The sequence below is a fragment of the Taurulus bubalis genome (genome assembly GCF_910589615.1).
Source record: "Taurulus bubalis genome assembly, chromosome: 15".
NCBI classification, from domain to species: domain Eukaryota; kingdom Metazoa; phylum Chordata; class Actinopteri; order Perciformes; family Cottidae; genus Taurulus; species Taurulus bubalis.
The window spans coordinates 9662220-9734308 of NC_136603.1; the positions used below are offsets into that span (position 1 = coordinate 9662220).

The 72089-nt window shown below is 40.9% G+C and overlaps 5 protein-coding genes across 5 annotated transcripts in view; 4 read left to right on the forward strand and 1 right to left on the reverse strand.

Annotated features, from left to right (window-relative positions):
* LOC306747448 (E3 ubiquitin-protein ligase SH3RF3-like) overlaps positions 1-2833 on the forward strand; it is a gene marked incomplete at its 3' end in the record, with an annotated part of 80013 nt that extends 77180 nt beyond the window's left edge. The window contains exons 9-10 of the mRNA XM_079230506.1: positions 1594-1946; positions 2665-2833. Coding sequence (XP_079086632.1) covers positions 1594-1946; positions 2665-2833 — 522 coding nt within the window. The remainder of the gene's footprint in view (positions 1-1593; positions 1947-2664) is intronic.
* Positions 2834-8572: 5739 nt separating this feature from the next.
* septin10 (septin 10) lies at positions 8573-16992 on the reverse strand. Its single transcript, XM_079230413.1, has 10 exons — positions 16864-16992; positions 15409-15523; positions 14794-14989; positions 14372-14558; positions 12684-12845; positions 12129-12225; positions 11545-11713; positions 11305-11437; positions 10671-10849; positions 8573-10183 (listed from the first exon to the last, which is right to left on the reverse strand). Exons 1-10 carry the CDS (start codon positions 16891-16893, stop codon positions 10168-10170), a joined length of 1284 nt encoding a protein of 427 aa, XP_079086539.1. The 5' UTR covers positions 16894-16992; the 3' UTR covers positions 8573-10167.
* Positions 16993-18069: 1077 nt separating this feature from the next.
* sowahca (sosondowah ankyrin repeat domain family Ca) lies at positions 18070-21692 on the forward strand (the record flags this gene model as incomplete). Its single annotated transcript, XM_079231285.1, has 4 exons — positions 18070-18415; positions 18916-19304; positions 19848-20234; positions 21228-21692. 4 exons carry the CDS (start codon positions 18070-18072, stop codon positions 21690-21692), a joined length of 1587 nt encoding a protein of 528 aa, XP_079087411.1.
* Positions 21693-25856: 4164 nt separating this feature from the next.
* Positions 25857-30618, forward strand: akap17a (A kinase (PRKA) anchor protein 17A; the record flags this gene model as incomplete). Its single annotated transcript, XM_079231118.1, has 6 exons — positions 25857-26195; positions 26539-26757; positions 27077-27289; positions 28200-28348; positions 28652-28892; positions 29585-30618. The coding sequence occupies 6 exons, from the start codon at positions 25857-25859 to the stop codon at positions 30491-30493; spliced, it is 2070 nt and encodes a 689-aa protein (XP_079087244.1). The 3' UTR covers positions 30494-30618.
* A 2159-nt stretch (positions 30619-32777) lies between these two features.
* Positions 32778-45849, forward strand: asmt (acetylserotonin O-methyltransferase; the record flags this gene model as incomplete). The annotated part of the gene is made up of 8 exons (XM_079230674.1): positions 32778-32879; positions 33856-34030; positions 34485-34614; positions 35690-35758; positions 38589-38707; positions 43969-44109; positions 44891-45013; positions 45632-45849. The coding sequence occupies 8 exons, from the start codon at positions 32778-32780 to the stop codon at positions 45847-45849; spliced, it is 1077 nt and encodes a 358-aa protein (XP_079086800.1).
* Positions 45850-72089: the final 26240 nt, after the last annotated feature.

The following is a 72089-nucleotide window of genomic DNA, read 5'->3' on the forward strand; positions in this document are numbered from 1 at the left end:
GTAATTATGCTCCGGCATGCTCGTTATTGATCCACATTGTCACGACTGAGACTGTAAAATCAGGCCGAGTGGCAGAAGAGAGATAACTGCTTTGTGCTCCTGCTATCACAAAGAGCCGGACTGAATGGGCAGTGTTGTGCAGCCTTTTCATTATCAAGCATGAATGAAGCATGAAGGGAAAAATGTGACTCTGCCTTGACTTTCTCTATAATCAATAGAGATTATTCTTAAAACCGCCGCAGTAGACGGTAGACGCACATGTAATCAGCTTGAAGGGTCGTTAACTGGCCACTTTGCTACCTGTCTGTTCAAAATACGCACGGAGGCTGAGCTGTGAACATTATGTTAATGATTTTTCTGCGTATCAGAGTAATAACTATAACTCCCATTACCATTGTGTTCTTCTCTCTGAGGAGGTCAGATGGTAGAAGCAGGGAAGAATCAAGCTGCCTTTTTTTATTTTGATATGATAGTTGACCTGGATCTACATGTTCTGCTCTTAGAACACAGCCCACATCACATTGCCATATGAGATGCAAACTATCTGCCTGTTCTCCTATAATTTACAAATCTGGCAACATTAGTAACCAATGCGGTAGTTTTGTTTTTGGTTTCCTGTGACCGGGAGACCCAGAGAACTCGCTCTGTAGTCTAAGCCCCACCATACAATTATGTGTCAGTATACATACACTGGTTTAAAGGAGTAGTTCAACATTTAAAAACATTTAAAAAGTACAAAAATCTGCCTTACACTTACATCTACAGCTCACGTATTGACAAGTTGTTTCTTGTTTGTTTTATGCATACACAAACAGAAATGTCAAGACAACAACTTGTGACTTTACATTAAAGTGCCATTTAATCTGAGATTGCCATTTAATCAGCAGATATACTGCACAGAAGTACTGGGTGGATGAATAAACTGTAGATGCAGCATGTAACTTCCTCTAAAGTCTTTATGCTAAGATAATTATCTCCTGGCTCCAGCTCAACATTTACCATACAGACATGAGAGTGGTATTGATCATCAAACCTCCTGAAAAAAAGCAAATATGTGTACGTCCCAAAATGTTGAACTATTTCTAGTTCAAAACTGATCCTTTGTAAAGCGGAATGACCTCACTTTCTCCAAAATAAACAGCACCAAAGCAGCAGCATAAAAAAGACATAAAATGTCTCATTCCGAATTCCAAAGACGGTCCATATGAATATTAAAGGGACACAGCTCACATTGCTTTACTGGCCTCCTTCTGATGAAATAAATGTGCTTTTATTATCTGTGGTATTCCTTGTGAACAGGAAAATATTTTTTTTGATTTGTTTCATAAATGTGTTTTTGGATTAATGTGTCAGGAGTGCATTTGTGCTCCGTGTGGTTTTTTTTTGTATTTAGAGAAAAGAAAAAGGCAAATATTCTGTAGAGGTATTGTCTACACAAACACCATGTTCATAACAATCTTGTCTCTTTTTCAAGAGAGGTTTTATGAAACCTACATTCTTGTACTCACCGGCATCTGTGTTTATTTGCTCCTCCCTCTCTCTCCATCTCTTATATCTCTCTCATCCTCTCTCATTCTCTTCATCCATCATCAGAAGGAGAGGAAAGCAGGTGGTTTATTAAAGCTCCTGTCGGGGGCGGCAGCCAAGAAGAAACCTCGCTCGCCGCCCTCCTCCCCGCCCACCCACGACCCCTCATTGACCGACCCCGCCCACCATCCTCACCACCATCACCACCACGCCCGCTCAGGTTCCTGTCCGATGGCGTCTCAGGGGCGAGCCGGCTCCTGTCCAATCGAGAGTGAGATGGTGGGGGCCATTGGGCTGGAGCCCCTGCACAGGAAGTCCGGTTCCCTGGACACCAACTTCCCCATGTCACCCCCAGCAATACGAGCCGTCAACGCTCTGATGGCCCTCCGGCCTGAACCCAAACCCCTGTCCCGAGAGAGGTGGGCGAACACACAGCCACACAGCAATAAATTATGATGATCTTGATAACCAATAGCTTAAAGAACCAAGCTCTGCTCTCTCACACACACACACACACACACACACACACACACACACACACACACACACACACACACACACACACACACACACACACACACACACACACAACACTTCATAACCCTCAGTGGAAACTTGTTAAATCAGGAACACACTTATAGAACTTTCATGTCACAGGACATAAAAGAAGAATGAAGGATGTAATGTTAGTATGTAACTTACTGGCAGCAGAATGCTGACGTATTGGGAGCACTGGTTATCGCACCAAACCAGTCACACTGCTCCTTCAGTGGATGTGTGTGTGTGTGTGGTGAACGAGGATATATTATTGCTGAGCATATTAAATGGTAAAAATTAAGGCAACTGAAATGAATTGAAACGAGTAGTTTCCTATCAAACTGGAAACGTATTCACGCACAATTTGTAATCAAATGTGTGTGTGTGTTTGAGAGGGAGAGATTCGCAGAATCCATTAAACATATTGACGGGTTCCAGAGAATCCCAGGGTCGATATTTCCTTTTGCCCATAATTCACACTGCTGTCCTTACTTGTGAACATACTGAGAGTCTCCACTTATACCTGCACTGGTTAAATGCTTCAGCATGTGATGTTGTCCACGCCGGTGTGTGTGTTATAGCTGTGTCTGTGTGTGGCAGGTACCGTGTGGTGGTGCCCTACCCTCCCCAGAGCGAGGCGGAGATCGAGCTTCGGGAAGGGGACGTCGTGTTTGTCCACAAGAAGAGGGACGACGGCTGGTACAAAGGCACCCTGCAGCGGACAGGACAGACCGGGCTGTTTCCCAGCAGCTTCGTCGAGAGCTTCTAAACCGGAAAAAGTGGACAAAGGAACAAAAAACTGAGTCTCACACAAGCTTCACACGAAGGATGGACCGACATTGGTTTCCACGACTCACATTTTCGGATTGAAGACAGATACTGGAATAGGAAACTTGCTTTGATGATCGTCAGAATGCCTCTTTCTGAAGTTTCAAGAATCTTTAAACAATTTAAAAGCGATTACATACTGGCACAAAATGTCAGAAGTCTTCGGAAACCCATATCGGTCCTACCAATTCAAACACACACATACACACACACTAAAACACACTCAAACACACGCACACACACACAGGGAAGCTAGCCCCGACTTCGACCAGCCACACAGGAAGCAGGGCAGCTTTTCCCGTCCCTCGCCCAGCTTTGTATCAGAGGGGCTCCAGCAGACTCGTTGACTACTGAAGGCACACAGACTGAAAGAGCACAGAAAGACAAACCCTGCCTCCCAGTTCTCCTCCTCGGCGTCATCCACCAGCAAACACTAGCACAAAAAGCATTCGCTCTGCTTTCCACTGAGACCTCAGAACTTCAATTTGGGTGCTGTCTTTGTTTGAAAAGAGCAGATTTACCGCCAGGTGATGAGGAAAGTGTGTGAGCCGACAGTCCAGGATCATTGTAAGCACATCTCCATGTCTATTTTGTGACAACGACCACATTTGTTTCTTACCAACTCAATATATGTTAATAATAATGCATGTGGCATTATTATGTTTTTGTTTATATATATTTGTCGAAAGAGATGTTGTCCCAAATTAGTCATGCTGTGATGATCTGTCACAAAACAAAAGGTGACATATGAACAACTTCAAATTTGACCTTTATAGAGCCCCACATTTGGGTTAAACTGAATAAACTGGTTTGCTGAATGTAGGAAGAAACAAACAAATTACGCCAAACTCTTTAAAAAACGGATTTGTATTGATAAAGTTGTCTTTTGATCTTTTATGTGGGATTATAGAGACAAAGAATGCACTTGGTAATATGTAATACAACTTGCCAATATAACTACACAAGATTTTACAGTAATTATTTATTTGACAAACGGTATTTCCAGTGCTACTATCTTTCTTTCTTTTTTTAAACATGCACAAACCATTTGGTTAGGACAGAAATCTCAATCCAGCTGTTTTAGTTTGAAATGTAAAGTTCCTCAACCAACCAACAAAAAATATGAAGTAACCAATCCAGAGATCAGAAGTACAATACACTCTTGCTGACAGTGTGTCCTCGACCGCAGCCTTTTCTTACCGTAAAGAGTTTTCGTTTGACTGCAGCAATATTGTGAAACCAAATGTGTGTGGATTCGATGCTCACAGAAGAATGTACGGTCGAGGGGAAACCACCTGAAGTCAGAAGGCAGGGACACAAGATTCTCATCACACAACTGCCAACCTTTGACAACAACTTTTCCTCTGATCTTGTCAACCTCTGACAAGTATTTTTGTACGGCCTCAGTGAGTGTACAGTCGGTCTGCTTTGTGAATTTCCGCGTCCTGAGTGTGGATCACGGCTTGTCTAGTTTACATCCAGCCCACAACCATCTACCTTGTTTCCCTGTTTCTGGAGATAGAAGCACAGCAAAACTCAGAGCTTGACTTGCTAACTGTGTGTGTGTGTGTGTGTGTGTGTGTGTGTGTGTGTGTGTGTGTGTGTGTGTGTGTGTGTGTGTGTGTGTGTGTGTGTGTGTGTGTGTGTGTGTGTGTGTGTGTGTGTACCAGACATGTATCAGTGACAGAACCGAGATGATGAATGGTTTACCTCATCTGCTGTTTTTAAGAACTGAGCCAGAATGAAGCACAAACAACTACTGGCCATGTGCACAGAGGCGAGGCTCACCCATTGGCTGAGCACAGACATGTCTAATTGGGTCATCACTAGGTGAGAGTCCGTCATTGGCCAAGCACACTCCGATGTTCTCGGTGAACACGGTTCATGTCACAAAATAGAAAATAAATACAAAATTCTTGACGGAAAATGCTACTTTCTACTTTTCTTGAATTTCATCAATGAAAAGCTTCGCAGAGTCAACAAGATGTTGCAGCGCCAAAGCAGTTTGGAAACTTGAGTTATTTCTTATTCCCAAATGATGTGACTGCAGAATAAACACTCAGACGTGAGACTTTACTACAAGCTCTCAGCAGTCAAAACAAACACAGAAAAAAACAGTTTTCTCTCACCAGATTCATGGTCTGATAATGTAGTTACGTGATAGCTATTTTCTTTTCTTTTTGTCCATGCAATTATTTTCTGTGTAATACTTCTTACTGAGAAAGAGGAGTAGCAATTGCAAAACATGTCATGTTTTATGTCTTCATGGTCACCTTGAAGTGTCCTGTCATTTTGATTTTGTGTGTTTTTGTCCCAATTTCTAGATTGTGGGAAAAATAACTCGGCCCTGATCTCTTAAACTGTGAAGGAATGTGAACCAAAACATGGAAATGAACCGAACAACGTTACAGCGTGGTCTGCCATCATCCTCTGGCTGCAACAGATGAAACCAAAAACACTCACTGCAATTTAGATTACGATTTTTATTAGTCACATACTCAAACACACACATGCAGTAAAAAACTAGGGCTATTCTGACAAATATCACTTTTTCAGTTAGAATGACCTACGGTAAATGAAGCAGCCTCTTTACAAATGTAATGTTTGATTGGTAAATTTTGTTTATTCAATACTATTTCACACAAGTGTACTAGACCATAATATCCACAAGGCTTTTAATTAAGTGTTTTAGTTTAGCTAAATTAAAAAAAATCCAGTTTATTTGCAATGAAGTGTCAGAACTATATGTCACATTTTGGTCGAGGATATTAGTAATTGGAAGCTTCAATCCAAAAATATGTGCATTGACCTTCAGAACCTGTCAGTCCTAGTGCCTACAAATGCCAACACACACAGTATTAACATTAGCCAGAGCGATCCGTCTTTTGTCTTTTCCTTGCTGTTTCTCTCTTCTTATCGGTACAATGAGCATGCTGCCTGTTCTTCTTGCAGCTCTGCTTCGTTTGTCTCCATGTCAAAAAAACTGCAGATCCCAGAACAGCTCTGCACAAACCGCTCGCAAGGTTTTCCCTCATCTGTTTGTACGCCCGCTGAAAAGAGGACTCTAATTTCTACTGAGTCAAACTTAAGCACAAGTCCTGAGTTTGTGTCGGAGATCAGAGGGTCTCGACTGTCTTATTTTGTTTTCACAAGGTCGATGCTGTGAGGAGGAGAAGAGTTTACAACCATCAAAACATCAGGAATAAAAAACACAGTGGTAACTTTACATAGAATATCTTGAGCCGCTGGTTCCACACATGTCGTTTGTGTTTTATTTACGTGATGTACACTTGTCTTTTTCGCCTCAAGCTTCCTAGTTGTAAATACCACTTGTGAACTTGTGGTGACGGCTTAAAAAAATATTTAAAAAAGCCATCAACAGCAGTGGTAATTCCCATTGGACATGAACTCAACACAAAACATTGCACATGCAATTCCTTTTATTGGACTTGGCAAATTATTGTCCACTTCCTTTTTTTTTTGCCGGAGCACTCACCCTGCCATCTTGAATTAGATGTCGGCCATATTTGTTCCTATGGATACTTGTGTGTTTGTTTGTGTGTGCGTGTGTGTGCGTGTGTGTGCGTGTGTGTGTGTGTGCGTGTGTGTGTGTGTGTGTGTGTGTGTGTGTGTGTGTGTATGAGGGGAGGGAGCCTCTGTATGTAGCTCTTTACATAAAAAAGGAACTTTATGAAAAAGTTTGGTGCAGCGTGGAACCTCCCGCCTCACTGAGTCGGGTTCAAAACAGCGGTACAGCGAGGAAAACAGAAAAAAAAAAGTATATATATTATTCTATATTGTGCAGAATATTTATAGGCCTTTTGTGCCATTGAAGTCATGCTCTGCGCTGGCCATGCAGCGCTCTCTACCATGTGATCATTTTACATCGTCTTGTACCGATGACCCGTGGTTGATTTGATTGTTTTTTCATGTCAAGTGCATTTTTCGCAATAAATGCCTTTGTTTTAAAACAGATTTTCAATGTCCTTTTTTGCATCTTCCTGCAGCTTTATAAGCGAGATAACACAGGCAGTGAGAGGTAGTAATATACATGTGTACTCTGATGCATAACCAACACATTACCTGTACGATCCATCAGGACTTTACAGTTGCCCTTTGGAGGATTCATCCTGAGAATCATATCCGCTCTAATTATAATGATCTGCGCTTTATGTGCTCATTATGAGCTTATGAAGCCTTATGAAGCAACACAGGTACAGCTGTCTGGCAGAGTGTATTACCGTCATTATCATTACATGCTGGTCAAGGATGCTTAGAAATGAAGCTGACACTCTTTCTGTCTTTTCATCATTCCCTCCATCTTCTCCCTTCTTTCTCCCCCTCTGTCTCTCATGTGTTCTCAAGCCAACACTGGCATGGACGAGGTGTGTAATTGGTAATTTCAGAGCGTCGCCAGCACTCCCCTTAAATGACAACCTCATCTCTCCAGCAGCCGGGCCTGTCTTCAATAATCACCTACATTTGCATTTAGAGTGACTGGCAAAAGGTGACAAGGGTGCGTGTACTGGAGTGTATGTGTGTGCGAGTGTAGGGACATGACAGCTATCTTGGGTGTAAGTGCACACAGGAAAACTTGACACTAACGCAGAAACTCTAACTGCTATATTTAAGGCGAGCGGGGAGGCAGGCAGCAAATTGAGATTTTTCAGATTTCTGCAGAACAGAGATAGTTTTCTCTTCTGGCAGGAACACTGGGAGATAACCACTTCTCACCCAGAGAGTAGCTGACAACACAAACACACACACACTTTCCCCCAGTTTGCCTTGGTGAAGTCTCCTCGGGGTGTCTGCTTCCCAACCTGCCAGGTGCTGAGGGCCCCTGCAGGGAATCGATCAGCATTCCTCTGCTTCACGCCACACCTGTCTGTCTACCTGTCTGTGTGCCGGCTGTGAGTCACATGAAGGGCAAAAGAGCCAGAGGGTAAGACACTGCAGGGAACAAAACCTTTACAAGGCGGCACAGGGCGTTCTCTTTGTGTGTGATCAAATGTAGCCGAGTGGTGGGCAGGACCAATGTTAAGCTACAGCCGTCTCCTAAATCTTCCTCTAAAGCGAAAAGGGAGCTTGTGATCATCCTCTATACTCCTACCTTCTGATGAAAGGGAAAGAAGTGTCGACGTCTCTACAGTCAACATTTCTTTTAAGATGAATCACAGGGGTGGAGAGGAATTAAGTTGGGATGTCTGTGGGTCTCACATCAGTCTCGAAATGCTTCACACTTTTTCTCCTTTGCGTTACTGAAAACAAAAAGGTCCAGTTGGCCAGAGAAGGTGACAGCAACACCAATGATGTGTGAAAGTAGTGTGTTCTTCAAATTGACAATGTATCTTGTGTAACATTCCTTTGCACTGAAATTTCTTTTGGATTTACTCATTTTTATTGAGGTGGACACATTTTACCTCTTGTAAGACCGCCAGATGAAATATCATTCTATTTTTTACAAAAAGAGGTCATAGATTTTTCGAACAAATCCTGAAGCTATGCACTGCAGTTTGATGGAACCTCCCACTGTCCCCAGCTGCTGAAACCACTTCCACCACTGATAACCAGAAGAAAAGTAATTTCCTAGTAGATGTGCTTGTCATAATTAATAAGTTTTTTTTTAATAATAAAAAGAAAGATAGAAAAAGAAGCAGAGTGTATCAAAAGAGGCAGAGTGTATCATGACAAAAATACAACGATTTATTCAGAAAGGAGGAGAAAAAAAGCTCCCAAATAACACTGTTAATTCCTTAAATACAAGTGTAGTACAAATATGACTTTGACAAGCGTTACTCTATTAAGCATCGGCGTGTTTCCCTAAATGTAAGAGTTATGTGGATAGTTTATTTCTAAGTAAGCGTCACACAGATAAGACACGAACACATATCAAGCACTAGTGTAAAATATAAAGTGGCTGTAAATGTTCATTTAAAAATCACACTTTACTGTTGTGGTTTACTCTGTACTGTTAATGGTTTTGTCTAAATGATTACGTCTAATCATGATTCCAGACAAGTGAATAGAGAAATGAACTTCAATGACTTGTGTCAGTAAAGAAAATAAGGGCGCACAACAAAATAAACACTATATATATATATATATATATATATATATATATATATATACTGTTACATGTACCTAATCCAAAACCAAGCATCAGCCCCAACCTCCTGGAAAACTGGACAAGAGAAGTCCCTTTGGAACAGCAACAGGAGAATTAGTGTTCCTCCTGCAGGTATTTGTAATGCTGGTGTGCTCATAGTTAAAGTGTTTAGCATCAAGGTGGTGTTCGAAAAGAAATCAGACATAACACAGAAAAGGATGAGGAATTATAATGCCCCGCGATCATGACAACTCTTAATGATGAATGCACTAAATTTGCCTCTAGAAAAGATCAGTTAAGCCCTTTTCAGACATGAGTTCTGTTACATTGCTGGATTTAGCGACACATCTGTTAAATATCAAAGGTCTCCATGGAGTAATTATTCTGGAACGACTTATTTAAACATAACAGGACTATTACACAAAGAGCGGCAGTGCTCACATTATATCCCTCCTGACTGCTGGGAAACAGTTGAGTTGAAAAATAATAAAGCAATTGTTTATCTCTGAGGTTTCATTAATGAGACTAAAATGTAAATCTCCTCATGAGGTGCATGTCTGAAAGGGGCTTTATAATAAATTACAAGCATATCACAGATGTTTTTTTCTCATTAGCAAAGTCTTAAGGCTGCATTACAACACGTTAAGTGTGTTCTTATTATACACTAGACATATGGCAGACAGATTAAATGCAAGTGAAGATGTCCCTTTCAATATAGTGTTGTACATATTTAAATTCCTTTGATCTGTGTACAGCATCTCGTGAGGAGGCTGTGAGAGGTTCAATACACCGGGGTGTCCCTCAGTCTGGGCAAATTGAGAAAGAAACAAAAAAAGAAGTATATGGAAAATACAGATTTTATATAAAAATGAAAGGATAAATATAAAATATTACACAGAGGTATAAAACCCACAAAGATTAAAAATACCATGGAGGAAAGTGTGTGTACACACACACACACACACACACACACACACACACACAAATACAAAGGGGTACAGACATTTAACTTTGGCACAAAGTCACACACATACTCGCACACACTGCTGGTTTGTGTGGGTTTTTTCTGGTTAGTGTTTGAGACTGGCCACAAAGGAATGGAAAGGATGTGGCCAAAATGTCACTGGTTATACTGGTCATACTGGAGAGTTCCTCAGATCCAAGCATCTTCACATGAAGCCAGAACTAGAAAAGACCACAAGTGGGAGTTGAGAATCAATTTTACAGAAGATTCCACAGAACAACATATCTCACACCATAAGACTGGCTCTATCACATAATGTGTCTGTGAGCAACCTACATGTCCACTTTCACTAGAAGTGGCAAGTTCTCTAGATTCCTAGAATGAATTTGCTCCTTTGTCTTTATGTTTACAATAGATTTACTCTCAACTTAAACAGCTTATTAGGAATAAAATGTATCAAAAAGACTAATCCTCAACAATATGCAGCACATATCAGTGCGCTCATGTAGACAAATCCAAAATGCACTCAGTAGTCATCAGATTTGTTGCCCCAAATTCAGTTTACCAGAAGGTGTGTCTTGTATTATACTGAACATATTGTCAGCAGCGAGTCACTAATCAGTGAAAATGTTTGAATTTAAACCATCACAGTCTTCAGATGTGTAAATCTATGGATCTTGAATGTTTCCATGGAACAGCAGCTCTTACTTCTTGCGGTCTTTGTCCTTCTTGCCGTTAGCGGTGAGGCTCTGGGCCTGCAGGAGCTGGGCGGCAGCTCTCCTCTTGCCGAAGGAACTTTGGTCGTCATCCAGGAGTCTCTTCTTTTCCTCCAGAGCCGACTTCTCATCTGCATGGAGGCGCTTCAGCTGCTCAAAACGACTTTGCAGCTATGGCACGGAGAAAACAACAGAGTTGAGTCACAGAGACGTCGCCATTATTGATAGTATCAAGTCGAACAAGTAAAAACATTAGACATCAAATCGCACTAAAACCCAATTAGATGTGAAATTGTAAAAAGATTTTTGCTGGAAGACTTTGATTTTATCCAGTAAAAGAAGAAACATCATGAAACAATGATATTTGGTCTCCTCATGATTCATAGGAGTGAAAAACAGAATGGGAAAAAGTGTTGCTGAAATCACATGTATTTATTCATAAGTACAGAGTACACCATGTAATTGCAACTTCCAAAGGAAATAATACAATCAGTAACCAACAGTCCGAATAGATCCACAAAGCTTGTTAAGTGTTATCGAAATGTATATATATCCGTTCGCCATTGTTTTCTCTTCCAAATAAGTCTAGCTAAACCGGGGTTTCTTTTGTGTTGATGTCTACATACGTCTCTCTCAGCCTCCTTCAGCTCAGACTCCTTCTCCTTGACCCTCTGCACAAACATCTGCCTCATCTCGTCCTCTCTCTTCTGCAGTTCCACCAGGAACTCCTGACGCTTAGCCTCATAAGTCTGCTGCAAGCTGAACACACACACACACACACACACACACACACACGAAAGGTCAGTTGTCAGTCATGTCAATTCATGCACCATTCCTTGTGTTCACGCAGGTGTTCATGAGCTCACCTGACGGGTTTGCACTCGGGGTCTGTGTCTTTGAATCCCATTTCCTCCAGTTTGCAGCGTCTGTACAGCTCATAGTGGCTAGTGTGTGTCTGCTCTCTCAGGTCCTCCATGTTTACACAGATCAACATCTCCCTCAGCTTCACGAAGTCACAGTGACTCTCGTTCTCCACTGACATAGACATCAATGGATATTAGGCATATAGAAGGGTGAGGCAACCAGCTGATACTAATTATTTGTATTTTAATCAGGCTAGAAAAGCCTTTGAAAAAGCATTAAGGCCATGATAAGACACTGAAACTCCCAATGACAGCCACAGTAATGATACTTCTTTACTTTGTGTTGGCTGGCAGCTAAGTCCACTGAGCCGGAATGTGCCGATTAAAAAATGAAGTGACAGTTTACTGAACTTTTTCAGCCACAGCATTTATTTATACATGGGACAAGTGTGACAATTATTCTGAGGGGGAGAAATGTACGTCTGAAAAGATTCATTAAATTATTGTGATCCTGCAAAAAACACCAACATCTCTGGCAATACAAGCACAGCTGTGTAGAAGAAAACACAAACAAACAAGGATCTTACCTTGAACTACACCCCAGGGATACTGACGAGCCTTCACCATCTTATTGCCAACAGAGACTTCCTCTGTGCTGCCGACTACAGCAAATGGCAAATGACCCTAAAAAACAGGTTATTTTATCATACCTTTACCCATAAACTCCGAGCAAACGTGTAAAATGGCTGGATCCACAATCCTGCTACTAAAACATATCAAGTTTAAATAAGTATAGTACTTTTACTTGATCTTTTTTAGTTTCAACTGTTTTCACCAACTCCCTCAGCAATACTCCCACATACACAAACAAGTTTAAGTTATATTTTTAAAACATTGCCGATTCTACAAAGCAAAGAAAGTTCAATTCTGAAAATAAAAAAACCTGTGGGAATATATATTGTGACAAATCCATATAAATAAAACATAACACAGTTTTTTTTTTTACTTGAAATACATAACAACTTGAAAATAGATGTATAAAATGTGCCGCACCGCAACATGTGCTCTGTGCTAGTTAGTTTTTAGCAATAGCCCGCCCTCAGAAAGCCCTCCAGTTCAAGGTAGGTTGTGTGTTTCCTTACATTCATGGTAGTGTTGACCTTGGCAACAGTCTCATCATCCAGGGGGAACTGGTAGATTTGGACGCCGTTGCTGACCAGCTCGCTCATGATTTTGATCTTGAACTTGTGCAGCTCGCTCTTACTGATGGTGTCAGCTTTGGCGATCACCGGGATGATGTTCACCTACAGCATGATGGGAAACATGTTCATGTATAAACAGATTAACAGATTCTTCATTATCAAATATGCATACTATTATCTGCAGACTTCAGAGAAAAATGGGGTCTTTAATGCGATCTGTAAAAAGATATACATATATTTTTCATTAATAAGGAGGGGGGAGTCTAACTTTGGAAACTAAAATGAGCAGCATGAGATAAAAACACGATAATTGTATCTCAGAGGGCATCAAGATATTCAGATTATACCATCTGCTTAATGATGTTTCCAGAGCAGGAAGGGGTAAGAAACAGAGACCAGTGGGTTTCTCCATTTAAACTAAGTTAAAGGACCATTTCAGTGTATTATAGGTTAGGCATTATCATAGTTTACAGCATAATTCATGATAACTTATAGTCACTAATTTCACCTATACTAAAGAAGATAGAAGTATAAGTCTAATCCAAAAAAAGTTTGTTGATACAAAATTAGTAACGTTGACTTCCCCGAGCTTTGGGCAGAGCTAACACAAGCTTAACTTACTGATCAACAAAGCATTAAAAGAAAATATGTACTGTAGATACATTAAAATGGCCTCCATTAGTCTGACTTTAAGTACAACCAAAATTATTTCCCCAGTATTTGCTTTTGTTACTTTATCTAAAATACTTTAAAAACTGGTTTTAAATGAGTGTTATATAAACCAGGTTAATGTTATTTCTGGCCAACAGCCCACTCTGCTGTCCAAGCCGTTCCACATTCCTGTCGTCTCAGTTGTACCAAAGAGAAACTTGGAATGAGTTGTTGTCTCTAGACAAGCTTCTGGGCCAGACAACACACCCATACACACACATAGAGAGAAAACAAAACAACGCTAGGAGAGCTGTTCCAACAGCTGTCTTAGTGACTGACTGTCTTTCTGTCAGTGCTGCAGATTCAACAAATGGCTCTTTCTGTGTGTATCTGTACAGTGACACAAAAGGACAACTCGAGTGTGTATGCGTGAGGTGATTACAACATTCCAGGGCTTTTTCTCCTCCATTCACACGCAAATCCAGGGTTACTGACACTCCAGAGCAGTGAAATCACACAAGAGCACAAAAAACACAAAGTCACTACACACAGAGAGCATGGGAAAGTTTCTGACCACTTCAAGAGGGAAGGGAGGGGTTTCGTCAGACGGATAGCGACCCTCTCCCAACAGTCAGATATTAGAGGAAAGTCTAGAAACAACAACTACAGCAGTCACTAATGCAGTACTTCTGACTATCACATTAGTTTGTATCTCACTCCTCAGTGTTCCTATTGACGACAAAAATAATTGACAGATCCACTCTAAAAATATTGCTGTCAATAGAGATCAGACCAACAAATGCAGGCACATTTTAGATCAATTCACCATCATCTCTCCAGAAACTTTCTGAAAAATATCCTGTCTATCCCCGTCTGGGATATTGACAAATCACCAGTCGAACCCTTCAACGCGCATGCGCGCACACGCACACACACATACGTATGCACACACACACACATAGTGATCCTTCTCCTACCTTGCTGTCTAGCTTCTTCATTGTGACCAGGTCCAGGGATTTGAGTGAATGACCCGAGGGGGAGATGAAGTAAAGGCAGGCATGGACTCGCGAGTCATGGTAGTTGTGAAGAGAGCGTTTGATTTTTAGCTCTTCCTGTAGATAACTCTCAAACTGCTTGTCGATGTAGTCCACCACTGGCTGATAGCTATAGGAAACATGTAGGGGAGATCAGAAATATGAGTTTCATGACTGGTTCATAATGGAAGAACATTTCTTACAGTCTTAAATCACATTCACTCTATTGTCACAATTCAAACACTTTTCTGTAACTCGTCTTTACTGTCAGTCACACACACACACACACACACACACACACACACACACACACACACACACACACACACACACACACACACACACACACACACACACACACACACCTCTCTTGTTTGTTCATTTGGTCTCCAAAGCCCACGCTGTTGACCACGGTAAGACGTAGTCGAACATTACTCTCCTGTAGGTCATAGGTTTGAGCCCGCAGCTTCACTTGAGGCTCAAAGTGGGATGACTCGAAGTTCTCAAAGTTGGTATTGAACAGAGTGTCCATCAGAGTAGACTTGCCGATACCGGTTTCACCTGGAGGCATACAAATATGGGAAACAATCTTAGTTATTTAAGATTATGGTTGAGATCCAATTTAGTAGTGTGAGCATCAGGGACAGGCACTCAAATGCAAAAAGAGCATGCCTTAAATGAAGTATTCCTAAAACTTAATTTGTTTGGGGAAGCATGACCCACTGTCTAACACAGAACCTAATATTCAGCGTAATAGTCAGTTAAAGGGAGTATCAAGCACTGCCATTGGTATCAAAGGGGGCTCAAGCTAAGGAGTAGGAGAAAATAATCTATAATAGACAGACTTACGCAACAGCAGTGAATTTAGTTAGTCAAGTAAAACCATGTGTATGAAGAATTTATTCCAGCAGTAGCATTCAGCGTGTATCTGTGGTTCGGTAAGGGTGTGAGTATTTTTGTGTGTGCGTGTGACAACATACCGATGCAGAGAATATTGAAGCAGAAGCCCTGGCAGATTGACTTGTTGACAAGCTGATCTGGGAGGCTGTCAAATCCCACATGGCCTGCCAGAGACAGGGGTCGTACTCCATTATCCTGTGGGAGAAATTGCACGGACAGACAGACAGATCATTCTCAAGATGCGGAAGCCGTTTTCTCCTGAAATAAAAAATATGATGGGAATGTAAAAGTGAACTTTAATGCATTTCGAAGCCACGCCTTTCCAACTTCGTACATTTAAATGTTGTTATATGAAAGCACAGTAATACAAGTTCTGGCAATATTGTGAACCAACCCTTTCCATATCATAGGTAATACCAATAGAGAAATGTCCTAATGTGGGTATAACCTGAAATCACGAAACAATGGACTTGCTACTAACAATAGGAATCTTTCACATATCAAACGGTCCAGGCACCTATCTTTTTACAAATGCATTGCTAAATACATTATTCACGTTTTGCACGCACCCCTTAATGTTTTGGATTTTAAACTGCTGTCCAACCTTTGGATATTACACGTGAAAATGGCTCTCGACAACCAATTTAAAAAGACCTAAAAACAAGCAATAAAAGTTATAAATCCGCACCTCGTACACACGAATTATTATTATTTTATTATATATATGTATATATATATTATATATTCGTAAATTGCTTTAAATGTGCAAGCTACAAAAAAACATCTCACTTTAAATAGTATTTGGATAATCGCTCTCCTGTCGTCCTCCTCTGACCTGCAGAGAGCTAACATTGTTTGGATGTGGTACGATTTTGAAATGACGCATGATAGATCTTCATCATTTGCTTTTTGTTAACCATGTTGTCTATGTGGGAAACAATAGTTTCGAGAACGAGTTTGGCGTTATCGTAAGGGAGATGTCTCGGTTGGAGTAACACCTAACTAACTAAGTTAACTAACTAACGCTAACTAACTAGCGTGACGTGATCGCCAAACATCATCCAAAAATGTCGCTTAAATTCCGGATTTGATGGCGCTTAGCCAGCGGAACATACGTGACTTACCAGTAAAACAGGCCCTATGTTAATACTGTTGTGCTAGTGGTTCTAGCGTAAGAATGTTTAACCAAACAGCACCACAACTATTTTCATTAACTTTTGTAGCTAGCTTCGTGTTAGCCAGAAACCTCATCCGCAGTGGATTTTGGTGTAACACTGAATCCCTTTTTGAAAAGGTTGAGTATAAGTATCAGTTAAAACGCCCCGTTGATGTTCCCGATGTATATCGCCGTGAATGGCAGATGTGCTTTGTGTTCTGTGTTTACGTGACTTTAAACTGACGTGATTTCAATAACTTTTAACAGAAAGTAGGGATCGAGCTCGCGGTAGCTAACTTAATGATAGCCATGGACACTCCCTACTCAACTGTCAAAAACACTGTCACTTATCAACCAGAAAAGAATAAAGAATACTAACCGGCTGCCGAGCAACATCAGAAGAAGCCATAGTTTGGGCCAGAAGTTAACAACACAAATAGTTTCAGAAATAATACAACAAAACTAACTAAAGACCACTTCTTTTTTTAGAAACTTCGTTCGGACCGCCTCACTGCGTCTACCGTCGACAACTGGGCAGGCGAGACCTTTCAAAAATAAGATAGGGAGTAGATGTATAGTTTGTAAATAATATTGAAAGCAAAAATTCGGTAAATTTGTCCGAAGTGTGACGTAAATTTAATTATGCAAGCTTAATCAAGATTAAAATACACGACAATTGTGATATAATGTAGCCAACCGATGTTAATGTCCTGCAGTAATACACTTTCCACCCCTTCATTGTATAATGGTACAGCGCAGATATATTTTCCCAGTCGCTTCCATGGCACATTGTGGACTGTCAAGAAAATCGTAAAGCCAACTACAACGAAACATTTACTTTGTTCTGATGTTGATGCCTGGTTTCAGATTTGAGTTTTTACCAGATAATTCACAAGACACTACATTAATGTTGACATATTTTTTGAAGAGTACATTGGTTAGCTTGATTAGATAATATTGAAGACCCCGCTGTCATTCACTCGGGTTTTAGAGTAAAAGTTATGTAGCCTATATCATGAGACTGAATGTGTACTTTGCATTTTAGTGTTAGGTAAATAATTTGTAATCTACGGTTACATTTTGTAGGGCCTTTTTTTGTCCATTTTTGTTTGTCTTTGTACCGTATGTTTTTTGACCATATAACGTTAGACCTAAAGTCAATATTGTTAACCTGCATGATTACCACGGCATGTCAGTCATCCAATACAGGTTTTATTTATTTCTCCACTTCACTCTCAAGCCACTGCTCTGTCGACATTGAAAACAAAACAGCATTCTCCAAAAAAATCACTGCTTTTCCTTCGCTAATAATTTGAAGTCTGCGTTTACGAGGATCACGTGAACGCAGCATGCAATTTGCAGTGGTGAGCTGTCTGCATGGTTGTTTCAGTTACCGACGTGCGACCCCTATCTGCCAAAGCTCGACACTCCCCGTGGAGGAGAGGAAAAGAAGAGGAAGATGCTGTCACCCCGTCGTCACCGACCTAAATGAATGACAGTGGCTTGAACATGGAGTCATTTTGTAGCGCCCTTGTGTAACTTCTTCAGCAACCTTTGCGCGCTGATTGGGCCGTTCGGTGGGACGATGGCGTCTCCGTGCACGGAGCAAACCGTGCAGGAGTTCCTGATGGAGAATGGAGGGAGGGTCCAACAGATGGAGCTGATCGATCATTTCCTATCGGTTTCGGGGGAAAATGACCAGTCGAAGGAAACGGTGCACCGTGAGGCGCTGAAACGCATCGTGGACACCGTGGGCTTCGTGAAGGTGGAAAACGGCGTGACATTTGTTTGTTTAAACACTGAAGGCAGCGCGGAGTCGGTGATGCGGACAGACACAGGCGGCCACGATCACGCGGAGTGCAATGGCAATATCCCGGAGACACTGGACAACAACTATGTCAACGGCAACCCTGACACCGGAGACCAAATCGGTGAGTCAGGCGCGCATTGTGTTGTTGTTTGTGAATATTTTAGCACATGCTTTATTTGTTTAAAAATATCCTACGTTTATTCCAAATCATATATGCTAGTCCATGTCACTAACGCACTGTCCACATATTTAAATATTTGCTGAGATTGCATTGTCCCGCATTGGCTTTCTGATTAGCCACATTATCAAGTGTCATTGTTTTTTAAGGCTACTACTACTACTACTACTACTACTACTACTACTACGACTACTATACTGACTTTTGACCTTTTGATTTCGACCTCTCCCTTTCCAAAAAAAATCACAATAACTCTACAATAACTAATAAATGATAATGACAACACAACGACATTAAAAGTCTAGCTGTGTGCATACCTGTGAGAATATTAACTGGAAGGTTGCATTGGAGTCCATTCAAGTTAGGATTGTGCATAGACAACTCCTTCATATAGTGTCAGAGCTGGATGACTATGACAAAACATATGCCCAATTGTTCCACAGGAGCGACCAGCTCCTTGGCTGCCAGCCTGGACAATGACAAACAGTCAAATGGCAATGGACCACCTGCAGCCCCCTCCCAGAATACTGAGACCCACACAGCTACTCCTACATCTGGTGGAGGTGGAGAGGTGAAGCTAAGGGAGAGGAGAAGACGGGAGTCCGCCCCTGTGATTGGGATTGGGGATCTGGACCAGGCTCACCCTGCAGGGTCCCACAGCCAGCAGGCGAGAGGGGCGCGCAGGGTGTCCAAGGGTTCCCAGCGGGCCTTGCTGACCAGCTGCCTATCCGAAGACAGTGCCTGGGAAGGGCTGGACTTTGTTGGAGATATCAACACACCCAAGGGAAGTCGCAGGAACTTCATTGAGCTGATGATGAGTAGTTCCCCTCAGGTACACTGTGTTTCTCTGTCATGAAAAAAAGACATTGTTACTATAACCTTTGAAACTCATGGATGTAATAGAAAAATGCTGCTGCACTGCTTTCCATTATGTTAAACCTTGGATCATGTTATACATTTGGCCTCAGCTAAAGCAATAATTTCACATCAGTTGTTTGTTTGTGCTCAAAACAGTTTCCCTGCCTTTGCTGCTGTATAACTTGCAGCATGGCCAAGAGCACAGCTTGATGAAAAACACCATTTGGGATGTAACCAGAAATGCAATATTCATGAAGTGTGACTCCACCGCAGTAGCTTTCTGTCTTATATAACTCAGAGACACTGTGATGTAATCTTGCTGGAACTCTTAGGCAGTTTGACCTATTACCTCCACGTATGTATCATCATAAGGCTTTAACCAACAAAAATGTATTATTTCCAAACGAATTTGTTTACTGTCAAATGTGCCTTTTTATACAATTAACATCAGTGGGGAATTATTTACAGTGTCTGTGAAGTATGCACCTCATTCATTCCAATGCTCTTCCCTTTACAGGTTCGGAGGTCTCTGATCAGCCGTGGTTCACGCCTTCGGGACTCAGTGAGGAGCGATGGGGATTCGGCATCGATCCTCTCCTCAGCTGATGAGGACTGTGCGTCCGTGACCCTGGACCCGCTGGAACATGAATGGATGCTGTGCGCCTCAGATGGACTGTGGGAAAGCCTGCAGTCCCTGCTCGCTGTGGAACCGAGCCTCGTGGCCAAGAGAGACTTTGTCACCGGCTTCACCTGCCTCCACTGGGCGGCTAAGCAGGGCAAAGCAGAGCTGCTCACCCAGCTGCTGGCCTTCTCCAAGGAGAACGCTATACCTGTGAATGTGAACGTGAGATCAAGTGCTGGATACACGCCGCTACACCTGGCAGCTATGCATGGACACACACAGGTGGGTTGCGTATGGTCGTGGTCGTGTCATGTGTGATCATTCTGGACTGAATGATCGGGGGAAAAACAACAAACTTTTTTAGTTTGTATAGAGTATTTTATTTATTATTTTTTGACAAAAAAATTTGAAAAGATTACGAATACGTGTTTTTATTTATCATTATACAAAACCTTTTCTTGCAGAATGGACTTTATCTCGCTAAGAATTTAATCCAAAACAGTCCATTGAAAGTATTTTTCTCACATTTCAATCAATCTAACAACCAGAACATTTCTCTAATTTTCTAATGATGATTTGGGTGCATTTTGCGTTTACTGTATGCTTTTTGTTCCAAAGAAGGAAGGAGGCATCTTTGTACAATAATAGGCCGAGCTGGGATTCAACAGGAACATTTGCCGGCTGTGCTCAGTCATAGGAAAACAATAGATATGGCCAAAGAAGAAACCTTTTCCTGACATTTACTTAAAAGTAAACATAAAGAAGTGTTTTAGGAAGGTAAATAAATTGAATGTTATTACAAAGACCTAAGTACACCACGAATCCTTACTAATTTTATGACATGGAATCTATTTTTTTCCCTGATTTGACAGGGCTCATTGATCAACAGAGATAAAACTGTAAATGAGTCCGACTTAATCAATCTTTATCTTTTGCTATTGGCCAGATAATAAAATGGCTCCCTAAACACGTTATACAATTAATATACACAACATTATTAATATGCACAAAATAGTACAGTCCACATCAGCCAACAAAGAATGCTACAGTATCACACGTTGTAGATGGCTACCATCCATACCAAATAAGGAAAAACAAACGTGCAATGACATACATATAATCGTGGACTGATCAAGACTGACAACAAGATGACAGCAGAGAAGTCAACTGGTGTCCTACTGTTGACATGTTTGATTATTAATGAAAACAAGGTAACAAGATTCAGTGTCTGAACTGTGTCTCTACTGTGTGTATTTAATGGGCTGTGATTGACAGGTGGTGCGTGTGTTGGTGTCAGACTGGGAGGCGAACCCTGAGGCTCGGGACTACAGCGGGAGGCGGGCCATCCAGTACCTGTCCCCGCCACTGGCTGCTGACCTGCAGGAGGAGGGAGTGGTCACATCACCGGGGGCCGAGTCAGACAACGAAAACACCACCAGCAGCAGTAGCAGAGTGCGCGGGTGGCGATTTCCCAGAGTTCTCCAGGGTAATCTGAACCCACTGCGGCTCCTGAACCCACCCGCCGGGGCCACAGAGGAAGGGGCCGTGACTGGGAGGACCAAAGGGGGGATGCAGAGGAAGTCTTCTCTGAGCCGACTGAACGCCCGGCTTCACCGAGGACGACACCGAGCCCAGATCATCCACAGCGCCTCCTTCAGGGACACGGGGGAGGTGGGAAGAGGGGAGGAGCTCCCCAGCAGCCCTCTCCGGACGCGACCACTATCCAACCTGTTTGGATAAAGTTATACAACTCTGCGATGTAAACCAGTTTGACACCTTCATAAGCTGACATGTCAGACGGTTCTATGACCAGATTAACTAAACACATCCTAATTGACAGTTATGATGTCAAGCTGATTTTTAAGGTTTATTACGAGGAAAACAAGTGTATATTTCTCTGAAAATCAAACTTTTATTCCTTATTGCAGTTAATATATTTTTGTTGTTTACTGAGGTCGGGTCACAGTTCATGTAGCATTTTATTTGCCACGAAATTCTAAACTACTGCACTGTGACAGGTTTTTGAACTTTTTATTTTATATTTTAGTGGGTTTTTCTATAATTCTGTTTGTTATGCTCTCCTAGAGTTGGTAGCATCAATACACTATTTTTTTATTTAATACTTTACACTAGAACTAAGACTGTATCAGGTTTTCACTTTAGATTATTTGACTCGCAGTGGTGAGGGATTTGAAAATAGCACTCTTAGGTTTGATCACACAGTAATCTAAAATTCTTGTTTTTGTTTGCAGAGTAAAGTAATATATTCATAGAACTAATTTTTATATATTTCAACCTCCTTTGATTGGGTGGTGCTGTTTTTTAAATGCAATTCTGTAATGTGAATTTTAATTACCAGATTTCAGTATTCAAACTGTTGTAACCACAGAAACAACCATGTGCGGTTGTCATGTTTGCACTTGTCACTTTGAAGATAGTTTGGGATTATGGGATAAAACTGCGAAACTAAAACCATGTTATTGTTATTGATCCCATGTCATACTGATAAGGGGTGATCAGATTCTTACACCCTGAGATGTATAATGCATTGTTCTGTATAAAAGTACAATGTCATTTTTTCCATTTTCTAGTTAATACCAAAATCGTGGCTTTAGTTATGTCCAAGTATTTTAACGACACTCTGTTTCACAGGGTGGGAGCACATGGGGAACTGGTGTAGTTTTTCTATTGATCATAATTGACCTTAAGTCCTCTGGGTCTGGTATGCTCATTGTTACATTGCTTCTTTATGTTGGAGTTTAAGCAGTTTGGGCCTCAATCAAGATCTAATATAGTGAAAAGGTATTCAGATCAAGATATTTCTATTTACAAACAGCGTAGCACTGCTTACATTTCTACAATAAATATGCAATCAAACAATTAATATGAAATGTATCACTCTGGACCAAATTTGATATTTAATACATTGCCTGTCAGCCTCCTGTATTGCTCAAACCTTGCATGTACACAATTATTTGTTCATTAATCATATATGTCATCTGTGGATAGTAAAGAGTTTAGACCAGAATATGCTGGATGTTCAGCTGATGAGCACATTGACTTGTTAACTGTTTTCCCAAATATGTGAACCGTGCTTATACCTGAATATCGGATCAACGACAAATCCTAGATTTCATGAATGTTCCCTTAGTGTTTTGTATCCTTTGTACTCAAATCATATAGGGCTTCATGTAACTTTATGGTTGACTAGAAATGTATTGTAAAAACCTACTTTCATGTCACTTTTTCAGATGCACGAATAGGGAAATGTAAATTCTATCCAATGTTCATTTATGTGTCGAAAAGTAATTGTTTCTGTCTTCTTTGTGAAATATTGTGATGTTGTGATGTGAATGCATTGTTACTGAGCCACTGTCATCTTTGTCTTCATGTCTTATCATTGAATTTGAAATAAAGCAAAAAGGGTTTGCATAAAAGTAAAGTCAGTGGTCTGTTACAGTATGCTACTGTTGATTCAAGCAAACAAATCTGTAGAATACGTAGGAACACAGAATCAGAAACAAGGATTAAACTCGATGGTCAGAGTTGTCGTAATGTATACAATCATGAACGCCCGACTCAGATTCAACTAGAATGGACAGAAGCTCCAAATTAGGCAGGCTGTTTTGTTTGCTGGTCATGCTGGCGCCAAGTGATTGTCCCTGTCTGGTGGTGCTGAATAATTGATGATCTGATCACCCCGTAACCCACCATGTACACTACATCCACGGCTTCCTGTCCACAAGCTGCCCATGTAATGCTGCACCCAATATATTCACAGTCAGTCCTCATTCTGCACCTGTTGTGTGTGTGTGTGTGTGTGAGTGAGACTACTTCTATTGTTACAAAGCAAACCTTGCAAGATTAATGACATTTTTTGTTGTCTGATCTGACCTCTAAGTCTTTTTCTTATTAAATACAAATGTACATTTCAATTAACAACCACTACTTATTGAATGTTGTTTTTGTTTTACTAAGTTTCATCAGTACATATATAACAAATGACAGAGGGAAAAGTAGCTTGTCATTTTTTCTACTTCATGTTTACTGGAGCAAATCTGCAATAGAAAAGTAGGATTACATGTGTACATGTCATTACAATCAACTGTGCTGCTTGTGTAAATGTACATGCTCTGTCAGAGTCTGCTCTTTTGCTGTTTCTCTGAACTCTGTTATTGACGAGTCAAACAAGGTTTACTGAAGTCACTGAAGGGATAAGCTTTTTCCTGGGCTGGTAGATTCTTGCCGGGACGGCCTCTCTGTTAGATGACTGCCGATCGGGATAGAGCAGAGAGGCTATCTGACTGCAGCTACTGACCTACATACAAAGTGAAGGGAGTAATGCCTATTATGTAAATTCCTCTGCCATATTTGCAGGGAAACTATGCCAACATTTTCGCCTGGGCCCTCTGCTCTCGGACTAATCCATGTCCAATATATCCCCATCTCTCACTCTCTCCACAAACAGTGATTATGATATTCGTAAGCCTAACTTGTGACTAGCAGTGCCAAATGGCCATCAGTTTAGTAACAACATGTGCACTGTCTGCTGGATGTTTTGCTGTCTTGTGACATAGCCTACAGTGCCAATAAAAAGTACTCATCCTACTTACAACAGTACATTTATTTAGGATTTGTAATGCTAAAGTTCAGAACAACCCGTTAATGTCAAAGGGAAAATAGATTTATATAAAGTGATCTAAATGAATTATAACTATAATATAATAAATTACTTGTTTGCATATTAGGTGAATTTCCAGTCAATAATTGTTTTCTTATTTAGTCCAATTAACACCCAAAACAAATTCGCCTCAAGGGGCTTTACAAATTGTACAACAGTCCTGAGACACAGGGTGTCGTATTATTTGTACATTTGTTTGTACATTGACTACACACAGTTGATCTCCATTGGACTTATTCGCGTCGTATGACTCTAAAACCAAGTGGATGCAGCAGAAATACATATTTGTCAGTCCTCCTGTCGCACACATCTTCCACAAGGTGTCGCTGTTCTGAAACAACGCCGCCGCGGTGCTGCGACACGTTGTTTCTTTCTGAGGTCAAAGTTTACTGCATGCGGAAGACGCTCTCTGGCTCTTTCTCTATGTTTGGTTTAACTAGCTAGCTCCTGATAAATCAGTTAACGTTGCAACACGTTTGTTAATTTTCTTGCCTGGAGGTTAACCGATGCCAGGTAGGTGGTGGGGAAATCTTCTGTGATATCCGATGGATGTTTAAATAACGTGAAACGCACTCTGACGTTGTGAAGAGGGAGCGAGAGAGAGAGGTGGTTACAAACCACTTTAAGCTAACGTAAACTAGCCTGCAGCTAACGTCAATTAACAGCTAGTATTCAATGGTATTGTTAACGACACACATGTTGGCTGTTTTGTATGACCCAGAACAGTTGCTCGTAACGTCAGCTGTCTATCTCAACAGCTGAAGTGTTGTTCAACGTGGTATTTTGACTTTTATCGTCAGCTAACGTCAGTCATTTGTTTCACGAATCAGCCCTCGAGTTCGTCTTACGCTAACTAAAGTTTACATGTATCGTTACGCGAGTATTGTTACAGTTAACTAGCTAAACTATTTTACACGTGAGCCTACAACCAACAGGAGTTGGTTTACGTCCCGTTTCCCTTGTTAGTAAAAAGCTAACGTTGCCTCTTGTAATCTAGCGACGTTAACGCTAATCATGTTTAGCTAACAGCTAACTAACGTTAGTTGTCTGAAGCTTGGCGGTTTGATGAGACAAAGCGCTGCAGATATAAGGGGCATTTAACAAACCATTACATTGAAAAAGCGAAAGCACAACATAGTTAACTCATTCTGTATTATTTCCAGAGCGGCTAACATCTGCTAACAGTCTTCATTGTCTCTTCGACCTTCCTGCAGCTTCCCCCCATGTCTGCCACAATGACCACCATTGTCCATGATACTACGGAGGCAGTGTGCTTCTCCTCCGAGTACAACCTGTACCTCAAGCCCATTGCCAAAATGACCATCAGTGTAGCTCTGCCGCAGCTCAAGCTGCCAGGCAAGAGCATCTCGAACTGGGAAGTGATGGAGAGGATAAAGGCCATGGTCGCTCCAGAGCAGTTTTCAGCCCTGCGAATCTCAAAGAGTACGATGGACTTCATCCGTTTTGAGGGCGAGGTGGAAAACAAGACGGTGGTCAAGAGCCTGCTGTCTCGTCTGGACGGGAAAAGCATCAAGCTTAGTGGATTTACTGATGTCCTGAAGGTAAGGCTGACTTTATTGGTTGATGAACCCAGTGGTGAAACTTTGCTGACGGATGTTTCTCATATTTTGCTCAACTTGTTTATACCAATGACAGTCATGAGTAAATATTGGAAACGCCTCTCTGTAGGGTGCTGTGCAATTAAACTGCACCACAAACTACAACCTCCAAAGTGACCATCATGTTGTATCGACACCTCTCTTAAACCCTGACATCAGAAACTTTATTTAAAACCGTATATATTGCAGAGCTGTAGTATTTGAATGCTGCAGTTTTATCAACGTGTGCATAACAAACTGGCAACTGAATATGCATATCAACCCTTCTCTCCCTCTCTTTCTTTAGGTTCGTGCGATAGAGAACAAAGTGGACTTCCCTACACGTCACGACTGGGACTCCTTCTTCCGCGACGCCAAGGATATGAATGAGACTCTGCCGGGAGAGAGGCCTGACACCATCCACCTAGAGGGACTTCCTTGCCGCTGGTTCAGTCAGAAGGACAGCCCGTTCCCAGACCGGCCCTCTGAAGATGTCCTAATTGCGGTCTTTCAGACATTTGGCCAGGTGGGCCATGTTTCTGTTTTTAACTGGAAATTAAGACAGAATTCACATTACATGACATGTTAGTTTGAAATAGTGGGGTTGGAAAGGAACTGCTGTGTGGATCTGCAGTCCCCCCTGAAACTGGTTGCTTCTGCATGTATTGGATTTTGTAATAAGCGGAAGTTATTTAACTTTCTTTAACTTAAACAATATAACTCAAAGAAGACACCAAAAGTCATGCATATCATATTGCCACATCATTGATATTAGATATTAAGAGATTGAGCCATAAACAACATTGTATTTGATTTTGTCAATATGCCACCTTTTTTTATTGTAGGTGCGAAATGTTGACATCCCCATGCTGGACCCATACCGGGAGGAGATGCTGGACAAGAACTTCAACACATTTAGTTTCGGGGGTCATCTGAACTTTGAGGCTTATGTCCAGTTCCAGGAGTACGGCGGCTTCACCAAGGCAATGGACACTCTGCGCAGCATGAAGCTGATGCTGAAAGGAGACGATGGAAAGGCAGTGGCCTGCAACATCAAGGTACTGCAGGTTCACATGGTTGTGCACTAGCTTTGTTAATGGTTATGGCAAGAACACAATAAGGAATGATTATTTATTTTCTCACTTATTTGACTGAAACGTTTAAAAATGTCCTTCCAGAACATGAGCATTTTGGCGTGAGTTGATATTCCATTTCTGAGCTTTTCACGGCCTGGTGTACATAATTAAGCTTGATTTAAGTTGTTTGAATTCCTAAATATGTTCAATCCTAGAGACATCAATCTGTCCGAACTAAGAGAAAAAGTGTTTGGAAAACTTGAGTTTAACTCATGACTAATGGCTTGTAAGAGATTTGCTTACCTTTTTTGTTTTACATTTGAGGCAACAAGTAAATTGCAACTGCTGTAGTGATATTGCAGATTTCAATAATTAGATTATGTTGTTCAGAGATGCATAGCAGCTTTAAGACCTTTTAGTGTAATGAGAATTAAAGCGGCTTCGTCATTATTTCCAAGGTGATCAGGGGAGAGCCAGAGGCGTCATAATCCACAGAATAAAGCTTCAGTTTGAAATCTAAATTAGGTTAGAGGAAGCAAAGGAAGGTCTCTATAAAGGGAAAGAAGAAGATACTTAAAGTTAATTAGTTTGTCAATCAATTTGTTTGCAATTGTTGGAGTGCTGAATCCATCTTACTCAAATTATTGTATTCTCTATTTTGACAATATTGTAGAGTCTGGTTTTACTGGACAGGCTGAAATGACCACCACAGCACACACGATAGTACAGATCCACTAAAACTCCAATAGAAACCGTATGAATGTTCAAACACTAATCATTTTTGATACATATATTCTTCCAGGATAATTAAGATGCTGTTGTACTTAGTACCATGTATACCATGAAATAGCTTTTTGTAACCATGTCTCGGTATGTGTGTGTTTTTCTTCAGGTGGCCTTTGACACCAGCAAGCACCTGAGTGAGTTGGCTCTCAAGAGGAGAGGCCTGGAGAGGCTGAAGTTAAAGGAGCTGGAGAGGCAGAGAGAGGAGCAGAAACGACGGGAGAAGGAAGAGGAGGAGCGACGTAAGGAGGATGAAAGGTATGATGGGAGATGAAATGGAAAGCTGGTATCAAGAACATTAACATATTTATTTTTAAGTAGAGCAGTCACCCCAAATGCATGGTGCTGTACTACTGCATTCATATTTTATGGGAAGGAGTTCATTTTCAGTATAATATTGAGTGAATGACAACGAAAGTACAGATTATTGGTTAATTTAACCCTGTTAATTAATTAAAGTTACAATGCATTGCTACAAAGCACTGTTTGGCTAGAGTTTCGAGCAAAAAGTTAGCAGCCAGAAACAGATGATCACGTAGGACAATTTCCCTTTTTGTTCAGGAAACAGAAGGAGCAGGAAGAGGAGGAGAAGGAGAGGAGGAAGGAAGAGAGGATACGAAAGCGAGAGCAGAAGCTGCGGGAGAGAGAGGAGAGAAGGAACATGAAGAAGGTGAGGCGACAGCAGGAAGAGGATCAGAAGAAGCTGCAGATGAAGATCGCCATGGAGGAGAGAAGGCTGCTGTTGGCTCAGCGCAACCTGGAGTCAATTCGTCTCATTGCTGAGCTACTGGCCAGGGCCAAGGTGCACAAAGATACACATCTGTGTAGACACGCACATTCATCTGGGACGTAATCCTACTTTTGATTTTGAAACCAAGACTGAGGTTAACGTGTAATAAGCAGTAATATGGCTCTGCCATGTTTAGAAATAAGCAAGTTGCAGCCGAGTTCAGGAATTATAAAGGAAGCCGCAACAGACTGACTTAAGGCACATTGTAGTGGCCTCAAGATCCTTGTCCATGCTTTAATATTGTATCGTCTACGATCGAGTGTGGTCGTATTATGCAGCTTACAAACGTTTAAGAACAAATGCATACAGTGCATTTTCACCCATATTCTACTTTCATATTTAAATCTCTAAGAAGTTACAACTCTCAGCCAAGAATACACCTCTGTTTTTGTACAGTTAATCAGATAAAACTTAGAATTTGGTGAGCTTTAACTGTGCCGGGAGGTGGTTTTGGTACCTTTTTTGGACAAAACAAGGTGAGCTGTTTCGTAGAACCTTTTCTTATTCGATACTGCTCCCTAAAGAGCTTGTGTACTTTGTGTAAAGTTACTTGTATGACACTGTAATGTAGTTTCATATTGGTCTAGAAGGAGCTAGAGCAGTGTTTTGTCAACCTAATTTCCATTTTGCTGGCGATTTTATATATATTTTTAATTGAATTGTTTTACTTATCGGTACCTACATTGCTTCCTCCTTCTCTCCAGGACCTGAAGCAGCAGCAGCAAGAGAAACAGAGGGCTGAACAGGAGGAGCAGGAGAAGCAGGAGCAGGCTCGACAAAAGGAGGAACTAGCTCGTCTTCAGCAGCTGGAGGCCTGCCGACGCAAGCAGGAGGATGAGCTGCGGAGGGTGGAGGTGGAGAAGGACCGAGCACTGGAGCTCCAGCGGCGTGAGAAGGAGCTTAGAGAGAAACTGCTTTGCAACCTAATAAAGAAGAGCAGCGGTAAAGCCACACGACCTCCAGGCACACAGGACCAGGATGTCCCTGTAACGAGTGAGGAGGTGTCTGATTCGGGTGTCAATGATATTATGTTGGGGGCCCTGGGCAGGATGTACGGAGTGAAGGCAATTGACAGCGAAGAGAAGCAGGTGTCCAAATCCAGTGTGCATTCACAAGTTTTGGAGAAAAAACAAACACCCGAGGAGAGGAGAGTAGGGGAGAACACCAAGAAAGACCGGGAGGGAAGGAGGGAAGAGGTGGCGAGTAGTGGGCACAGTAGGGAGCAAGCGAGGGACCGTAACCGCTCCCACAGAAAGAGGAGCTCCCACAGCCGAGGGAGAAGGAGGCGCTCTCACAGCTCCAACCGGAGGAGAAGGAGCTCCAGCCAGCGGAGGAGGAGCTCCAGTCTCCATAGGAGGAGCCTCAGTCACCGTGGCAGCAGGAGGTGCAGCCACAGCAATTACAGCAGGAGCACAAGCTCCAGCCGGGACAGGAGCCGGAGTAGCAGTGGGAGAAGCTACAGCGGAGAGAGGAGCAGCAAGCAAAGTCACCGTAGACATGTCCGAGGCAGCTCTAGGGCCAGCAACAAAAGCAGAGAGAGGAGGAGTCACAGCCATTACAGGCACAAGAGACACAGCAACAGTAGAGACAGGAGCCACTTCAGACGATGCTAATTATCAGTTTATTGATTTATGTAGTCCCCTTTTGTTGGGCTTACACCTACAGTTCAATAAGTTTTAGAAGAAGAATAGACATTTTGGCCCTTTTTAACTAAATGATGTAACGGTGCACCGAAGGGCTTTCACCAGAATAGGGCAGCACAAAACAAGAAATGTTTGATATGAATAATAACTCTCATATAAAAGTAGAATCAACTCCTCTGAATCAACTGAAACAATTTGTGTAAGTGTACCTTGTATGTGGTGTAAGGCATGTATATCATTGCAGATGATTCTAAGGAGTTGCTTTTACCTATCTTTTTTTTCTTCATCTTTCATACTCTTGTATTAAAGCTGCTGACATATTTTTTTTGCATTTTCAATGTGTTTACATTTAACAACTTCATGGTATAACACACAAAATGTACTTTTTGTTTTTTTAATATTATACTTTGCGACATGTGAAAAACATTGCATCAACATTTGCACTAAAGCTAACATGCATACACTTATTAGGGTATTCAAATGTAATTATTTACATTGGCTGTTGAGAAAATTACCTGGCTGATAATTGTTTGAATTAAAGGCTAATATCATAAGCTCATTAGTTTAGTAGATTGACGCACCAGTCTGACCCGACAGCCTGTTGATGTACTTCATTTTCTGCAAGCAAGTGTTTTTTGTGCATGAATAACAGTTAGTTGTAAAGTGAAAAGTACAAATGGTGTTTGCTCTTTTGATCCGTCACCAGCCTTTTCAACCCCACTTGTGGCCTGGCTACAGAAAATCAGACCCAGTGTTGTGTACTGACATGTAATCAGCATGAAGTTTCACACACTATCAGACCTGAGGGCTGCCATAGTCATGAAAGCCTTTGAAGTGGAATAACGGCTGCTGTTCCATTACAAATGTGACATTTCCACAGACCATAAGAAACATTTCTGTCTGAAATATTTCTTGGAATACTGCTGGCTGTGTTGCAGATAAGCAGCTCAGAAAAACACAATTAAATGCTACAGCAGACTCCTCATCCAAGCAGCACCATGTTTGATGATCATAAAGTTTCAATTTACAAAGACACATTTATTTTAGTTTCATTTGAATTTACAAGTTACGTGAAGAAGTTTATTCAAAAGGGATTTGTTGAGTGAGTTTCGTGAAGACACTTGAAAGTAACAAAATACATATTGGACCTGACATCATCAAGCAGTGTTCTCCTTCTTTCTTCTGTTTTGTGCAAGTTTTGAGTTAAAGATCGCTTTGAGACCTGTTCAATTTCTTCAAGACTTTTTTCCAAGTCTGGGTCAAAGTTTAATTATTGTTTTAGAACAAAGCTTCTTGGATTCAAGTCAAACCAGCACTGTACCAAGTAATAATGAGCTACATTTCTATAGCCTTACTTAATAGCTGTACAGACAGTTCTTTTTGTTGTATTTCAGATTTAGGGAAGTCAATCCAGTCCAATGGTTTTGTTGACACTGCTAAATTAACGGTGTTACTTATTGATGCAAAGCCCACTTGTTCTCTGTACCATATGCTCATGATCTCTGAGAGCATGTCTTGCATACACATTACAATAAAGTCATACTGAAAACTATTTTAACACTGTTCTGTGATCCACAGTGTGATTCTGTCTCAATCGTGCAGCCATTTTTGGGAAATCTCTACAAACTCAAAACCTTGTGAGAAGGATGAAGGTGACAGTTTACCCAGCTCCAGCTGTTGTATCTGTGTGCTGTCCATACACCGCTGGTTTAATAAACTGTGCATGAATAATTAATAGTCTGATTAGTGTCTGTAATCTCATGAAGGCATGTGACATGGTCGTCTGTGTCATGAGGTCTGATGCCACCATTAGTTTCTCAGCCCAAGTGCAATCAGGCCACATGGAGACGAGAAGCGGACCCCTTAGGTTTGGTAATCCAGAAGCATCAACCACATTTTTGGGGTCATGAAAACAGTGAAAGTCTCCGTCCGAGTGTGTATGACTGATTATGAACAAGGCTGCAGTGTATTGCCAGAGAGTTGTTCCTTTGTCCAATGCAGACTGAGCCCCCGCTCTAATCTGGGTTATCTGGCCGTAATCAGCTTAGCCCACTGCTTCTCTCGCTGCTGATGCTGCTGGGTGGGCATTTTCTGTACCTTTAGTCCGACTATTCCTGCACCGGCATTCATACACACACATGAAGTGCCTTTATGAGCAGAACAAGCTATCGGGGAAGCTCACTTTGCATGTCGAGGAGCTTGGAGGAGCACAACGTTCACTGTCCTTTTGGTGAGTTCTGTCCAAACTGTGGCCATGGCTGAGCGTCAGGAGATGGGTTCATCGGAGGGGACCCCCGCTGCTGACACTTACCCCAGAAAGATACTGGAGTATATGGAAGGATTCCTCATCTCCAAGGTAACATACACATGAAGTGCGAACACGCTCACCTTCATGGGTCCCGTACAGACAAGCTTCACTCAGTTTAAAGTTATTGGCAATGTAGTTTCCCCTCCTCAACCTGAGGGTTGATAGCAGTCCAACATATTATTACTACAAAGGTATAGTTTCTTAAAAGCTAAATTGATTAGGTGATGAAACAATTAGTCAATCCTTTATTCATTCTTACCTTTTTCATGCAAAAATACCAAACTACACCTTTTCAATTGTGAGATTTGCTGCGTTATATCTTTGAGTTTTAGACTGCTAGTTATAAGATGCTACCCTGGGCTTTAAAATATTGCAACTGGCATCTTATAAGATCAAGCAATTCATTGAGAAATAACTGAGATTTTATACTAATTAAAATAGTCATTAAATGCTGCCCTAAGTATCAATTGAAATTGAAATTGCTACACTTTTGATTAACTATTATCTACACTGTAGATAATACAAATAAAGTATCTATTACAGTATACAGTATATACACTATAGATACTGGATGATGAAGCTTTAATTGTATTATCCCAAGAAACAAATCGTTGAAGGAGCAAATGATAGAAAGAGACGGACAAGAAAGTTAAGATTGAAAATGAATACATCCGAAAGTGTAAACGGGAAATGAAAAGATGAAATAATGCATTTTCATGGTGTGCATAATGTTAGTGAAGACATTACTGATGTCCATAAATGCATGTATGAAATACTTCAGCCACATTCTATAGCTCCAGCTAAACTGACAGTTTGATTGTCTGCAGGTCTTTCTGTTGGAATAACTTCAAAGCATCATAATAGCGCTGTCCCGATTAGTGTAATCAGCCTACCTATATGTGACTCAGATTTTATTGGAGGAGATTATTTAATTCTGTGGATTGAGCACGTGAGTCTATTCTTCTTCGGTACATGAATGAACTGCACTCTATTCTACTCTGCCTCCTCTCTCGCTCTGACCCAGACGGTTTTCTCCTCCTGTGAGCTGGGTGTGTTTGATGTCTTGCTGGCTTCAGAGCGTCCCCTGTCTGCAGAGGAGATCAGTCAGGCGGTCGGAGCCAGTCTGGATGGCACACAGAGACTGCTGGCTGCCTGCACCGGCCTAGAGCTCCTCAACACACACCAGGAAAATGGACGAGGTCAGCGCACACACACAAACACACAAACACAAATAATGTAGTAACGTACTACTCTCTCACTCTCTCTAAATAGATTGAGTAGTAGTGGTGATAATGATAATGATAATACTCATTCATTTGTGTAGAACAGTGTTGCATTATAAGATTTGAAAAGCACATGAGTGTGTGATACTAGATATAACTAAAGACAAATAACCAATAAATCGCAAAAGAAAACATTTTTTAGTTGTCTTTTTAGTAACTATATGTTATTTTTATACTTGTCCATTTCTCATCAGACATGCATTACATTCTCATTTTCTGCACCAGCTGCACACACACACACCTCTCTCTCAGTCTCTGTCTCCATCGCTTACATTAAAGTTCAAACTTAGTCTTAACACCTGCAGTGATTCATTCACAGTCACCTCCTCCTCTGTCTCTCGTCCTCCACCTCTCCCACCACTTGCTTCAGTGTGTTACAGTAACACGGAGCAGGCCAGTGTCTACCTGACCCGCTCCAGTCCTCTGTCCCTTTACCAGTCCATCCAGTACAGCTCCAGAACCATCTACCTCTGCTGGCACTACCTGACCGACGCTGTCAGGTCAGTACACTGAGCATGGCCTCCAGCTGGCTTTTTTTGTGACTAAAAAGGCTATAAAATGTCAAAAAAGAATCCCACATTTTCCCGAAGCACAAAGCTATGTGCAAACAAAGGTGATCCATGTTAATGTTGATTATAATTATATAAATTGTCTTTGTTTCCTCTTATTGAGTGGCCGGGTCAGTCTGCATTGTGATATTAAGGTACTATAATTACCTATACTTTAATATGACTTGAAAGAAATTAAGATTATTTTTGAGAAGAATATATGTTATATATGGGATATGTTAATAGCCAAAATATAACTTACATAATGACACCAAATGCTAGAGGGGGAAGGCAAACCTAAAGAGAAATTAAGATTATTTTCGAGAAGAATATATGTTATATATGGGATATGTTATTAGCCAAAATATAACTTCCATAATGACACCAAATGCTAGAGGGGGAGGCAAACCAAAAGAGAAAGCAACAATAAACATAATGGACGCCTCCTGCTTTTACTTACCAAAGACAATTTAAATAGTGCACAAAGGATAAATGAGCAAGCCAAAAACAGTAGAATCACACACAGGAGGGCAGTGAGGAGCTGTGAGAACGGCAGGTGTGATTTCTAGCCTAAGGATGCGGATTCCAGTCTTACTTTTCTGTTTGAACAGTGTCTCAAGATGGATTTTAGTCTCATTGTTATGTCTGAGGGAGGACAGCCAACAGCTCTCACAAAACGTGACTGGATTTACTGTGGCTGACGAGTCAAGTCCATCTGTGAGAAACACTGAAAACAGATCGAAGCAAAGATTACATCGAAAGGATGAAGGCACCTTCATCAAAATGTATTATTTTGTGTGAGACTGTGAAACAGAAAACATGTGAATTTACCTAAAATAGACCAAACATGATGATGAATTCACGTCAACACATTTGATCTTCGTCAACTGTGATGAAGCTAAAGCAGATTTTAACGAGACGATCAATACCTAGATCCCACATTGTGTACACTCACGTCGTAATATCTGTGTAAAAAAACCTCAAACGATCATGTCATTTATGAATATGTCTGTCTTTGCCTTACTAGAGAGGGAAGAAACCAGTATGAAAAGGCTTTTGGAGTCAGCTCGAACGACCTGTTTCAAGCTCTCTACAGGTAAGAAGCGGCCTTGAGATGATAAAACACTAATTCTTGCTCATTTACATTCCACCTCTGTCTCTCCATCGTAAGCCTGTCTGTCCCTCTATCCTCTCTTCGACCCTGAAAAAAAAGTCTCTGAGAGAGAGAGAGAGAGAGAGAGACTGTGTGGTGAGGGCAGTGATGTGAGGAAGCCTGCAGCAGAGAGAATATATCTGCCATTGTCCTAAAGGTCTTGCGTGTTTATGGTATGTAGTGCAGTTTTAACGCTTCACTGATCTGCTGGTCAGCAGTTTTCAGGGGTCACATGCTCAAAGTTTCACACTTTGTTCACTAAGTGGTTTGGACCGGCCTGCCTGAGGTACTGTGCTTCAGAACACTGCCAGTCCCAAAGCAACAGAGACCGTCAAAACGGAAACACTGTGGAACAACTCGCTAAAACATCCACCCTTCTTGTCATCATCATGGCATGATTTGCATAACCATTGCACTTTGATGGAAGGTTGATCTGGTGCGAGCAGATGGAAGATGAGACATGATGAATGCAGCTTGCCGTTATTATTTTACATCTGAATCATAAAATGAAATGTATCAACACCAATGAGCTATGATATGAATATAATATGAATGAATAAGCTACACACACCACTTCAGCAGAAGTAGAAAGTAAAAACTGGGAAATTTGACATTATTTTGCATGTGAATGTATTTAGTTTTCTTTGGATTTTTACACATCACTCAATTGATGTTCTGTAAATTGCTGGTTGCATAAATTGAATTATATCTGTATTCGACATGTTTGTTCTCGTATCCTTCTAAAAAGCAGCTGACGATCTCACAAAAATGGCATCATTTAAAAAAAAAGATGAATGAAAAATGAGAATATTCAAATAATGAACCACACACACACAATGCAATGCAACCGCGTGCAGATGGATTTGCAATTCAGCTTTAATTGATTGAGAATGAAAATATCCCACGAGAAAAATGTCAACACCTGCGCACAATTGATTTAATGGGAAGTAGCAGTTGTTTGTCCCTGCTGATTTCCCCTGTGGATACTGTGGATAAATTAGCAAGGGGAAACAACCGCTGAAGTCATTCACTGCGTTCTTGGAGCGCTGCGGCAGAAGCAAGATGGTTCAAAGCTGGCTGGATGACTCAGACTCCTGTTTACTCATCGCCATTTAACCAGCCGTGGACTGCACCTGAATAATTTACAACCAAGTCCCGTCCACAGCTTGAATTCCCAAATCCGAGAGTACAGAACATAGATTTAGAAAAATTGAGAAAAATATACGACACATTGCATTGGAAGAAGTTCTACAGATGACTATTTGTTATTTGATACAAACCAGGTAGACTGCTGTAGGTGTCTATTGGTTTCAACCTTCACAGATGAATAGAATCGTCATGCGTTTCATGTCATTTGTAATGTGTTTCTGCATTTAAGGGTTTGATGGTGAAATGGTTGCAACGCTTTACTTGATGTGGTCACCACATGGATTCTTTGGGTTTCCATTACATTAATTAAAACTAGAGTGGATGAGGCACAGCTGAGATAATTAATTGGACAGAAAGGACACATGGACTGCACCAGTTTTCAAAGACATTGTCACATTTCTTTTCTATAAATAAAGCAAAACAAAGCTATATTTATTTTGTGTTCTCCGGGATGTTCCAGCAGAATGGCACAGTATCGTCCTGCAACGACAGATTTAAATAATTAAACTAATTATTATTCTTGTAATGATCTCCATTTTTGGTAGAGGTGAAAGCAAAGACAAAGTGGACCATATACTTTAAATAATACCCGTCAGTCTTTTCATCATTGTTGATGATAATGGAGAGGCTAAAGCATCAAGACAGCTACAGAACACACAGCAGTGATCAGGCAGCCATGAGCCATAACTCAGTCGCTGCAGATTTGACAGAGATCTGCAGGGATGCTGAGCAGTACGCAACATGCCTGTGCAGAGAGCAGACAGATCACAGACTACGTCGATGTTATAACGACGATAAGAACAGAGATAACCGGACTGAGCATATTTTCCTCAGTATTATTGGAGACAGCATGAGATCGTGGGATTGTAAATGTACTCAATCAGGGACAAAAAGAGCTGTGGATGTTATCGTTGGGGGGCATTCGATAACTTGCGTCCACAGTGTTCTCAAATTAAAGCTGACAGTCTGCTGTTTGGCCTCACAGTCATTTCATCTTTTCACATCCGATGTAATCAGAGTCTGAGGCTGCAACAATGAGTCACTTTCAAAGTTCCTCTGGAGGTCACTGTGTCATCTGAAGTTGCGCATGTAATAGATGGCTGATAACTTTGCTGCGTCGAAGTTTGGGTGAATACGATTCTAGTGTTACAGGACAGAAGATGATCAGTCTGTGTGTCTCTGTTTGTGTGTGTAGGCTGAGTACTGGGTGATGAGGTGGAGATTCCTCAGAGCAGCAGCAGTCACCACAGGCCCTTCTATTCTGCTGCACACTGTCTCACACACACACACACACACACACACACACACACACACACACACACACACACACACATACTGTGTCGCCATGGGGAGAAACATTGTAAATGAGGAGAGGCACTGTGTGTGTGTTCAACTGTGTATTGTGGACTTAGAGCAAGCAGAACCGTAGGTGACAGCTTACAGAAAATGATAAAGGAAGTTTGGCCTCGAAGCACAGAGACTTAAATGAAAGAGAGGTTGTAATGACGTGACAAACTATTTTCTCTCTTTCTCTGTGTGTGTGTGTGTGTGTGTGCGTGTGTGTGTGTGTGTGTGTGTGTGTGTGTGTGTGTGTGTGTGTGTGCGTGTGTGTGTGTGTGTGTAGATCTGATGAGGAGATGGTGAAGTTCATGCAGTTGATGAACTCTATTTGGAACATCTGTGGTAAAGACGTGGTTACGGCCTTTGACCTTTCGCCTTTCAACAGCATCTGCGACCTTGGAGGTACATCTGTGTGTGTGTGTGTGTGTGTGTGTGTGTGTGTGTGTGTGTGTGTGTGTGTGCGTGTGTGTGTGTGTGTGTGTATTTATCCAGTCACCATATCTAATTTCCATAAGGTTGAGGGTTCATAGTCATTAACATTTAAAATAGTTGCCGTTGTGTGTTAACTAAGAGACAGCTGGCTAAGCCACACACATATTAATACAGTACGTTATGTGTGTGCACAAAAATGCACAACACACACAATCAACTGTGACCTTTATTAAACCACCCTCCAGCCTCTTTTGAGTTAATGACTCTTTGTAAATCAGTCAACCTTCCCCCCCCACACACACACACGCACACACAACTCAAAGTCACCTCCAGATGGAGTTTCCCTTATCCTGTCAGAGTTGCATTGTTTTAACAATGATGGTGTTAAAATCATCTTTTTTTATTTTTTAGAAAGAACAACAACATAACAACAAATACAGTGTAAAAATTTGAGGTTTTCTTTGGCTTTCTTTTACATATAAAATGTTCAAAAATGCACATGGAGTTGATAAATAAGGCATGTGTTCACAGAAAGTTGGAGGGAACAGAGTAATTTAACATGCTGAGAGCAAGTGAAGTATTCAGCCTTGTTTGTCACAACAGTCTATTTTTTCACTCTTCTTCTTACGAGGTAATGACTGAAGCATATGAATTTGTAGTTCAACAATCAAGAGAATACAAAAAAATATTTTTTTCTGTTGTTGCAACATTTCTGTTCGATTTTGAATTTAATGTGATTATCATAAAACATATTTTTTGTGGACATGGCCCTAGTATGCATTACTAAATGTGATTTTGCATAGCCTTATTATGATGTTAATGCCCATTACATGATTTCTCTCAAGCGTACAAGAAATATGTACATGCCAATAAATAAGAAGGGAAAATATGTAAATCCAATTTGCTGCAGACTATTGTAGATTCATTCCATTGTTCGACAGAATAAGACTGTTGCAATTGAACAGCTCTGAATGTAAAATATACGATTGTGACGTAAGATGTTGCAGCCTTCAGTCTTCTCTGAATGCATGCTAGTAAAACGGTAGCTTCCTTGACTAATCTCCTCTGCGTGTTCTTTTTTGTCAAATAAGATTTATTTATAAAGTGCCTTTGAACAGACGATTTCAGACGAAATGGTTTACACGAGTGAAGGATGAAAAGGAGAGGAAAAAAATAAGACTGAACAAACAGAACATGAGCTCCACAATGTGAGATCAATGAAATGCTGAACAACTAGACAAGGATGGGAAAGGATCAAAAAGAAGAAGAAAAAAAAGTGAAAATCAATCTTCTGTTCTGTCACAGGACTTTTCATCTCCTGCCGAAAACGTCATGCTATGAATAATAGGGGAACAGCTTTTGTCTGAGAGATATTTCATTTTTAACTAAGAGCTAAACGATGTCTCCACTCTTACACTCCTCCATTGGTCAAAAACAGTAGATGATGGATGACAATGGATCAGCAATGGGGGAGGAATAATGAGGTTTCAAAGACAAAATGTTCAGTCTGTGGCTCTGTCCACTAGACTATAGCTTATACTCAGTGATCATCACATTTAAATGATCCAGCACATTACCCATGAAAGTCCAGAATCCCCCCAGTGCTAAATCAGATTAGAGGTTGACATGCAAGGTGACAACCAGACCGAATGTATTTTAGTTGAACAAAATTGGAAAAAAGACCAAAAACATTTATCAAAAAAAAAGAAAGCCAAGATGTATAAGCAATGTTTTACATGCACAAGTGAGTCTCCATTTTCTCTGTTGGAATTATTACAAAACCGCAACATTTGCAAAGAAATGGCAAGTGACTCGCTACCGACAACATTTGGCCACCTCCTGTGTGTGACACCTCAGTTGACCACACAGGGGAGCTGTGAAGCCACTAAACTAGCAGACACTCAGACACGTGCATGTGTCAGACACATACACACACACACATCCAGGGCAGTCCTCTTGTCTTTTCTTTCCTCTCCTTTGGGACTTTCTCAGCGTGAGGTGTGTGTGTGTGTGTGTGTGTGTGTGTGTGTGTGTGTGTGTGTGTGTGTGTGTGTGTGTGTGTGTGTGTGTGTGTTCATGTTTATGCATTACGGTGCAGCACCAAAGGAGTGTGCATGTAGACAGCGGGAGGGACTGACTGTGGTGTGCCATTAAGACTTTGTCTCCCACACAGCATCTGTTGTGACTGCACACACCTGCTGCTCAGGTGCTCCGCCTGTCTGTCTCTCTGTCCGTCTGTCCTACTTTCTGCCAACTTGCTGACTTTAATCTAAATCAGAGTCCACAGCGTCTTTCTCATTTACAGTGTATGATGAAGGTGGTTTGTCCTACACAGGTTGTGTTCACATCGCACTATTTTACTGACATTTAATATGCATTTCAACAGTATGTTTAGCCTAAAAATGAATAATCAACTCAAAGGTTACTGCAACTCTAAGGAAATTATATATTCATGGTTTTCGAAGCATTGTGGCTTTTTAAAATATGTAAACAGAAGTCCAGTTGCTGACATGTTGTAGATGGATTGTCTACATAACCAATGTTATAAGATGTATCCAACACAAAACATACTACACAACTACACTCACTAGATTGCAATGCACTAGATTACATTTGTTTTAATGAAATGGTCACACATTTGCACAAATATATATATTTAAATATATATGTATGTATATTAAATTACATACAGTAAGCACATAAAACAAATAGTAGAGAAAGAAAAACCCAACAATAACATACAACAAATATTACAGACTGTAACAATCCCAAACGCCCGTCAAAGGATTCCATTAACAAACTGAGGCAGCCAGGTTCGCTCCGGGTCTTGTACAGTGTGTTGTGTTTGGTTTTTCTCCTCCTCGGTGCTCTTTGATTTTTCTCCTGCTAACCCCTGTTTGATGTGAGAGCATCTCTCTCTCTCTCTCTCTGTGTGTGTGTGTGTGTGTGTGTGTGTGTGTGTGTGTGTGTGTGTGTGTGTGTGTGTGTGTGTGTGTGTGTGTGTGCAATAAATAGACAAAGTCTTGTAAAAATACAGACTGCTACAGTAGCAGCAGGTCTCATGTTAGGAGGAAAGCAGCACCGGGCTGACAGTTTGCCGCCTGTACAAACACCCACCCACACAAAGTTTGGGTGAATCCAATTCTAGTGTTACAGAACAGAAGATGATCCGTCTGTGTGTCTGTGTTTGTGTGTGTAGACTGAGTACTGGGTGATGAGGTGGAGATTCCTCAGAGCAGCAGCAGTCACCACAGGCTCTTCTATTCTGCTGCACCTCACACACACACACACACACACACACACACACACACACACACACACGCACGCACACACACTCGCACACTCGCACACACACACTGTGGTTGGCTTTGTGGGTTTTGGCGAGTGAGATCCTTTGATCCTGTATTCAACCACTGACTTTTCATCACTCTATCCCATTCATGCAATCTTCACATATCGATCTCTTTCTCTATCTGTCTCATACACTCCCTCACCCTCTGTTTTCGATTGAGTTTGCATGTGAATCACAGAGGCTGATAATATTGTTGCAGGAGCATCAAGGTGAAATATTCTTAGTTTAATACTAAATGCTTTTTTCTGCGCTTGTGTGTGCTTGTATGGTCATTTCAATGCAGTTTTTTCCACTCAAACCATCAGGTCTGTGGTGCAAAGAGTTACTGCTCTCTCTATTAGGAGGACAGTAAGCAGAACAAGACTAAGAGTCCATGGTGCGAGCAGGCCTGTGTGCCTGAGCTAAATGCTAGTGTCAGCATGCTAACGTATAATGTTTACCATGTTCACTACTTTAGTTTAGTTTTAAAATTTAGACATAACATAGTCAAGTACAGCTAATGTGATGTTTTTCAAGTTATTTGGTTATACATGTATTAATCATATGCAAAATACAAATTTGAACTGATGATGTGCTCAATGAAAGATTGGAAGATCCCCCAAGTAATCAAATGAATCCTCTGTGGACCATAAATGTCTTACCAAATTTCTCTGCAGTCAAATGTGATCATTCATACACTGATGGCAGGGCTACCATGCAACCCATAAGGACTATTCATTCATACCCATTCAAAGCAGTTTGGGGTTAAGTGACTTGTACAAGCTGTCTTGCATTGACATAGACTAGCGGAGCCGGGGATTGAACCACCGATCCTTTGATTGATGGACCACCCTGCTCTACCATTGTCATTGTACCACAATGTCCAATGATTTGTTAAGACATTAAACAAAATAAAAAAGTCTCATGATGGCACTACCAGAAGTCAGGGGACCACCAATGTTTGCGGGGTTAATTCACTGGGGACTATGAATGTGTGAACCAAATTCCATTGCAATCCTTCCAATAGTTGTTGAGATATTTTGGTCTGGACCAAAGTGTTGGAACAGACTAACATAGCAACAGACCGGACCAACACTGCCATCATGCAGCTGGCATGGATAACTAAAATTACAGCCTCATGGTTGTCTGCCAACTTCAACCAAACAAGTTGCTGTTTGCCTTTCAAAATGTCATATTTTTACATTAGACATTTCCGTGGATCTGTCATAATTAGCATATGTATTATTGAGTTATGGCCTAAAACATGTTGTGTGCGGTCACAGCGACCTTGATCTTTGATAACCACATTTGGATCAGCTCATCCTTCAGTGGGCGTTTGTGTCAAATTCACTAGAAAGTCCCTGAAGGCGTTCTTGAGGTACCACGTTCCCGAGAATGGGATGGACAGACGATAACATAATGGCCATGGCCGTGTGGAGGCATAGCAACAAGGAATTTCAAATGCATTCAAATGTAAAGCTTTATTAACAAAAGCATGGGAAATCAGGTTAAGCCAGAGCAGAACAACAAAATGCCATGACTGCTTTTCCCTAGATTAGATTCCCTGTTCCTGTATAAAGCATCTGGCTCTCACTCACTCTATATACAGTTCAATTCATTCTGCTTCATTGGTATGAATGTTAGATGAACCATATTCCCTCAGCCACCACATACATCTGAATACAAATCATGCAAATAGATATTCGGTACATACCTGAAAGCATCTGTTCCACTCGAGTGACTCCGTGTGTTGTGTGTGTGTGTGTGTGTGTGTGTGTGTGTGTGTGTGTGTGTGTATTGTGTGCACGGTGTGTGTGAGTGATTGATGCACTACCTTGTTAATGAAGGTTGTGTGTATTAATTCAACTAAATTTAACTCTCTCTCTCTTTCTCCTTTCAGGCTGCAGTGGAGCATTAGCCAAGCAGTGCACGTCAGCCTACCCAGAATGCACTGTGACGATCTTTGACCTCCCCAAGGTGGTTCATACGTCGAGGGAACATTTTGTCACTGGGGCCGACGGGAGGATAAGCTTCCACGAAGGTAATAAAGGTGCTATTGGATATATCTTAAAACTTAAGTAAGGTCTTAAGAGCTTCAAGTAGAATAAGTGCAGATCTAAGGAGTGACGTTTGAATCCCAGCTGAATTCCACCAGTGAATACTTTGAGATATGGTTTTGGCATAGTTATAGTCTGCCTGCCATCAGTCTTGTTTTCTCCTAAAAGCATAGAGAAAAGAGGGAAAACATCTTTTGACGATATTTTTCTTTCAATCATAATGTAATGACAGTGAAGTCAAGCTGGGGTTTCTTCAAATTTCACAAATACTTCAGTTCCGTGTGTGTGCAGCATTCAGTTTATATACAATCAAGTGTTCTGAAAAAGCAGATACTTGGAAACCCAGAGCCAAAATCCATCCTGCCTCTCCTGCTGTTCTCACAGCCACAATGGTGTTGAACACAACGAGAGCTGTAACATGGACAACACGAAAACAAAAACTTAAAATATTGCATTTACACAATGTGGGACACGCATACATACTTTCATTTTATTACTGTTTGTCCGTTGTAAGGTTATATGCTTTTGAGATGATGTGATTACAACCGACATTACCCATTTGTACTCATTATATTTAAGTATGTAACCATTAACTGAATCATTGTCTTGTTATGGGAACGCTTGTCAACAGAATGAATAATTATGTGAAATAATTAGCAGGGTTTCAGGAATTCAGTGCATGTAAAATTGTGCATATGTGTGTGTGTGTGTGTGTGTGTGTGTGTGTGTGTGTGTGTGTGTGTGTGTGTGTGTGTGTGTGTTTAGGGGACTTCTTTAAGGACCCCCTGCCAGAGGCTGAACTCTACATCCTCGCCAGAATCCTCCACGACTGGACAGACGAGCGCTGCATAGAGCTACTCAGTAGAGTGTACAAAGCCTGCAAACCAGGTCTGTGTGTGTGTGTGTGTGTGTGTGTGTGTGTGTGTGTGTGTGTGTGTGTGCGTGTGTGTGTGTGTGTGTGTGTGTGTGTGTTTGAGAGTGAAAGTGATGAGCACTTTTGTCCCTCTTGAAATGAGATGGCTGATTGTATCCCACAATGCAGCTGATCCCAGAAAAATCTGTCCTTGTGACTTTGATCAAAGACAGACGCACGCACACACACAAAAGCAGCGGGCGTTATCAGGAGGCAGAAAACCCTCTCATGTGTTCTCATAATAATGTGCATCTGTGTGTGTGCGTACACAAGAGGAGGGAAGAAAAACAAAGAATCTCCTGAAAATAAGTAGGGAAGCGTACACTGGACAGAGACTATGAGGTAGTTTCTCCGATAGTAGACATTTTCATCCGCAGAGTCAAGTTTTGACTCGTAGCAGAATCACAGGTGTTACTAATAGCATCGATTATGTCTCTGTTCCAGAAAGTATTACAATGCAATGCAGCAATTAACAGTGGTATTAGCTACAACTGTGCTCAACAAGTCAAGATTTGTCAGGTACCAATGTCAAATCAGTCAGTGAGGAAGGAACTGACATACAAACAAAGCGGTTCTTTTGGTCCGTCCTGCAGGAGGCGCTGTGTTGCTAGTGGAGGCGTTGCTCCACGAGGACGGCTCTGGCCCGGTGACAGTGCAGCTCTACTCCCTGAACATGCTGGTACAGACGGAGGGAAGAGAGAGGACAGCTGCTCAGTACGCTGCCCTGCTGGCTGCCGCCGGCTTCACCGGCACCCAGCACCGCCTCACTGGGAAGATCTACGATGCTGTGCTGGGACACAAAGAGACGTGAGGCCGTCAGATGAGGCCGCTCGTGTGCCAGGACTGAAAACTCCCCCCCCCCACTATTTTGTCACCTTAAGTTTCTTCAAATAAAACAAAGAGTTTCTCATGCTGTAGGACAATACCATATTCCGTATCAGCTTTTTCACTGAACCTGTTAGATCTCTGAATATTCAAACAAAGGCCCATTTGTATGGCTAGATTCTGGGCACTGTGTATTTTGGTTGTTAGTTAGTTGTGCATCATTTTAAATACATTTTCTGTAAATTAGCCTCCCATAATAAGAACACAACTAATTCTGAAAGTGTTCCCACTGTAAATCTGCAATGAAAAGATAACGTTGGACAGAGAAATTCAGAGTCAAATGTAGAGGAATGCTTGTGAACAAAATACTAAATTTGCAGCAAAATAAAAATAAAAATGTTTTCTGCTACAGCGCCAAATAGTAGTTCAAACAAAGTACTTAAGGACAAATGGTCTCCAAGGCCACAGTGAGAAGATTTACTGCAGCAGGAGAGTTATTTCTATGACTTATGAGCACCAAGGGGAATGCATTCAGTTAACACTAGTCCTGTAGCATTGTAGCAGTGTAGTGCACTACATTATATCAAATAACAATGAAAACATTGCACTTGAACTTTACACTAAATCCACTTGTTTGAGCCCATCCCAGCCGACATTGGGCGAATGCCGCCTACATCCTGGAAAGGTTGCCAGGCGATCACAGGGCTGACACAGACAGACAACCATTCACGCTCACATTTACACCAACGGGCAACTTAGAGTCATCATTTAACCTAAGATGCATAACTTTGAACTGAGAAGCCGGAGAACCGGGAGAACATGCAACACCATACAGAAGAGCTGGCCAGCGGGACACAGTGTTTCATTTCTCTTTAAATGAACACCCTGTATGAGCATACTGACATGTTGCTTACAATAAAACACCAAAACATGCATATTTTAGCCATCAATTTCGACCCAAGTCTGTTCCAAATCTAGTCATTCGAGTAACAAATCCCAGTGCAGCCCGATTCTCCTGTAAATGATTAGTTGCATACTGCAAAGGTCGACCTCTATCAGATGGTGTGCAGCGTGTGAGCTTCAAGTCTCATCGCTACAAAGATGAACCTCTTTAAATATCTGTTCTCATCACTCAATCCTAAGCCCTGTGTCTGAACCGCTCGCCTCTTGCTGTCCTTAACAGCCTAGTAAAGCTGTCTGTGTGAATCAGTAAATCTTCTTCACAGTGACCCAGCACATCTTTTATTTCACCCGCCTCCTCTTCTGCAGATATCAGCCATTTATTAAATTCAGCCTGGCATTGTGCTCCACCAACACTGGTCGTAAGTGAGAAACTTATTACTGAATATAGTACATATTCAGTTGCATTATTACTAACTGTCAAGTATTAGGCATACAAAAGGCATGCTAAAATATAATTGCATAAAATATCAGTTGTCAGACTCCTGAGCTGAAATCATAATCAGCCTTCAGACACCAATATTGTCTGCTCTACATTCAGAGGACTGTATCGACACTGGTTTTTTCGCCGTCTCTTTTCCATACACACTCATTCTCGCTGCCCACTCTATCCTCGTCTGTCCCTTTTCTCCCAGTAATTGTGAATTAATCAGACTTCAAAGTGCAACAAATTAGAATTGATGTCAAATCCTTGTGGACAGCTTTAGAGAGAGCCGGCCTAATGAAGGGAAATTAAGTGCTGAGGCTGAAGACAGTTTGACCTGTGCGGAGTGATAGTGCCCGGAGACATGGTGCAGTATTACCAATGTCATGGTGGTGAACTGGTGCTGTGTACCACTTGGAGCTGGGCATTAAAGCTTTTGAGATATATATCTTTCCTTGGGAATAAAACACTATTTCAGCAAAACTAGGTTGAATTTAAATTAATCCAGCTCTGCTATAATCCTTATAACCTGATTCAATTTTCCTCTAATTACTAATCTTCTCATCAAACTAAAAATAGATTATATAAGAATTTGTTTTTTTTTAAGTTTTTCTATGTCTTTTTCTATATCTTTGATGAAAAAGTTAACTTCCTCTGCATGAAAGTGTCCGACTTCTTTGTGTGTTTAAATAAAAGGAACTACTGGAAATCATCTGAGGATATTAAAGTCAAAATAAGTTATGGGAAAATCTGTGTGAAGAATTACAGCAGAGAGTGTTATTTAAAATTAGTCAGCGAGACAACACTTTGGTTGCATTTAATCAAACTTCACTGCTGTAGAAAATCTGCTGTATTTGTATCTGCTTTATTCTGCGAGAGTATTTCTTCAAGTGCTTTTCCCCTCGTTTTTTCTTCAATGATTTAGAGTCGGGTCAATGTTTTCCACTTCAGCAGAGAAAGGTGCATACATTTCTCCTTTCTGCTTTTCAGTTCCACTTACTGCTCCATCTCAGGAGGCTATTATTGTGCCATCCTCAGGTTCAACCTCGATGGGTTTTATGGGTGGTTCCAGAAAGTTAGCGCTATAAATATAAGAAATAGGGGAATGAGATGGAGAAAAAGGATAGGTATGTGCGTTGATGACGTCCATGCACTTCCCCACGCTAGACATGCGCCTCAAGTCTGACCCGAGAAAACACAGAATCCCAAAATAATGCAAAGACATGGAGTGTCCTTGTTGCCCAGTGGTTTACGGTGCATGTCATGTGTTCAATGCCTCTGGTTTGATTCCAGCCAGCAACCATGCTTCTTATCAAATAAAGGCAAAATAGGTCATTATAATAATAAGGATCTCATATGGAAGCATATTCCCCTTCAGGAAATAGATAAAAAGTTAGCAATGATGAAAAAAAGAACTCTCCTGAGTATATCTTTAATTATGTCACAGTAAGCAACAAATGATTACTTACGGCCATCTGTGTGTGTGACAGTGTGTGTTTTAAGATGTGTGACTGTTGATGCAAATGTCTGCACCAATGTGGGTGTGAATTGCCATATAAGAAATAATGTGTGTACACCTCTGCGTCTGACGTGTGTGTGCTCTGAACTACACTTTTTAGAGACACTCTAAATCTGTTCCACAAGTCACGCACCCTTCCACCCTCAAGCTCCAGGATGCCACTTTAAGATAACAACTTCAGGGCATTTCAGGCAACACACTCAGTTTATGCCCAGAGACTGTTTTTGTGTGTGCGTGTGTGTGTGTGTGAGAGAGAGAGAGAGAGAGAGAGTGAGAGAGAGAGAGAGAGAGAGAGAGAGAGAGAGAGAGAGAGAGAGAGAGAGAGAGAGGGGATGTGTGTGTATTGTGATGTAGTCCTGTTTTCCTCCCAAAGTTTTTTCACAGGAAACTGAAAGTTAAGACTTGTTTTCATTTTTGGAGCCGCAGCGGAGCTTCACACTTCAGTTTTTTCAAACAGGAAAATCTCAACATGATCAGAGGAGTCACTGAATTACACAACAGGGAAGAGCCATCTTCCATTTTTTAAATTCATGTGCTTTTTAAATGTGTCTCAAACAGTTTTTTCTTATCATTGCATATCTCAATCATATTTAAAGTGTTCTTTTACATTTAACTTTTCTTGCATCCTCTAGAAATGGATTGTTATCCTAAATTAACTTGACTCAACTGTTTTTATTAATGGATAAAATGTACTGTGCATATTGTTTTTTGTGAAATAATACTTACTTACAGATTGGTTTTAGTTGGTTTGGCTTTGGTAAATAACGTAAATTATTCCCAAATATCATGGTGCTCTGCCGGAAACCGGTGGAAGGGATGAGTTCAAGTATCTCGGGGTCTTGTTCACGAGTGAGGGTAAGATGGAGCGGCTACAGCAGTAAAACAGGCGCTGCACCGGGCCGTCTTGGTGAATTTACTGGTTGATCTACGTCCCGACCCTCACCTATGGTCACAAACTCTGGATCGTGACTGAAAGAACGAGGTCTGGGATGCAAGCGGCCGAAATGAGCTTCCTCCGTAGGGTGGCCGGGCTCAGCCTTAGAGATAGGGTAAGGAGCTCGGACATCAGGAGGGAGCTTGGAGTTGAGCCGCTGCTCCTTCGTGTCGAAAGGAGTCAGCTGAGATGGTTCGGGCATCTAATTCGGATGCCTTCTGGACGCCTCCCATTTGAGGTTTTCCAGGCACATCCAACTGGTAGGAGGCCCCAGGGAAGACCCAGGACACGCTGGAGGGATTACATCTCCCAGCTTGCCGGGGAACGCCTCTTTTCATCACAACTATGAGCACACAACACACACACTCAAACACACACACATGCGCATACATGTACACGCACACTCATCACATCTCACAACTCAATAAAAATGTCCCTTGACTGTAAGCCATGCTTTGTAACTTCCAAACTCTTCCATAATTCATGGGCTGCTGACATCGGTATTGCACTGATGACAAAGATGTCTTCCATGTAGGCCACACACACACACACACACACACACACACACACACACACACACACACACACACACACACACACACACACACACACACGCAAGGGTGGTCGTAGATCTTCTACGACAGAAACAGAGAATGCATGTTCGTGGAGACCTTTGCAGAAGTGAGTATTTATGTTTCACTTCTCCACTTTGATAATGGCTAATCCCTCCCTCCGTGTTTGCCCTTCCTCCTCTCTGTCACTTACTGTTGCTTCTGTTTTTTTATATCTTTGTCCTGCCCCTTAGCATGACTAAATACAGTCTATCTCTCTCAAACACACACACACACACACACACACACTCTGGTAGACGTATTTCAGCCACAAGGTTGTTACTTCTGCTCCTGGCAACATGTTACCCACCCACATGCCCCCTCTCAAGAAAAAGGACCAGCGACAGAAATACATCCACGTCTCGGTTTTGACGTCATTTTGTCCTCCGAGCCAAACTGAAGAACACACACGCAGAGTCCAATGCTTGTCTCAATCAAGTGATTTCTCACAGCACTGACGCTTATCGTGTCAGATTGGAGAGTGAAGTCACGATACGTGTCATCGGCGCATTTGACCAGTGACACTGAAGATGGCATTTCAATCTGTTTACAAAGAGCCCTGAAAGGATTTCTGAACAGGAAAACATACTCGAAGTAAACACACTTATTGAAATGGAGGAAAGTGAAGAAAGTTGATAAGGACCTTCTTTAGAAGGTGATCGTTGAAAAATCATACGCTGTAATTTACATTTCTATTTTCAATCTGTAGTGGGTGCAAATGTCAACTATGCTGGATGTGGTTGCAATTGGGTTTGAAGAAGTCTTTGAAGCGGAAGCAGGTGATTTCCATCAAAGTAAGGAAAACAATGACAAACAACCACAAACAGTTCAAGTTCATCACAGGTTTGAGCATTATTATCTTCCCACACGCAGCACAGACAAATATCCCATCATAAACTAACAGCAAATCAACCAGTAAACAAAATTGTACATTCCACAACAAAGACCTGCAACCTCAGAGGTCTGTTTTTTACTGAAGCCACTCCCTCAAATATAAAAGAAAAATGTAATGAAAGCAGATGTGAATCAACTGGGTTCAGTGGACGTCAGGAAGATCCCCACGGTAATATCCATTACAGTCTAAAGATCCTCATTCCTCCATGCATGGAGAAGTAATGTGAAGTCTGTTGACAATGGGTTTCTTCAAAATATTTTATTGTGAGCTGCACGGTGGTGTGGCTACACTGTCACCTCACAGCAAGAGGGGCCTGATCCCAGGCGGTCCAAAGACATGCTGCTTAGGTTAATTGGACTCTAAATTGCCCGTGAGGTGTGAATGTGATCGTGAATGGGTGTCTGTCTCTATTTGTGACCTGCAATAAACTGGCAACCTGTCCAAGGTGAACCCTGCCATGTCAGCTGGGGTCGCCACTGAATAGGATAAGCTGTTTGGATAATGGAATGGAAAATATTTTAGCGTATTTGAATGAGCTTGTATTTCATTTAGATTATTTGAAAATGTTTAATTAATCTGTGTTAACATGCCAAAAAGAAGAAGAAATTTTGCATTTTATTAATTGCGTTCTTCATGAGCTGCTTTTGAATCACTGTGACAGCACCGAGAGTGGGTCGTGTTACAGTGTGTTTTACCTAATTCACTTCTTTCCTGAGGAGATTAGTTGTCATCGTTTTCTACATGCTGTACAAGAAGTGCACACCCAGTTCTCATTTAGATGAGCATGACATCAGCATTGCATGCATTCCTGCCAAATAGTGCATGTACCTGGTTATGTAATATTCCATGATTAGTCATATTAGGTCTGTATATACCAGCCACTTCCCTCGCAGCCATTTTCAGCCGCGTTCCAGTCGCCATACTGGATACACTGCTCCGTGGAAGAGCTCAGCTCATTTCATCATTGGTTCTGGTTTGCCAGGATTAGTTATACACACTGTGTATAACTGATGATTTTCAGCATTTTTAAATGTTAAACAGAGCCCTTCCCACTTGGTAATGATGTCCCCACACGTTGGGAGTATTGCTACATTTCCCCCTTTGGCTGTTACTTGCAAATGTTACCCAAGTGATTAGTAATGCTGTTTTGGATGCATATCAACTTTGTAACCCAATTGCAAAAAAGGCAATTATTATTGTCTGTAGCGCTGCACAGTGTTTGAAGTACATCACATGCATGGGTCAAATACTGAGCTATGGTTAAATGGATTCAGTTGCCATAGGTGATTACTCACATGAGCATCTGTCCTTTTTGAAAGAGCACAGTTTGGTTCAGCCAACCACAGCCGGGCAGATTAACATATTTCCCATGATTGTTTTTATTAGTGTGTAAATGCCAAAGTCGCCCTAGTCCTTGTCCCTGAGGGAATCAGAACGGGCAAAGCACACTGCCTGTTTGACAGGCAGGTGGATGGGGCCTCGGGAGAAACTAAGTAATATCCATAAGGCATAGGTACATCTGTAAGCCTAACCCTGCATGCAGAAGCATGCGCCTATACTCTTCCACATTATATCTCACTAGTGTCACTAATCTGTATTATACTGTCAAGTTAGAACAGCCACAAGGGGAAATGACTCCCATTCATTTAATGCCATGGATTATTAGCCGCCTCCACTCATGTGGATTCAGTGCGTCGGTTTTGAGCAGCAGGGAAAGGGTTCTGCTTCAGAACTCTTTCAACTTAACCTCTTTTCATACGCTTTCCACGGAGGCAAGGAACGGTTCAGGTGGTTGCAAAACACCGATCCAGTTTAAACCCAGTAACAACTGAGCTTTCACCGGCTGTGGGCGTAGGGAGAGATAGCAGCAAGCTGTACGTCTGACAATGACACAGCAGGAGGACCGACATTGTGGGCTTTTTACTGTTCATCTGAGAGGGTAAAAACCTTTTTTGCATGCAATCCCACAAGCGCCTGTCAAACATGCTATACTGAAAATGTATTCATAGAGCTGGCTCTGATGTAAGCCTAAATACAACTCTGAATGTTGCTTCCTACAGCAGCCTGTTGGTCTCCCTCGACACGATAGCTTTTCCATTTGGATTTGGATTTCTCTTCCACATATTTTACCCCTATAGCAGCATCATATTTTACAAATAACATTGGTCAGAGAGGATAAATCTAGGGTTATGGATTTTACAGTATGCCTGAATGGATCATGAATGGAAAAGGATCAATATAAAAGTGCATTATGGTCACATTTGACACTTGAAACCTGGACACGGTTCTTTTACGCTTACTTCAAAATGCAAATAACGACTCTGTCATTGACACTGAGGTAATTTGAAGGGGTGACCCTCATGATGGACCACTAATGAAAACTGATGGAGGCAGCACGGTTTGGTGCAAATAAAGGCAGAGTTTTAAGTGGGCGACAGGCGTGCACGCACGTTGTGTCCTCATCACGATGCATACAAAGGTCGCAGGAAATTTTGTCTTGCTCACCCTCTGTCTTTTCTCTGCTTTCACATTGCCGCGCTTATCATCCATCTATCTGTCTTCCTGTAGTTATCCAGAGCAGCAGTTGCATATAGCTGCATCATCCCCTCTCCCCCACCCCCCCGTCTCTAATACTAAAATGACCTTCACGAGCTCAACACGGCGGAAGATGGAAAAGACAGAAGCAGAGTGGTATGGGGAGAAAAAGGAGAAGAAGGGGATGGAGGAGATGTGGTAAATGAAGATGGGGGTAAAACATAGGCAGAGATGATGGAAGTGTATGGGGAAGAGGAGATGCAGGGTAAATGGCAGAAGGATGGACAAGAAAAATACATTTTTCTATGAAGAATGGAAAAAAAAGATAAGTGGAATGATAGCACACTTACACAAATACATCCTCGTTCCGCACATCTGCTATCTGGCTGTGCATCACCCTCATAAAGCATTTGCAGGTAAAACCTCTGTCCACATCCAGTGGATATTAAGAAATGATGCAGAAGATACAGTATACTATACTAACAAAGATAATTGAGTCTCTCTTGGAAGAGCACAGTCTCATGAGGCTGGAATGACAGGAGGAAGATTAACTGTGTCCATGTGTGTTTGACCTTCTCTTTAACCTTGTTTAGCCCTGTTTCACTGTACTGGAAATGAACACATGGTGAGGAGAGAGACTGATGGAGAAAAAAGTAAGAAGAGCGTTCCCACAGTGCTGCAGGCTTTACCGCCTAAACTCTGACTTTCTCATTCTCTCTTTCTCTCTCTGACTCATCCCAAAGTCATGAAATACTAAAGCCGTTAAAGAGAGATTATTTAAGAACTATCTTTTACGTTCAGAAGGGAACTGTGACTGTCAACTCTGGCAAAAGACCCAACGAGATATGGAGAATCCGTTCCCTCTGTCTTACTGTCTCTATCTCACTCTTTATCCATCTTCCTTTCCGCTCTGTGTATAATCGTCATTAGCATTTCAAAAATCATATCTTTATGAGTCATGCATCACAGGCGCTCTGGTGAGCTTGTCATTACTTGGTTATGAAACTGGGGCAAATCTGCTTCCCCATGCAAGACCCAGTTCAGGGTTGTCGGAAGATATTTTGCATTACTCCAAACTCACAAAACAATCAGTCTCTCGACTGTCACAGATGTGCAGAGGACTGAATGTAGTAGGATGTAATCAAGGACACCGAAGATTAAATGAAAATTGACTGAACTTTGTGGAGAAATTGGGTCATTAAAGCTGGAGACAGGATTCAGCACAAAATAAAAATTTATAGGAATAAAACATGGGGGAGACGACAACATGTCAAGAATGAACAGAGAGGAATCACATGAGTGTGTAGAATAACAGTAGTTGAGGTGGAAAGAAACAAGTGCATTATATAGCATATGTCCCTGTCTTGTCGAAAATTAACTATACAAATAAACTGCATTCACAACAATGTTTTACGGTAAATGTTTGTCCCAGATTATGTTTGCAGTTTGAAATACTTTGAAACAGTTCATGTGGTTCACCTTGTAAATTGATAGATTACAATACAAAAACAAAACTACTCTGTTCGTATTAGGCAACAAAAGTACTTGGTTCACGGGAAACAAACAGCCTTCTTTCTCGCCCCGGCGCAGAGTTCTGTGGATTCATTTTACACTTTTTTGTGATACATCAAAAGCAAAAATACACCACGACAAAAAAATACATTTCCCTTGAAATGTAACAATGCAATGTTTTTGTACGGGAACGTAATATTTAGGAAACAGGGCTGACAATTCCACACAGACCTCTAATAGAATAAAATAGGATGAAGCGATATAATATCCAAAAGGTCACAGGTCAACTCCACTGTGACTCTGGCCATTATTCAACAGAACACAAAAAACAGACGGGAAGACTTTGAACATATTTTATATTTGGTCGGACACTGAACTTGGGCGCTCACCTTGAAACTGTGTTGATCGTATCGATCGTTTGTGCTGCAGAGGGGAGGAAGTGTGTGTTAAGGTTTTTTTTATTCTCACAATAATTAAACTGACGATTATGAAATCTGAAAAGACTCCAGCTATACAGGATAGATTTGATATTGCATACCCACGCACACGCACACGCGCACACACACACACACACACACACACACACACACACACACACACACACACACGCACATTGAGGTTTAAACTGCTCTACAAACACTTGCATTAATGATCTGATGACGCACCACTTAACACTCACCTCAATCATAGAAAAACCAACATTGTAGAGAGCAGGTCGTACACACATGCATATAATGACAATGAGAGAGTGCACCGCATATGAATACACAAAAGAGGGTGTAGGTGAAAAATAATTTCTATATGAAACAAGTGAAGTTTATTTTTCTGAAAACATTTTCATCCCTGACATTTGAAAAAGTCCAAAAAAAGAACATTGAGGGAGGCAGTGCGGCTCATCACTGCAGCATCAAGAAAACACAGAGAGGGGATCTGTTGATGCTGTTTACCATGAGGGGAGGAGAGGAAACAAGAGAGAGAGCAGATAGCAGACTGCATCTGCAGAGTGAAGGGGAACAGCTTTCTGTTTTTTAGTTTTTTTTGCCATAATGCAGTGAGGCGTGGCCTTTGTGAAAAGGACATGTACTTGTTGAAAGCGCTTTAGTTCGTCAGGAATGATAATGAATTAGGTCAGAGTAATGTGAGACACAATGTGACACACTTTAGGAGGAAAAAAACTGTTTTTTGGATGCTGCTTCTTTGCATTTTCCGTGGCTTTTTATTTGTCAATCACGGTTAGAGGATGTGAGGTGACGCTAATGCATTTCCAGTGAAGTTTATGTGGAGATTGATTGCAGGATACTGTTCTGTTGACATCAAAATGTGACATCCCATTTTTTTGAGCAGAGGTTCCTTTCAATGTTGCAGTGATTACCTCTGTGAAGCCATTACTGCTGTATTATTGTGAGCACAGGTGTCAGCTAATGAAACACATATCAATTAAGTGAGTGATAATTACAACTTGCATTAATACCATGTTTGTGGTAAGATGATGGGACCGAAATATCAAAGCCAAAAGCTACATTTTCATATGCAGAAGTTTGTATTTTCAGAAAATCCTTTAAAATCACGCCGGAAAAGATACCTTTACTCTGACAGAATGGACAACAATATTGGACTCTATTTTAAAGCTTGTAAATGTGTCTCATGTGACAACTAAAGTGTCAAAAAGAGCAGCATGCTTTAATCTAATGCAGAAAGGTGAACCAACATCACAACGCTCTCCCATGAGCTAAACATGTCCCAGGAAATCAGTGCTTCACTCCAAGCCTTTGTTCCTGTGCTCATCAGCTGCTTCAGTACAGCATCAAAGAGGCCAAATAAACTGTGACAAATGTGTAGTTTAATTAGTGAGAGACACTAAAACAGAACATTTCAAAAGATGTTGTTGAGGACATGGTGCAGTTACAAATGCAATTTTTCTTCTTTTAGACTGTTATCCTCCATCTGCGCCATTAGTCCATAAGTAGGTAAACCGCATTCGAACACATGATCATTACAACATCGTTGTCTACTAAAGGGAAGCAGAAAGCACTCCAAACACAGTGATCATAGCGTGGCGCTCTCTACTTCATTTGGCACTTTAAATCAAAGCAGAGTAAGATCCAAGCTCCTGCTTTTGCCCATGGAGCTGGCTTGGTGATGGCTTTTTCGTGAGATTTACAAGACAATTATCTACTCTATATTTAGTGTGGAAAATCATAATAGTGATGCCTGGCTAACTGACAGAACTGTATTTAAATGCACGATGTTGCAGTCATATCCTCATCAGGGGGAGAAAAAAATTCTGGATGTTTTTTTTTTAGCCTTGCACCTGTATGTAATGTTGGTGCTTTTTTGCGCACCCTTAAAGCTCACTAACTAACACATAGTATTTGCCCCTTCCTCTTATCTAAGATGATATATGGTCTTGGAAGTGAGTAAGGCACATAAATCGCAGTGGTACTAGCCCAGTGGATATTTTCCATTACACTTTTTATTTATTAAATCCTTGAACAGATTTAAACAGAACACAGTCCTCTTTGTATGGTCTGAATTTGTCCTCTTTCACAACACCACAATGATGTTTCTTAGTACAAAACTAAGGTAACCCAATGGAGCAGCATATCCTCCTCCACCTCTTCTTCCTCCTCCTCCTCCTTTTCCTCCTCCTCCTCCTCCTCCTCCTCCTCCTCCTCTTCCTCCTCATGCACTTACATCTCCAGTTACAACGTTTGCCTTGAGGTTTTATCTCAAACGATTAAAAAGAAGCAACCACCTTTGAACTTATATCTTAAACCTGCAGTATCTCTCAGGGGAAGAGCTAATTGTATACAGCAAGTTGACTTGTTAATGCTTGAAGAGATAACGTCCTTTTATGTGTGTCTCCTTAGAAATTACTGTGACGTGTTTTTGATGTTTGGACGCCTTGAGATATTGAGCTCAATTAGAAATGAATGTTCTGTACATAAAAAGCTTCCATGCAATATGTTTAGATGATGGAAGGAGCAGCAGGGCGGCAGGTCAAACTATATTTTCAGATGAACATAATGTACACAAAATGCATTAGATGACATGATATTTTATGAAAAGCAAAAAAACATGAACATGTTATTAATCTGCATGATTGCACACGCCCTGCTGGTAAACTTCAGCTCTGTCGAGTAAAGGATTAATCAGTCTTTTTTTCTGGTTCTCCTTTATACTGTTGTTTTCATCATATTCCAAGTAAAATGGGAAGTGGTTTGCACTATCTGATATAGAGCATGGACTCCATAATTAAGACAATTGTTATAATTAAAAAAATTATAATTGTAATTTGTCTTTTTGGGTTCCCCGTGTGATAGTAATGTGCTGCATCTTCTTCATGTGTGTAAATAAATGATGGGCAATGATGCATGTAAAAGTAAAACACAAAATAAGTGAAGGAATGCTTTGAACATCACAGCTGTGATTATCTGAGGGAAGCTGATTTTTAACCATGTCTCCGAATGTGTTGGATATTAATAGAAGGAAAACAAATGCTTTGGCTTAACTTAAAACTGACAATCAAACACACATGACAATCACACATGAATGTAAAGTTGCCTCTTGAGTGTAGAAAGGAACCACAATGAACTCATTGTGAAAATACTGCATTGTTACAGTTGCAACAGCAGTCATAATCATATTCTGTTTACATTATTTAATTCACTCAGTGGAATATTATTGGATGGTATCACTCAGACATTATAGTCTTCAACTAAAAATGTATTTTGGTGGCATTCTCCCAGCAGGGTTTTCATTCTTGAGCAATGTGAATTTGAGGGTAAACAAAGGTAAAGTCTAAAGATTTGTTGAAAATGGACAAAGGGTCTTGAAATCAATAACCTTCTGCATTCTCCCCTCATCTGAGGAACAACACTTCACAGAAAACAGCAGCAGTTGTCAGATTTCAATTTGACATGTGTGAAAATTACGAATTAAAGAAAGTGATCTTAACAGGACATTTTGGAGGAAATTAAACAATATGTCCTTGACTGTGTGCGCGTGGAAACTTTGTGCAGCGCCTTCCTCTCACCATTATCTTCTGAGTAAACTACATCCTTCAACACCTACACCGTGTCTGTCACTGTCAGAAAGTGCAATCACATCCATTTTTCTTGTGGAGTTGGTGTGTGGCTTGTCATATATTTATGATGTGAGAGTGAAGTCAAACAGATGCAAAAAGAAGAGCAATACACATACATTAAAGCTCCCAAAAGATTTGTGGACAGAGACGAAGGGCCAGTGTTCATTTGGCACAAAAACTGCGGGAAAAAATGATTAAAAACAGACTCATTTTGTGAAAGACGGACAAATTAAATAAATGTTTTAATGCAAAGTCTCATTTGAATGCGTCTGTGGAACCACACATTGTTCCACACATTCCTAATTAATAATCTTGACTTCAATAATGTTATGTCTCTGCCAGTATAATATTGGAGGAATATAGGAATTATTTCAGTCCCAGGCTTTTGTTTTTTACAATAAAAGAGGTATTAAATTGCCCTCGTTTTAAACCTTAACCTTACTCTTGTACATGTTAAATATTAGTGGATTTTTCGTTTCACACTCTCTGATCATGCAACACTTTTTTTGGTGGAAGTTACACATTTAAATAAATGTAATTTTCAGTTGTCTATCTTTCTAATCACGAGCTGTATAATAAAATGTGTCAGTGGTCCACCAGACCATAAACAAGAGAGTGAATCCAGGTTGTGGATGATAGCGGCAGGAGAAAGCACACACCTGTGTACATGCAACCTGAGGAAGAATGAAAGAGAGTGAGCAGTTCTGGTCAAACCCGCAGAGTTTTGGAAAGACAACTAGATTTACTGAGGTGAGTCAGTCTGTTGTGTCACTGCAGAGCAGAGTGACATGAATACTATGATTAATGATACCTTTTCCAATAGCTTCAACACAAAATGACACCTGCAACCATGGGAACACAACAAAGACAGGCGACAGCTCTAGCCCCATATTAAAAGACGTCAGAATGAAAAATAATATAGCAAAAAATGTATAATAATATTTCACATATGATAACTAGAGTAAAATGTTATGGAAAGACTCAAACTGAATCAAATAAAGGTTATAAAACCAACACCACAATGCACAGGGTATATTCATTGACATCCATTCTAACGTACTAGTCAATTGTCTGCCTATTTATAGTCCACTGAATTTTGTCATGTAGGCCAGTTAACTGATGAAGACCAGGTAGAGTCAAACATTGACTTTTTTCACATCAATTTTGTTTTTGAAGCTTTAAGCCAGTGTGGTACTCTCCATGCTTCCTTCATTGAATCCTTTTTCCTGCATCCTGCCTAAATATAGGACAGGATGTCCACGTCACAACCTCTCTGCCAGCTCCCTTAGTGGACCTGCACTTCAATGTCATCCCTCAGCATTTCCAACACATTTGATGAAACACATTATATGAGGCCGTGAGGATCACAGGTAACACATGAATCCATCCAAGAGGCTGAGGAGATGACACCGGACGAAGATGGAGCAATGACCTTGGAAACAGGACTGTCATCACATGTCTCTTGTGTCCAATTCCTGTCACCGACACCGGCCTCTTTTATAATCTTGATTTATGTCAAAAGTGTTCAGAGGAAAGTGTTTTTGTTGAGCAAAGCCAAGCCGTTTGCACTGGATTTATCCCCATAAAGGTTTAATTTAGCTACTGAAGGTGAGAAAACTCAATTCTGCACATGGAGAAAGTCTCCCTTTTGATTCTAGCTGCTGTCTCTCCCCCCCCACCCACACACACAAACACACACACACACACACACACACACACACACACACACACACACACACACACACACACACACACACAGTGATGGGTGTGTGAAATATGAAAAGCTTATTCCAGGGAAACCCATCTGATATCTGTTTCAGTCATTACCATAATAATTGGCACTCCACTGCACAGAGTAAGAGCCTGGCGGACTTGGATTGAATAATAACTAGAGAAGACGAAGGAGGGGCACACTGCAAAAAAATCATTCATAATGAGACTTGTATTCAGTCTGACGGGCTTATTTTCCCTTAAAGAACTTTTATGTCCAGTGTGCTGCCTTAATTCCTCTTGATTTCAATACACTGTGTTGCATCTCAGGATTTGTCAAAAATATGTGTCATTATTTCAAAATGAGGCAAAGGAAAGACCTAGAATATACTTGGTAAAATACAACTCTTGAAACAATCAAATGAGCCAATTTATTTGGGAATCCAAGGGAATAAGGGTGTAACATTATGGTAACTTCAAAATAAAACAACAACTTTTTAATTAAAAGTTAAAAAATAAAACATAATGCTAAACTCAACTGGCCATTGCAAATGATGGCACATTTACTTTTTACATAGCTACTTTTATTATTACTTTACATACTTTAACTAAACAAAAATACTAAAAAAACTAAAATAGGCTACAATGTAAAACATGGACACCACATCCAGTGAAAGTGGAAACCTCCAGTGATGAGAAATGAAGTGCCAAAAACTGGCCACTTGAGACTGGCTGAAAAAGAGTCACTCCCTAAAGAATGCCCAACTATACAGAGATTAACATGTTAACGGTTTTGGTTTCTTTGCCCCACAATTTGAGCTTCGCAACAGCTCTTTTTCCATGTTTTACAATCAATGGAATGTGGCTTTTCTCCTGTAAATCAAAAAGGTTTCCACAGGGGTAAGCATATAGGTAAGTTTAGTCATAAAAAAAAGACAAACGCTGTCTTTTTTGCATTGGCAATATTTTATGTTTCAATACTCATTAAATGTATCCATTACAATGCCATTGTGAAATCTTATCTTTTTTGTATTTTTGTCACATAATTGCCCATGAAAAGTGTAAGTGTTTTACCTGCTCTCACATAAGCAGTTTCTGACCTCATTGTTGCATGGACAAAGGTGAGAACTTGGCTTGGCCTCAGGGAGCAACCCTGTCTCCTAAAAATTACGTTCCCCCAGAACTAATAATAACAAAAAAAATAAAAAAAAATAACGCATTCCCAATTACGTTTGATCAGAAACGTATCTCCTCCCTGATTATGTTTGTGTTTGACGTATTACAAATACGTTGATTATACACGTATACGTTGAAGAGGATAGGCAGATTCCTTTATTAATCCCACAGTGGGTAAATTACTCTCTGCATTTGACCCATCCTTAGTATTTAAGGAGCAGTATGCTGCTGGGAAGCACTGGGTGTTAAGTGTCTAGCTCAAGGACACTTAACGTACAAACTATGGGGAGAACAGGGATCGAATCGTACCTTGTGGTTTCAGGACGACTACTGTCCATGAGCTACATGAGAACTTTACATAGTACAAAAGTACAAAGTACACGGACATAAAACATCATTAATAAAAAATACTTTCGTGGATGCGCGACTTGCCGATTCTTGACGTTTTGCCAAAAGCCGATCTCCGTGAGATCACCGTGAGATCTCTGTGAGATTTCTTTGAGGTCGTCTTTTCTGCTGTTGCGTCTCTCAAAACAGAATACAGATTTCAGCTCAACATTGAGCATGAATTGAGAGGCCGTATCAAATCTCCAACCCCGTTTTAAAAAGATTTGTAGAGGAAAGCAGCTCATTGCAGCCACTACTGATACAACATGATGGCTCACATATCTGCACTCATTTTGTTTTGTTTTGCACAGGTTGAACATTATTGTTATTGTCTTAACAAGATAGTCAGTGCAAAACAGGTTAGGCAATTGTTTTGTGGTGGGGCATGAACATTTTTCTTCCTCCAAAGTGGGGCGTGACAAAAAAAGTTTGAGAACCACTGCAACATGGCAGTAACACCGTGCTATACCATGAATCATGTGTATGACGCCATTCAAACACAAGCTATATGTTCAGTATCAGCTTTTCTTCTTTAGCAGTCTCCAGGTGGCGTCACATTACAAAATGTAAATTTGGCTAAAGCTGAATATTTGTGAGCATAATTTTAGGAGACAGGGAAGGCCAGAAGGGCTGGAAAACCGCCAATGTACCTTTGATTAACGCATTCAAATGAGTCTGACATCTGTGTCAGGCTTTGAGTCTTCAGATTCACGTAACAGGATAATCATTTACTGCGTCTTCTAATAGCGCCTCTCCTCCTCACATCTCCTCCTATGTGCCCTCTCCACCATTGTCTCTATTCTCCTCCTTTACAGGATATTTTCCTGATAATCTAAAGCAGGTTTATTCTGATCGTCATTAGAGGCCCACGGTCGCACAAGTCACACCTCCCCTTCTTCCTCAATGCCTCAATTTGGCGTGACCTTCCCAAAGCTGTGTCTAGCCAATATGTCTCATTATTGCACCATGGGGGCTCGCTCACTCACTCACACACACACACACAAACACACACACACACACACACACACACACACACACACACACACACACACGCACACTGCGTAGACACTCGTACAGTTCACTGATCATTAAAGAAAGCACAAGAATACTGACAGACACACACGAACAAATCAAATGCACGGAAACTTGATGCGCATACCTCTACAATGTCCTTGTTCAAGCACACACGCACGTGCACATGCACACAAACACACACACAGAAACACATGTAAGAAGTGAGGCAGTACAGAGGCTTGACAGATGTATGCAAATACACACACATACAGGACAGGAAACCTGCGACAAAACTAAAGTCAAATAAACAGATTTTCTGAAATAGGTTTGATTATTTTAGGAGAGGAAGGCGTTCGTGTGCGGGAGGCCATACACTTCCTTAACGTCTTTACCATCTATTTGTGCAATGGTCCTGAGGGGACATCACTCCCGAAGCTCTTTTTCAGCTCCTGGATCACAGCTGCACGATCAGTTTATTCGTTCAAGCAGAATAAGCAATTTCATACAAACAAGAGTGCTCAAATTCCAGATTTTATTTTACCTTTGCCAAATTGCTTTTGCTGTTTAAACTTTATCTATACTTCTAATCCTATTTCGTCATGCGTAACTATTATTCAACCAATTGAAAAATGAGTTTTGCACATACTAACCAATATGAATGCTGAATGCTACGTCAAAGAGAAATGCACTGTTATCCAAATGTAATTAGCAAATAATGACATTCGGAACACTTTTAAATGTAATGCGTATAATTCATGATCTGAAGTTATTTTCAGAGAAAAGATTCAAATATATTTAGTTGTTAAGCAAAAAGTAACTTATCTTTTCAGAGCTCTTCTCTTCTCTTTTATCAGCAGTATTTGCCGTTTTAAGTCACTGCCAATGCCATCTGGACATTTCCTGCCTCTGCTGCAGGTTTGAAAAACTTTCCACGGAGACCTGATCTTTTCCAACATCCCTGTTAAACAATCTAAAGAATAAACCTCAATCTATACTATTACAGTTTATTCCCATCTGACATATTTTAGAAAATTACACTTAACAGGGACCTTTTGTCACCATTTTTCTAAATATTAATCGACAGTGGCTTTATAGGGCGACAGTATGCAGTCTGACATTTGTAGGCTTAAGGGTCTCCAGTCAGAGACATTTTAATTTACATTTTCTTTTTTCCTTCTTTGGGGATCTTCTTCCTTTCTGTCTTTTTCCAACTTGATTCATGTACAAGGGTACATATATTTGTTCCCTCACTCAATAACTTAAGTTTATTCCTTAACCAATGGAGTCCCTCCACAAAATAAACAATTGCTATTAAAAAAAAGAGCAATAGAAATCAATCAAAACTGGTCTACACAACTAATACGGACATATTTGGTGCTGTTATTGTCAGTACAGCTGTTTTAGAGATGGTTCAAAGAAAACAGCAGTGAGCTGGTTTGATTAAGAGCTGCAGGTGCCAGGCTGAGACATCATCGAGGTAGATAACTCATTTTACTGTGCAGGTCCTACTGACCAAATCCTATCTGCTGTGCTCAGATATTTGACTAAAAATGCTATAAAATATTTAGGTTCCACTCTAGTCCAACTTCTAACATCAGAGGCCTGTAGTACATCTGTTCCATCATGTCATAGTCCATAACACTTTTTTATACACAGCTTGGGTGTCTTTGACACGGGGAAGATATGAAAGCGCAGAGACAGCTAATCGAATGTTATCCTTATCAAAGACATACAGAGCAGAAGATGAGAAATGGCAGAATGCAGAATGAAAGCATGTATGCTTTGATCTGAGCGTATTGGGAGCTAAAGCCGTGAGGGTTGGTGTGCGTGTGTTTAGGCGTGTGTGTGTGTGTGTGTGTGTGTGTGTGTGTGTGTGTGTGTGTGTGTGTGTGTCTGTTAGAGGTAGAGCTTGCGTTCACATGATGACAAATGTCTCTCTAGCAGACTGTGCTCACGCAGTGTCAGTCATTTGTCTCCCGTGCACTTCTCTCACTCACACACACACACACACACCCACACACACACACACACACACACACACTGTCATGTCTCTGAGCAGTCACGACAGTGTGTGTACGTGTGTGTGTGTGTGTGTGTGTGTGTATCACTATAATGTAATGGCTTTATTGACCTGAAGCCCAAGGACACCACAGCACTCCCCATCTATGGTTGCTTAATGGACGGCTCTTGTCCTCCTCCTCATATCATCCAGTTTTCATCTCCTTCACTCTCCCTCCTCCATGATCTCCTCCCATCCCATAGACTCCTTTTCCTCCAGATCTTCCCTGCTACTCCTAATCTAGTCAATCTCTCTATAATCTCCCGCTCTTCTCAGAGGCCTATAAGTGAACTGGAAAGAGAAGAGGAATGAAAGTCGAGGAACAGTGAGGCGTTTTTTTAATTCCCCAAAGCAGACACTCCTACACACACACACACACACACACACACACACACACACCAACACACACACACACACACACACACTTCACACACTCCATTTAAAGTGAAATTGAGTGTCTGGTGGAAGCTGCCCTTCATTTATCTGTCAGATGAAATAAGGAGAAGCTTGGATTTGCGTGCTGTGTGAATCCCACAGTGTATGAGAGCTGGGTATGGGCAATTAAATGTAAATGCATGAATATACTTCTGCGTATGTGTTACATATTCACAGCTTTAAAAATATTGAGATAGATAGATCTTGGGTCACTTTCAGGAAATCTCTAAGGTCCTCACAGCACCATCAGCGTCTACATTACTGTACCACCAGGGGTAAATAGACATCTGTCTTCAAAATCTAATTTCAGGATGGGGTCTAATTACTTCCGTCTCCTGTGTTATTTCAGTCACCCAATACAAACTTTTAAAAGTGACACCTTGTGGGAGTGACAAACAAAGGTGTGACTTCTCTGCAACTTTATAGTCTCAAAGACCACAACACAGAAGTGGATTCTCTACATTCACTGCTCAATAAGCATCAGGACACGCAGATCAATGAACGACGAATTCTCAATCAAGTTTTTTTTGTGACATTTGGAAATCTGGGCCTTATGCTGATTTACAATGCAACAGTTCAAAGCAATAACTCTACGATTGCAAGTGTCAAAAATCCATCGCGGACAAGCAGGAGCATTAAATTGTTTTTAATGGATTCCATTTAGCAGGCGCCTTCATGAGCTTTATCAGAACAACAACTTGAATGTCTGAGGTTCTTAAACATTGATCTCTGTCCAGCAGTGTGCTGAGCATCGTCAAACCTCACAGCAGAGTCATCCTCTGCTCTCAATTAACGGTGACGGGACTCAAATAAACATGGCTGCATTGACAGCTCAGACAGACGACAGTCATGGAAATAAGAGGAGACTGCGTTAAACTTGAGCCCTTGAAAGAAGTGTTGAAATCAGTGAGCTATACTTAGCTGTCTGTCAGTCAGCTAAGGTTTGGCTCATCTTTTATTTTAATCTGTTTTCTCCTGAATCTGTTCATCTGCAGCTCTCCTTGAGATTGAATCACAGAGCTGGTGAATTACTATGATAGAAACAGTTCAAAGGTGGACCTGATACAGACCAGAGTCTATAACTGCTAACAGACCAAATTACATTCTGTTTAAATCATCACTAATCTTTTCATATCCTGCTGCTTTTTGTATTCAATTATGAATCAAAATTACATTATAAATTATACATGTAAACCATTGCTTTAATACTAGAGCCGTTCTCGTGAGTTACTTAATCAAAAGTGCAAAAGTTGGAGGGCAACCTTCACATTGTCACCTTCCTGAAAATAATGGCCCAAGTAATTTTTTTCGGTTTTTCAGAAAACACCAAAAACTTGACAGAATGTAATAGAGGTGCACAAGCTGCCTCTAGACACTGCACAACAGGCATACGTTAATACCGTTAAAATTATGTTATTTTCATTGATAAAAATGCAAACTAAATTGCTAGCTTAAATGCTAGCTTCAAAATGCCAAGTTGAAAAGCTTTTAAAATGACCTAAGTCACATTGTCTTTTGACTTAGGCAAAATAAAATGGCCTAAGTCACACTCTTGACATAGGGCGTTATTCTATCGGGGTAGAATCACATGATCTGTTCAACTGAGGATGTTGGCGATTTTACCAGAGGTGGCCAGTATCACGAGGACATGATTTAGGCAAGAAAATCATTTTTGTCAAAAAATGACATAGGCCATTATTTCAGGAAGGTGACGACATGAAGGTTGCTTCAAAGCAAACAAAACAAGTATGCATGATCAGAGCACTCTGTGAGGGGGTCTCCTGGCTGCTGTGCAACACTATCAAGCGAGAGCATCTGGTGTCTAACAATTAGATTTCGGGCAGAATGGCACATTATGGCACATTATGGCACCTGACATTGTCAGTTTTATTTCCACACACAGTCGCATTCACTGGAAATTGAAATAAAATCATATGACAGTTCAGAGATCAGATGACATAATTGATTGACATAATTGAAGACTATTTGAAGACTAACTTTATTTTAGTTTATAGATCAATACACTAAAATGGTGAAATACTTATTTTTTTCTTCAAATACCAAACAGCTTCAGGTGCATTACCATCACCCTTTGTAATCATTTGTGATCTGGCCAACAGACAATGTGTGTAAAATAGAGTCGTTATTGTGACTCAAGACGCTTGAAATGGCTCACGTAGAGTAATTATTTGGGTTTTATTAGGTCATCTGTGCCACTACCATACTGCTCCAGCCTTTTTTCGGTTTTAAACACATACTGGACCTAATATAGCCTTAATTGATATTGATATTATCATCAGACTCTGGGATTAATGTCAAACGAGCGTATTTTTCCTAAATGTTACACTGTTGCTTTGACAACACCTGTCACATTAAGATTACTCACAATGTTGATGCTCATTAACCCATCACAAACAGTTAGAGGCTTGAAGGAATTCAGTCTCATCGTTGTCCCCAATACCAAGGCCATAACCTGATCAATATTCTCTCTTTTGGCTTCACAGTGGCTGCAGATTACTGTAAATTGGGCGGACTTTTACTGTATTCAATTCATGTTTCACACCGAGCATTGATACCACTGTAATAGTTTATCGACCGCGATGACGTGGTTTCGGCTCGGTAAACAAGCTGCAGGAACTCATATTGTCTTAGGAGAGATGGATTGCCAGGTGTGAAATCACCCTGCGCGGTGTTCACGAATTTCAAGGACGTTGGAGGTCGAGAAAGTGTTTTCTTTTCCAGATAGAAAGAAAGGGAAGGTGGGATTAGCCGCCACCTGACTCGAGAATGGAGAGGAGATTGTCATTCAGCGGGCGTGTGATGACTGTCAGGCAGTTCTCCTCCACTGCAGATGTGACGCCAACATACACTCCTCTTTCTTTTCACTGCGCTGTGTCATCCTCTCTCCCCCATCCTCTCCACTTTCCTTTCCTTCATCTTCTTCGTTCCTTTCTTTATCAGGCCTGCTGTTTCTGTCTTCACTTTCTGCTTCTTTTTTTTGCTATTTTTTTTTATAATAGCTCTCTGCCCTCCCACTTCTTTATTTTCCCCCCTTCTCTCGTCTTCTCTCAATCCTCTCAGCGGAGATGAGTGGGTGGAGGGAAGCATTGTGCCCTGGAGATTGTTGTGCTATCCACTTTTCAGACGGGCTGTGCTGTGTCCGTGTGTGTATGTGTGTGTGTGTGCGTGTGTGTGTGTGTGTGTATGTGTGTGCGTGTGTGTGTGTGTGTGTGTGTGTGTGTGTGTGTACTTGCAGAGCCAATAAGACGAATGGACATTCCCTTTTTACTCTGGCTTAGATTAATGATCTGAGTTATTGGTTCATAGTTGTTGTCCTACAAATAAATATTTCTTACTTAGAAAATGTCACCATATTTTCAGTTTCTCCAGCTTTTCCTACTTTTCCTGATTATGCGCTCAGACATTTTTCTTCGTTTTTTTTTTATTATTCTGTCTGGTTTTCTTGCTTTTTTCCTTTCTCATGTCTCGCTCCCTCATGACTTGTCCTCTTCTCCTCCTTTTCTTTTCCGTGTCAGCTCAGAGAGAAATATATCCCCCTCCTCTCTCGCTACATTTCCACATATCTTCTCACTTACCCCGCCTTCGTCTCCTTCCCTCCTCCTCTTGTTTGGCCATTTTTAGACAGAAAATTCCTTCCTCTCCCACAGTCTATCTCTGTGAGTGTTTGTGTGTCTGGAAGTCTGTGTGTGTGTTTAAAAGATAGTGGGATGCACACAAACACACACACACACACACACACACACACACACACACACACACACACAAAAGCTGCACAAAATGCCACCACTCACCGTCTCAACCCTCATAAATTCCTAAAGAGACTTTGAATGGATACGATACTTTCACCAACACCCCACTGTGAACCACTGAAAGCTATTTTCCAACATATAATCCCATTTGCATTTGTGAAAAGGGAGCGGGAAGGCAGTGATACCAAGTCTCCACTATCATTGGATGTACACAGTGTTCGGCTAGAATGAAAAAAGCGATGCATCATTGGACAAATATAGACAGTAACTGCAATAATACTGAACATCTGGTTTTTTTTTACCTCAATTTGTGCTGTTATTCAGGAAATTGGGTTTTTCTGCTGTGGTTGAGAGAGAAGGTGGTTGTGTTTTCTTTCATTTCTTCGTCCCTCTGCCTAACTGATGAGAGCAAGCCTTTTAAAGAGAGACAGGCCCGGCGCTCGCTGTGTTGAATTAATCACTAAAATTGATTAACAATCAGGTGAAACATATTCTATTCTATGGTTGATAAAATACAACTGAGACCCTACAGATGCATGATTAGAGTTACAAATGCTTATCATGTTACCTGAAACAAGTTTAGAAGGGTTGAAAACAATTCTACATAATCTTTTCAAATACACAGTGACAACGTGTCAATAGATTATTGTTAATATTTTAATAATAATAATATATTTTTCAGAAAAAATCTAACTGCACATGTATTGCCCACATTTATACACAGAACAGAATCACCTGGATGAACTAGTACAGAGAGAAGCCCGGCAGGTAAGGGTCATGTCACATATGAGTAATTACATTCCTAAAATACTGCATGATTGTCAGCTCAAATTACTGCTAATTTCATGGTACACTATGACAGGATTTTCTAATTTGAGCTCATGAGGAGTAATCCAGGGCCTCAATTTTTTATTGAAATGTTTCCAAGTTTTGTTTAGTACAGGTGAATTCTTTTAATAATTTAATAATTTTGGCAGTGTACAGGGCCAAGTTGGTTGCATATAGCTATGTGACTCTTTAATTAGGCCTTAATTAAATAAACTTGGGGATGAGTTATCAAGACACGTTGATATGGATTATTTTCAGTAAAAGGCAATAACAAGGTTATTGAGAGCTCTTGAATGATATCGTCAGCGATATGCTGACTCAGAGAATGACATCGACTTTATAGTTGTAGTCAATTGGAAGTCCCTGGAAAACGTGATGGTTACAAGTGAATGTGTGTTGAAGCAGTCGCACTGCACTTCATGCTTCGGAGAGAAAGGCCGGTCTTTGGTGCTGGCTCTATGAGCAGATCTGGCCTTACTCCAAAATGCTGCCTTCCATATAAACCGGAGCCCAAACCAAATCAATCTGGCCACACAATTAGAGAGCACATGTGGTCTAGAATTATAAATAGATTAACAGAGATGCATAACGAATAAACAAGGACCTCACAGAATGCAAAACTGTGCAATGATAGCTCACTGATAAGTATGTTTTTTATTATTGGATATGCAACAGAAACTCATTCCAGATTCTGAGTTTGACCTCTGCGTCGGGAACAAGCAGCAGGTGACTGAAGTTGTTTGCCACTGGAGTAACTGGAGAAGTTAATTCGAGGAACCCTCTCCAAAATCTCCAAATGTTTGTCGCTAGTTAATATTTAAATGCATGAATAACAGTTTCAGGATTCTCATAATGTAAGACAAAATTAATTTACATAAATCCCTGTTGTAAAAAGACTGAGATAAAGTAACATCATATGTGTGTGTGTGTGTGTGTGTGTGTGTGTGTGTGTGTGTGTGTGTGTGTGTGTGTGTGTGTGTGTGTCCACCCAGCCATCCCTCCATCAGGAGTCTTGACAAGGTACATGTATCACTTAGCCGTGGGCTGTCCGGCCTTTCCCATAAACCACTGCTGCCTGGATGATTAATGACCGTCCTAATCTGACACTTAAAGACTGTTAATAGGCGAACCTGCAGACAGACAGACCTCTCTCACACTGTGAAAGGAAAAGAGACCGCTATTTTGTTTTGTATGTTTTGCCATTTATTCACCTACCCTTGTAGGTTTTACCATCACACATGTTTAGTTTGTTTATTCATAAGATAAGATATTATCAAAATATTAGACAATTTTGCTCCTGAGGTTGTCTCTGAAGGCACTTTAGTTTTGGCATATCCAAAATGTCACACTTTCTATGGTTTCTAGTCAAG

Bases quoted from the DNA above. Each gene is read 5' to 3' on its own strand.
- septin10 (XM_079230413.1), bottom strand. From the start codon at position 16,893: ATGGCTTCTTCTGATGTTGCTCGGCAGCCG. The intron at 12,226-12,683 runs GTAAGGAAACAC...CCTGTTTTTTAG, and splicing joins AGGTCAACACTACCATGAAT to GGTCATTTGCCATTTGCTGT. The intron at 11,714-12,128 runs GTAAGATCCTTG...TGTCTATGTCAG, and splicing joins TCCCTGGGGTGTAGTTCAAG to TGGAGAACGAGAGTCACTGT.